This window comes from Pipistrellus kuhlii, unplaced genomic scaffold (assembly GCF_014108245.1).
Source record: "Pipistrellus kuhlii isolate mPipKuh1 unplaced genomic scaffold, mPipKuh1.p scaffold_m20_p_16, whole genome shotgun sequence".
Classification (NCBI taxonomy): Eukaryota; Metazoa; Chordata; class Mammalia; order Chiroptera; family Vespertilionidae; genus Pipistrellus; species Pipistrellus kuhlii.
The window spans coordinates 3,325,323-3,397,411 of record NW_023425471.1 but is presented as its reverse complement, the minus strand read 5'-3'; the positions used below and the strand labels follow the sequence as shown (position 1 = coordinate 3,397,411).

At 38.7% G+C, this 72,089-nt stretch overlaps 1 non-coding gene across 1 annotated transcript; it reads left to right on the top strand.

Moving 5' to 3' along the window:
• The first annotated feature begins 34,396 nt into the window (after positions 1-34,396).
• LOC118720305 lies at positions 34,397-34,500 on the top strand. Its single transcript, XR_004988399.1, has one exon. It is a non-coding gene; the product is annotated as a U6 spliceosomal RNA (small nuclear RNA).
• The last annotated feature ends 37,589 nt before the right edge of the window (positions 34,501-72,089 follow it).

Here is a 72,089-nt window from a genome sequence, read left to right as displayed (position 1 = left end):
GTGTATTTTAGGCAATGAAGTTAGAAAGAGGGGAAGTGGTAATTCCAGGAATGGTGACTATTTTGGTTAGCTAGATGATGATGATAGAAGATTAAATCTAAAAGGTGGGTTGGAGGTTGGTGGATTATGGAAGGTCTGCAATAATGGTCTGAGAAATGTAGTGGTGTTTTGGTAGGCATATGAAGACACAGACTTTTAAGTAGTAGACTGATACATGCCAAATATTTTTAATTATTTTAAACATTCAATTAGCTATTTAATAGCTACAATATAATAAATCAGACACTCTGTGTCTCTGTAATTCTTCCATTGGATCCCTAGGCCAAATGAGATACTCAACAATTCCATTTACTAAATAACTTATTAAATGTTTGTATCCTAAAAGCTTAGTAGCCATTTGAATAAAATAATGCATATTTATAAAAGCATGTATTTTTAAATTTCATTCTTTTTTTTTTTAAATAACTTTTTTTTTTAAATATATCTTATTGTTTTTGTACAGAGAGGAAGGGAGAGAGATAGAGAGCTAGAAACGTCGATGAGAGAGAGTCATCGATCAGCTGCCTCTTGCACACCCCCTACTGGGGATATGCCCGCAACCAAGGTACATGCCCTTGACCGGAATCGAACCTGGGACCCCTCAGTCCCCGAGCCGACGCTCTATCCATTGAGCCAAACCGGTCTCGGCTAAATTTCATTCTTAATTAACCACAATTACTTCCCAATAAGATGTGTGCACCTGCTGGGCATTGTACAGTTTCTCAAACCTTGGAATCAATTTCTTAAACCACCACCCTTATTTCCTGTTCTCCATTGATTTTTCACTTGGTATTTGCTTTTTACCACAGCAGCTGCTGAATACCCAGCTTCACAAAGACATCATGTAATTAAAAGTAATATCACCATATCTAATGCTCAAACTGTGAACTACAGCAAACTAATAGTTTGTATAGTGCCCAAAAGATGTTGGATAGCCCTGTTTCTCCCTCAAAATTAAAAATACCCTATGGATCCCACTTCTGGCTATATATCTAAAGAAAAAGAAATCAATCTCAAAGAGACATCTGCACTCTAATGTTCATTGCAGCATTATTCATAATAGTCAAGCTACAAAAGCAATCTAAATGTCCTTTGATGGATGAAAGGATAAAGAAAACGTGGTACACATGCACAATGAAATATTATTCAACCATAAAACAAAAGGAAATTCTGCTATTTGCCACATGGATGGACCTGGGGTGATTATTCTAAATGAAACAAATCAGACAGAGACAAACTGTATGGTATCACTTATATATAGAATATTTGTTTAAAGGCTGATTTCTTAGAAGCAGAGAGTAGAATGGTGGTTACTAGGGGCTGAGGGAAAGGGGAAATGGAGAGGTGTTAGTCACAGGTTATAAACTTTCAGTTAGAAGATGAATACGGCATGGTGACTATAGTTAATAAAGTGGTATTGTATACTTGAAATTTGCAGGAAGTAGATAGTAAGCATTCTCACACACACACCCCTCCACACACACATACACATACACAAAAGAGTGAACAAAGTGATGGATTTCTTAATTATTTTGATCTTGGTAATCATTCTACAATGCATCCGTATATCAAGTCATCATGTTGTATGGTTTAACTATATACAATTTTGTCAATTATTCCTTAATAAAGCTGGAAATAGATAGATAGATAAAATATTCTGCTGCGCCCTGTGAATTTACTGCAGTGCCCCAGGATACATGAATTGGGAACTCAGTATTAAACCATTGATATTTGCCGGTACTATATAAGCATTTTATATATGTTGTTTCATTTAATCCTCACAATGGGGGTAATTACTGTTATCATCTCCGTTTTTCAGATGATGAAACTTAGGTCACAGACTTGGAAAGTGATGGAACTGGCCAGAGACCCTATGCAGCACCTCTATTCATATATATCAAAGGACAATGTGCTGCCATGCTCAACCCATCTTCCCCCACTCCATTCTAAAGAACCCAAGAATAGGGGCTGTATCCTACATATCTTTGTATTCCCAGTGTGCAGAGTATACTACTTGATGATGTTATCGGGGTGGATGTATGTCTTGATTGTGTCTAATTGGTTTAATCTCACCAGAAGCAGACCTTGAGACACAAATTTTAGTGTCAATAACTTGTGAGATAATATAGGAAGTTCTGTCAGATGAGTGATGCAGCGTGTCAGGGAAGGGAAGGAGCAAACAAAGGGTGCATTTCCAGTCCCCTTTCCAGAGTGAGCAACTAGAGCTCAATCACATCAAGAAGTCTGGGAACCAGTCCAGAATACATGGCTCAGAATACTCCTACTAGAAGGGCAAGGGAGCTGGGGTATTTCCACACCAATTCCTATCTCACATTGGTTGAAGACTGCTGGGGGCAGGGAGGGTATGAATTTCTTGGCCTGTCTTGTCCATAGGCAGATAGGGCTTCAGTGCCAGAGAATATCCCAAGGAAAAGAAATGAGATTTTGACATCTACAAGTCATATCTGTTCACTAAAATATTAATAGTAAAGCCCAAATAGATATGGGTAGGCATACACCGTAACTGCTTCACTGGTAGGGTCTAGGACAATGCTAAGAAAAATGATTGGAAGAGAGCCAAAACCAGTTTGGCTCAGTGGATAGGGCATCGGCCTGTGGACAGAAGAGTCCCGGGTTCGATTCCGGTCAAGGGCATGTACCTTGGTTGTGGGCACATCCCCAGTGGGGGTTGTGCAAGAGGCAGCTGATCAATGACTCTCTCTCATTGATGTTTCTAACTCTCTATCCCTCTCTCTTTCCGTAAAAAAATTATATATATATATATATAATTTTTTTTTAGTGATTGGAGGAGAGCAGTGTTTTTCTACAAGGATGAATCAGAATATCTGGGAGGCATATATAGTTTGTAAAACCATGCTTAATAGAATATACGTAATTTTATATTTTGAAAATACAATATTTTTTTGTCTTTAACTCTTTGGTTGGTGAATATAAAGAGAAGATAGTAATTTTTAGGAGAGTACAGCATAAGAATACAGGATTGGGACAGATGAAATCTCAGAAGAGTCTTGTGGTTTAAGATATTCAAGAAGGGCCAAGCCAGATCCTTCATGACAAAGTGGTGTCTAAGGAGGAAATCATTTGCTAACATGATCTTTCCATTTTGTTTTTCTAGCCAAAGGGAAGCAAGGTGCAGATCTCTCAACTGAAAAAGAAAGCTGAAATTACATCCACATCTTTAGGGCCATGTTGAGAGTTTATCTCAGCAGAGAAAAATGACTGTTGGGGATATGCACAAGCATTTAGCAGAAATACTCAAGTTCTAAACGCATCCTCAGCAAAATTAAATGGGGTTTCCATGCTCCAATTCAACTTAGCTATGCCCCATGAAACTGAGAAGTTTCCTATAAATCGCATTTTAGAAACTATTGAAAATGTCAAGTCATAATTTCTAAGGGAATGTCGGAGAAGTACAAATCAAATCACTAAAATCAGTTATTCGTCATTCATTTCTTTTTCCTAATGGAAATGACTGACTCACACCTTTGCTGAATTCCTTTTGGGGCAACAGTATTTTTTTATGCTAATCCGAGAGTTCATCTTTCAAATGTGCTTCAAATATGTCTGGTGAACCTATATCTACAAACGAGTTTACATAAACATTCTTGGCTGAAGGAAGAGAAATTTGCTTTACCACCTCGGGAAGAGTGAAAATGTTATTTTGAATATAGGTCCCTGGCCTGGCCCTATATACTTATATATGAAGTATCTGGAAAGATGGATAAACTTAGGGACCCATTTTCATGAGAAATTCTGAGTCAGCAGGTCCAGGCTGCATTGTCCTATAGCTCTGCTGAGGACTGTGAACGGAGGCTGCTGGGAACACAGTGTAACTTTGCAACCGGAGGGTTCACAGTCGTGGGGCACCTGGGACATTGGCACTGTCCCAGAGGGGCTGCTTGTGATAATGGACACACCAAGTAGTGGATATTCTTGAGATGTTCAAGGGGAAGAAGATGAGAAGACTCTCCATGAGCCACAAAAAGGAATTTTGCAAAACCAGTGAAATCTTCCAGAGAGATATTTTAAATATATCTATTGCATGCTTCACTGAGTGCCTTGCTTGTTTAATGAGAAAAGCCGTGGATGCAAGGGATGGGGTGGGGCGGATCAGGATTTAGTATCCTAATTGAGCCATTATGTAGCTTTTTGACCTTAGACAAAGTTTGTATGAATGATTAATTTATTGGCCCGTCTTCATCTCATCCTCAATTCACACCTTTGGAAGGGCCTCATTGTGGGCAGAGGGTATTTCCCTGTCCCTTGACTTTGGCTATATCATTTACTTTGGCCAATGACATGTGGATGGAAATAACATTGTTTTAGTTGCATTCATAGGCCATAAAAATCTTCTATACATCTACTTGCTTCCTTGTTGCTCTACCATCACCATAAGTACAATCTTCTCTAGTTGGCTCACTGGTTGAAGCAAGATAAGAGTCATTTGGAGCAAATCCAAGGACCTAAAAGGTGAACTAGAACTTCCCTAGTCACAGAAACCTAGATCAGCCAAACACAAAACAGCAAATGCCCAGAGATGCATTAGCTAAACAATGCTTATGATGAGCTGCTAAGATTCTGTAGATGTTTGTTATGCAGCAATAGCCGACTAATATATCTTGTTGTCTTTTGGGGTCTATGTTTTCTTATCTATAAGCTGAATAAGTTTATTATAGAACCTCAGATCTCTTCTAGATTTAACCTATTTTTTTCTAAAATAAACTTTTATTCATTCCTATGTAGCTAAATATTTTTCTTTATTTTTTCTTGTACTTTTGAAGCACAATGATTTTAGCTAATGCTGCTCCTGTGAGTGGCTATGTCAAGTCTGTAATTTAATGACATTCACCGGGCAATTTAAAGTTTTTCAACCAAAGCTAAAGAGCCACATGAACTGTGTAGAGATTGAGCTTCAGATAAACAGTATATATTTAATTTCTGACCTCCCAAGTAAAAGTTTCAGAAAGAGACCCTTGTTTCTTTATTGGCTGAAAATAAGTATGTCTCCTGGACAGACAGGCATGAGGGAAAGAGAGGTCAGCATCTCCTAGACTCCCAGGGCATTTATATTTTTGGCTTACAGAATTCCAGCTGAAAGGGTTCAATCAAGTTTTACCTTTGGAGACCAGCTATCACTAGCTTCCTTCCTGGTACGGTAACTCTGTAGTAGTCATTTTTTATACAACTTCTTGGGTATATCATGATTTCTTCACAAAGCAAAATGAAATTATTCAACTTCTTTCAATATGGAAAGTTAACTTGGTCTTTTGATTTCCTTTGCTGCATTGAAAGGATCTACAAAAACCTACTTCATCAACAAGAAAAGAGGAGTCAGACAGAGAAAGAGGGACAAGTGTGTGTGTGTGTGTGTATGTGTGTGTGTGTAGATAAACAAGGTGAAGGGTTGAATCCTGGAAGGACTAGGAGTGGAACAAGATACGGAGTGTGGTAGGCTTTAAAATGCCTACCAAATATATCTGATCCCAATCTCTGAAACCTTAAATATTACTTTCTATAAAAACAAGATCTGTGTAGATATTAAGGATCATGAGATAGATTATCCAGGATTTCCAGGTGGAGACTTAGTGAAATCATATGTATCCTTATAAGAGGAAGGTAGAGGAAAATTTGACAGATGAAAGAGAAGGCTATGTGACCACAGAGGCAGAGATTAAAATGATTTCCCAAACCAAGAAAGCTAGTAGCTACCAGCAGCTGGAAGAGGTAAGGACTGAACCATCCCTATTGCCTCCTAAGGAAACCCAGCCCCACTGACACCTTGATTTCAGCCCGGTGATACTATCAAGACCCTTAGCCCAATGATATCTGTAAAGATCCTGTTTCTACATAAGGTAACATTTCTCTCTCTCTTGTCTGATACCAGAAGACATACCAAACTGGGGAATGAGATAATGGTTTCTCCTCATTGTACGTTCCCCACCCTTAGAAATTATTTTATTCCTCCCTTTCACATTTCTTATAGCTTGTCACTATATATATTTCTCTATGTAGTATATATTCTGTATATATGATATATTTTTTATTAAGTCATATTCAAGTCATATTTTCTAAAACAAATCTGAGAATATAGGCATATATGTTCATCAATTAGTGGAATTTTTTATGCAAAGATACATTTACACTTTTCTTTTTTGAAGACCCAATACTCATGTCCTAGCCTAAAGACGTTCAGGAGATCTGGCATAACCTATTTTTTCCCATTGTCCCAGTGGCTGAGAACATTTCCCAGAAGTCAATTCAGTTCTGCATGGTTTGTTTAAGGAAGATGAGCATTTAGACTGATCTCTTTTATCTCCCTAATTGTTGGAGAGCCCCAGGAGTCCCGAGGCTGGCCCCAAATCTAGCAATCTGCTTCATATTCATTCCTCCTCTGCTTCCGAGCACTTCTGAGGGAGGAAAATATCAGTCTCTAACATACTAGTAACTAACTACTGTGTTATTGATTTGTTATCATAGTCCCTTCTAAGCACTCAACCAACCCTGAGATACAAAAAAAGATTTGTCAAGTTAGAGAAAAAGTTCTATAAGCTGTATGTTGTCGATAAAATTCTACTGAATTCACTTTCTCGTTCTTCTTCTGCTTGTTTTTAAAATTCCCAATTGATTTTCTCCCAAATCCACAGTGGCACCCAGAAAGGGTTGTTTCTAGTTGTTGGCAGAGTTCTCAGTGAATTAGCGATTATTTGGTGCTGCTTTTGCAAATTCAGCAAGTATGTCACAAAAGGGAAACCCTTTCCAGCAAAGCTGTGTGTGTGTGCTTGGTCAAATTAATTTCTCCTGCTTACTCCCTTTTGATTGTGCACCTGCAATTTGATCATGCACTATATAACTCATTTTGCTTCATCGGATTATACTTGACTGAAAATAATGTATTGAAGACTTTGTAAGGGGAAACTTTAAAATATTACCAGACTCTAATAGTTTAAATGCAGGGTTTCTTTGCCTTATCACCTACTGACATTTTGAACCGTATAGTCTTCGTTGTGGGAAGAATGTCCTATATGTTACAGAATGTTTACCAGCACCCCTTGGTTTCTACTCGCTAGTTACCCGCAGAGCCTCTCCCCCACTTGGGACAACCAAAAATGGACATTGCCCCATTGCTGGGGTCAGGGAGGGTTGCAAACCACTAATTTAAACTGTAAATCCCTTTGAGAGCAATCTGAGAAGATTGTGTTGAAAAGGTGCATTAGAAAGTGTGCTAGCCAGCCTCTGAGATGGCTCCCAATGGTTTAGTATCTTGCTGTTCATGCTCTTTGGTAGTCCTACTCCACACTAAGTAGAGCTTACCTATGTAACCAATATGATACTGTGAACTGACAGAGTGTGATAGTTTAAAGCTAGGTCATAAGAGACATTGCTTCCTTAGATTACTTACTCTGGGGAAACTGGCCACCATGTCACGAGGACACACAGTAGCCCTAAGGAAAGATGCATATGGCAAGAGCCTTATGAGGAAGCCATCTTGGAAGTGGATCCGCCAGCCCCTGTGCAGCCATGAGATGACTACAGCCCTAGTATGATGAAGGCCTGCGGTGGGGTTGGGGGGGGGGGGGCGTGCTGGGCTGGACTAGAAGGGGCCAATGGGGAAACAATGGGAGATATCAGTAATACTTTCAACAATAAAATTTTTTTAAAGATTAGAGTACTATTGATCATAGCATAACTAGCAAAAGAAGGATAGAAGCATATCAAAAGAATAAAAATAGAGTGTTCAGAAGGAACAAAAAGCCTACTTTAACTGCCTAATTTAGGAGAATGTTTAATTCCTGAAATAATGGAATTAGGCAAATAGATAACTAATGGATAAAAACATCTTATCTGCTGAAACCGGTTTGGCTCAGTGGATAGAGCATCGGGTTGCGGACTGAAGGGTCCCAGGTTCGATTCTGATCAAGGGCATGTACCTTGATTGTGGGCACATCCCCAGTGGGGGGTGTGCAAGAGGAAGCTGATGGATGATTCTCTCTCATCGATGTTTCTAACTCTCTATCCCTCTCTCTTCCTCTCTATAAAAAAAATCAATAAAATATGTTTTTTAAAAAATAAAAAAACACATCTTATCTTTACAAATCTTAGCTTTTATTTATATTAAGTAAATTGAGGTCCACTTAGAATGTCATTGTAGGGAAAAAAAATTTTTGTTAAAAACGTTTAAATAACCAGTTATTTTGTGAGATCATGCTGTCAGGGTTTTGTATAAGTTAGCTATTGTCATACCAACACTGCCCAACAAACCCAGTGATGTATAATTACAGATATTTATTTCTTACTCATGTATCCTGGGGTCAGCTAGAGTTTGTCTGATCTTGGCTGGGCTTGAATCCTGGATATGGATTGAGTTAATCTCTATTCATATGTCCCTCATGCTCCTTAGGACAGCAATTTACTCAAAGCATGTTATTCTCATATTAATGCAGATGTGTAAGAGTATAAAACAGAAACACATGATATCTATTAAAGCTTAGACTCAGAACTAGTACACTAGCATTTCTGCTCACATCCAATTGGCTAATCAAGTTATATGGCCAAGCATAAGGGAAGGGGAATATACCCTTGGAGTTCTGAAGAGGTGAGGTAGGAAGGAGTGCATATATGCTAAACAATAGTCTACACTGCAAACAATGCTGTAACTTTTCTTTTTGTCTGTTTCTATATATTATCATTCATATGCCGCTATAGACAAAAACTGTTTCACAATTTACAAAGCTGATTAAATTATTACAAGGTTTTACTTCCTATCACTTTTCTGACAGGTTCAATATTTTTTTTCCTTTGGTTCATCAGGCAATCATATTAAAACATTATGGGGGAGGGGGAGGCTTATGCCATGGAGGAGTATCAATTGGGAATGCACTCAGCTGTAAATATCATGAAACTCAATTTACAGTTGCTGAAACAAGCAACTTAATTTTTTTCATATGACAAGCAGTTCAAAGGCAGGCAATCTTGGGTGGGCAATATCATCAAAGACCCAGCTCTTTATCTCTTTCTGCTTCATGATTATTAGTACACTGGCTTTTGTCTTCATTTTCATAATATGGCTGGTATTGCTACACACATCAAGTCTATTTTCCAGGCAGGGAGAAATGACAGATGACCATGGTAGCTGACACAGTATCCTCGTGTGTTAGAAAGAAAAATTTTCACAGAACCATCCTCAGTAGCTGTTCACTTATATGTCATCCTATATAATAAAAGCCTAATCATATGCTAAGTATCTGACTGTTCCACTGTTCAAACAGTCGCTATGGCATGCACTGACCACCAGGGGGCAGACGCTCCAACTGGTAGGTTAGCATGCTGCTGGGGTCCAGCTGATGGGGACTGGGCAAGATAGGCTGGACAAGCCCCGGAGCCTTCCTGCCATCCCTCCCCAGCCCCGATCATGCACCGGTGGAGTCCCTAGGCCTGGCCTGCGCCCTCTCAGAATCCGAAACTCCTCAGGGGATGTCAGAGAGCCAGTTTCAATCCATTCTCCACAGGCCAGGCCGAGGAACCCACCTTAAAGGTTTCAAGCTTTATAGCTTTTATGGAAAATGAAGGCAAAGGTATAAGCTGTTAAGAGGTTTTGAGATCATCTACCTGTCTACCACAAGAGGACAGACATGCATAACCCCTGTATCCAATCACCCTTCCCTCTAAGCAATCCTTACCTTCAGGCATCCACTTATAACAAATACAAAATATATAATACTTTGGCAACAGGATAAAATAGCAATCCATATTATTTGTAACTTGTCATGAAGTGGGTGGACCAACATTTCAAATTCAATAGCCTTTGGGTAGGATGATACTCTGTTCACAGAAAATATTAATTCACACAGGAAACAATAATTCTCCTTACAGACTTTTAAAACAAACATTTCCCATTAAGTATTTGCTTTAAGTAGTTTTCTTGAGATTATCATATTAAGAAGTTTTTAAAAAGCAAATAAAGTATTCTTATTTAGAGTCTTGTGGCAGCCTCATACAGTCTGGCTGACCATTGTCAAGGTCATCGTCTAGGACAGACGTACTTAACCAGGGTGATTATGCCTCCCAGGGGACATTTGGCAATGTCTGGAGGCAGTTTTGGCTGTCACATCCGGGAAAGGGTCTGCTACTTGCCTCTAGTGAGATGCTGCTAAATATCCTTCAATGCACAAAGCAGATCCTGCACAATGAAGTTATCCAGGACTAAATGTCAATAGTGTCATAGTAGAGAAATATTGGTCAGAGTCAGGAGGCTCTGCTCTCTATAGTATGAAAACCATATAATTTATCTTTTAAACCAGGACATTCTTGAGATCAAAAGTGGATGCTGCCGAAACCCGTTTGGCTCAGTGAATAGAGCGTTGGCCTGCGGACTGAAAGGTCCCAGGTTCGATTCCAGTCAGGGGCATGTGCTCTGGTTGCGGGCACATTCCCAGTAAGGGGTGTGCAGGAGGCAGCTGATTGATGTTTCTCTCTCATCGATGTTTCTAACTCTATCCCTCTCTCTTCCTCTCTGTAAAAAAATCAATAAAACATGTTTGTTTTTTTAAAAAGTGGATGCTATTACTTTTGGCAGGACAACAGGCACAAATAGGGACAGTCCCAGGCAAAGCTCATAGTCACCACACCCAAGGACTATGGGAACCTGGGCAAATAGCATGTTCATCTGTAAGATGAGACCAGAAGATGAGCTCCCAGGTCTCTTCATGCTCCAGCATTCTAGTTCCAGGGATGTGAGCCTTTAGTGCCTCAAACATACTTTATTAATTGTGTCACTTTGTCAGTCCATAAACTCTTCCAGAGTAGGCCTTTGTCCTAGTCATTCTTCATCTCTTTTACTCTCTTCACAGGAGACCAGAAACATTATTTGTTGAACTGTATACTTTCCAGCAGATTTACAACTTCCTGCACCAGCAAAACGTTACCATGAAAGATTTTAACATCAAACATATTTTTGGTCATATATCTCCATGGAGAATGCAAATGTAGCTTTCTCGTCTTGAATTACTACCATGATCATATAGTTTATTTTCTAACCTTGGACACTTGTGAGGGCAAAAGGGAATGCTATTAATAACGACACCAGGACAATAGGCACAAACTGGGAGGTACAATTGCCCTAGCCAATTTGAATGTCATTAGAATTCAAATTGTCCACAAAACAGATGTGTGTGGCTGGCAGACATTGTGCCCACGCCTTATAATGCTGACCCCAATTATATTGCTTATTTGAAGGTAAAACACAGCTAGTTCCTTTCATCCACTTGGGACAGTGGTATTTTAGGCTATGTGAGAATTTTTTCAAATTGTTACAACTCTCCAAAAATTTTTTCTATATAATTATTTTTAAAAAAATCCACGTATAAGTGGACCCATGCAGTTCAAAACCATGTTGTTCAAAGGTCAACTGTATTTACAATGGAATGGTATTCAGCCATAAAAAGAAGGAAATCTTGACATTTACACCAACATGGATGGAACTTGAGTACATTAGGCTAATGGAAATAAGTCAGACAAAGAAAGACAAATACTGTATGACCTCACTTATATATAGAATCTAAAAAAGTCAGACTCTCAGATACAGAGAACATATTGGTGGTTGCCAGAGGCAGGAGGTAGGGGGTGGGCAAATAGGTGAGGGAGGTCAAAAGGTACAAACTTCCAATTATAAAATAAATAAGACCTAGGGATGTAATGAACAGCGTGGTATCTATAGTTAACAATACTGTATTATACATTTGAAAGTTTCTGAGAGAGTAGATCTTAAAATTTCTCATCAGAAGAAAAAATTCTAACTATGTATGTTAACTAGACATTGAGGTAATCATTTCTCAATATATATGAATATTGAATCATTATACTGTACACCTGAAAATAATATAATGTTATATGTCAATCAGGTCTCAGAAAACGTAAAGAAAAGAAAGAAAATGTCACATTTCCCATTCAGGATTATATTGAGCTGGTATCTATAGAGGAGCTTTTCAATACCATGATCACAGCCATCGTCATCATTAAAATTATTTCTTTGTTGGTATCAGGTAACCCTTTTAGAGTGCTATTTTCTTAGCAGAGGAAACAAGGCTGAATATGGGAAAGTTCTGTGCATTGGTACTGATAACACATGAAGTCTTTTCCGCAGTCCTGGGCTCTTTGTGCACAGCCTCCCACAATGCATTGTTTTCCTTGCACCTTCATTCCCCAAATGCATATTGAGAACTTTGTATATTCCGGTCACTCTGCTAAAGGCAATGATTAAAAAGTGACTAAGTAGCCATTGCTTGTGTGGCTGAGTTGGTTGGAGCATCATCTCATAAACCAAAAGGTTGTGGGTTCTATCGCTGGTCAGGGCGAATACTGGAGGCAATTAGTCGACATTTCTCTTTCACATCAATGTTTCCCTCTCTCTAAAATTAATGAACATATTCTTAGATGAGGATTAAAAACAAAAACAAAAGTGACTAAGTGGTCAGAACTCTTACCCTTCATAAGTCACAGTATGCAAAATTTAACTGCCAAGTCACTTAAAAGACATTTGAAAACCTATCTAAACCTTGTCATCCATTTTTAAGTTGATATCTCAAGTTTTAGATAATAATAATCTTAAGTATATAAAGGTTAGAATGACTAAATAAATTATAAATATGGACACTTTAAAACAAAACAGATGTATTGCTCATTTCAATGTATTCAACAGAATCTAAATGCCATTTGATACTTATCATCATTCACTTTTTAAAAATATAGAAATTTTTTAGTTTCTTTTCTTCCCAAATCTCATATTTCCATTCCACTTCTCCCATGGAATTTATCCTAATAAAATTTATTTTTATGTTTGAATGACTCTGGTCATCCTATAACACACACACACACACACACACACACATACATGCACACACACATACATATACACACACACACACACACACACATACATATTCACACACACTTTTTTCCATCCACGTCAACATTTTTACCAAAATATAGCTCAGCCATGGATGGCACTGTTGGGTTCAAATCCCAGCTGCATTGTGAAATAGTTCTGTCTTTGAGCAAGTTATTTAAATTTTATGAACTTCAATTTCTTCTTCCACAACATGTGGGAAATGAATGTTACCTACTTGGTAAGGTTTTTGAAAGCATTAAATAAATCTATATAAAAATACTTAGTCCAGTGCGTGGCATATAGTAAACATTTAATAAATGATGGCAAATTATTTATCTACCCTGCAAAATACCTCTTCACTCACATTATGAGTGCCAACCTGAGCAATATTTTCTGCCACATATACTAGATTCATATTTTGTCTAAGCCTCCTTCTTTATTCCTAGAGCCCCTAACACAAACCATCAATTTTCCAGGAATTCTTTTTCCAAAAGTATCTAAAAATTTGATGAATGAGCAAATTACCACTTTTCTCTTGACTGCCCATTGCCAGGACAATCTGCCAGTTTCTTAATATAAAAATACCAGAAATTAGAGCTTTCAGGCCATTCTACAAGCTATGAGGAAATGATAAACTATCATGCACATTTCCCCCCATATGTTATTTGTAAATCACACTGTAGCTTTAACTTACTTTAAGATGATTTATAACTTATCCTTAATCAAAAGTCACATTCAATGTGATCAATGTGTGCTCTTTGCTGGTAATCCTATTACCTCAGGTTAATTTTTTAAGTGAACCTTTTCTAGTAATAGTGATCGTTTCTTTGCTTTCTTTAGGAACACACCCAAAGGAAAAGAACATATGATGAAAAGAAAAACAGAGTGGCCGGGATATGGAGCACCTGGAATTCTCATATGTGGCTGGTGGGAGTGTAAAATGGTACAACTACTTTAGAAAAACTTTTTAGCAATTACTTATAAAGTTAAAATTCACCTATCTTGCCCTTGCTGATTTTGCTCAGTGGTTAGAGCATTGGCCCACAGATCAAAGGGTCTTGGGTTAAATTTCCCATCAAGGGCGCATGCCTCAGTTGCATTTTCCCCAGCCCCAGCCAGGGCTCCTACAAAAGGCAACCAATCAATGTGTCTCTCTCCCATCTATGTTTCTCTCTCTCACTCTCTCCCCCTACTCACTCTCTTCCACTCTCTCTAGAAATCAATGAAAAATATCCTCTGGTGAGGATTTAAAAAAAAAAAAAAAAACCCACCTCTTGTGACCAGGCAATTCCACTTCTAGGTATTTACTCAAGAGGAACAAAACCATATCCACTGAAAGATTCATACAAAATATTTATTCTGCTTTATCCATAATATCCTACAACTCAAATGTCTATCAACAGAAGAAAGGATAAACAAATTGTTTTATATGCATTCAATGGAATACAACTCATTCATTAAAAAAAGACGAACCACTGATACACACAACAACATGGATGAATCTCAAAATATTATATTAAGTGAAAGAAGCCAGAGGACATATTATATAGTTCCATGTACATGCAGGTCTAGACTGTGTGTTAATAGAAATCAGAGCAGTGATTTTCTATAGAGAGGGGATATGAATAGCAAAGGATTACAAGAAACGTTATGGGCTGATGAAAATGTTCTATGTTTTGAATAGGGAGGGAATTACATAGTGTATATCTTTGTCAAAATTCATCAAACACCATACACTTAATATCAGTGTCATTAGAAGTAAATTATTCTTTATTTTAAAACAGGATATTGAGAAAAAAAATTAGTAGCATCCAAATTTATACCTGTAAAGGAACCTGAAGTTCATTTTGTCTTAATCTCCTCTATTTTGATGACAACATTCTATACAACAGCCCAAGTGGATGACCACTAAGTTTCAGCTAGAGGAAACACCAAATTATAGTCTAGTCTATCTCATCATTAGGTTGAATCACACGGCTGGCTTGTGTTGGGCTTACAATGTACAAAATGTTTTGCCCAACCAGCTAGGACTTCTCATGTGAATTCCTGCCAACCCTGAATGCGCTCATCATGGTGCTCATGTTAGCATGGTTAATCTTTACACGTAACATGAACACTTCCTCCAGTGTCTTTAGAATTCCTCCTCCATAAACCACTCATGGCTCCTGCAGTTGTCATTGTAAGTAGATTATTATAGACAACTTTAGGAAATTGGGGGTAAAACCACCCAGAAAATTTTGAAAGATTAGTCTTATATAGGTACTAGTAGCCCTGCTCACCAATCCGTGTGCCAGGTAGCTCTCTGTGGGGCCTGGCTGCTCTGTGCCCGCTGCCCAGAGGCTCTCCACTACCCAGGGGCCCATCCATGGCTGGGTGCAGAATGCTTGTCTTGTTGCTGGGGCAACAATGCAAATATTCTACACACCAGCCTGGCCAGAGGTCCATCTGTAGCCAGGCGTGGAATGCTTGCCTTGTCGCCACAGTGACGAAGCAAACATTCCACCAGGCTGCTCACGCTGCCCACTCTCAGTGGCCGCCATCCCAGGACTGGGGGACTCCAGTGGGGCTGAGAGAACTGGGCACTGCCATCTTTGTGACAGAGTGATGGTTAATTTGCATATTACCCTTTTATTAGATAGGATGTTCTCTGAATATGCCAGAAAAAAAAACTGCATGACAACACAAGAGATATGCATCAGAACAAAAAAGCAGGCTGAGGATCTTGGTTACCCGTGTAACTCATGTAGGAAGCCTTATAATTAGGCTGTCATACTTGATGAAACCAGGGCTGGGAGCAGAGCTCAACTTGTGACTGCTGTGGAAGTTTCCTTCCTCTCTCATTCAAGGTTATAGCACTAGGTTACATCCGCTGTAGCACTAAGAGAGGGCAATGACTTCCTCTCCAAGACTGGACTTAAGGTCCAGGAGAAGACAAACAACCCCATGAAGGGGGTGGAGGGAGCATTATTGTCCACAAGGAAAAAAATGTGAATGTACTCCTGGGAAATAATATAATCAATCATCTCCTTCAGAAATATGAAATGTTTAACTCTTCTGTTTTTCGTTTTGTTTTCAAATAAGATAGGGCAAAAACTTTACTGGATACATACAAATATTCAAATTCTATTAATTTCTCACTATGGCCCATCTGGGTAAGGAGAAGAAAGAAGGGAAATGGTTGAAGAGATACCCAAAAGGGAAAGGTTTATGTGTTTCACACACACACACAAACACATAATAATAATAATAATAATAATAATAATAATAATAACAACAGCACCCACTTATTAAATGCTTACTATTTTTCAAGTAACTCAGAAGAGCTCTGTTTGATTAGTTCTACTATTGTTCCCATTTTACAGGTGAGGAAACTGAAGTTTAGCGAGGTTTAATAAAATAGAAATATATGTAGGGAATAGTAGGGCTGAGATTTGAACCCAGACAGTTTACCCAGTGAACCTGAACTTTTCACACCCATATTACACTCCCCATAGGCCCTATATTCCAACACATCTCCACTATGGAGAACACCAATGTCTCTTCCAAAGACTTGCAAGGAAAAATATCACCAAAACCTGTCAAATCTCTCCGAGCAAAAAAAAAGTAGTATCTCAAAGTAACTTATAAACTGTAACACATACTCATGGATACATGGCAAACAATGAAAGAAATCAAGAAGATTGATGGAAATTAAAAATTGTACTGAAAGCAAAATTTTCATCTTAAATCCATTTTTCTGGGTTTCTATTAGGTTAGAAGAATTGTCAAGTAATAGTTTATTTTAAATCCAAAACTGACAAAGATTTTGATGTTAAATGAACCCAAATTGGGGTGGTGGGGAGAAGCACCTGGCTGGTGAATCACTCCCATCAGCTCTTTGTTATGCATTATTTCATCCCTAGTACATCTTTCTGATTACCCCATTTGCATCATTCACAATGGCCTTGTCTGGACTCACTATCATTAGCAACTCCGGCTATTTATCTCTGGTTCTTTCAAACTTGCTAAAAGAATAAGAAAGATTTTCATATTCAGTTTTTCACACTGAGTTCACACCAATACCTCTCCATAAAGATTCTGACTTTCAAATCAGCATTTATCAAAGTACAATACTTTGAGTGTGAAAAACGTGACTCTCATACAAATATAGAGTGAGTACATACCACAGACTTATTTATCTCATTAATCAGAGAAGAGCAAGGTAGTAACGCTGGTTCAAAGTAAAATTTGAGGAACTGAAAGAAGGAATGCAGGAATAAAATGATTTAATTAGATAAAAAAGTAAAGTCCTACAGAGCAACAAAAATGCAACCTTTGGGGTTATCTGTTTTACTGAATGGAAATTATGTACATCCCAACCAAACCAAAAGAGGTTCAAGTTATCATTTAACCTTTAGTAAATCCAACGAAGGTACACTTCTCTCTACGATGAAATAATCCTGGTAGGATTAAGGACAGGCCTGGTAGGAAAAGCTCTCATATGTCATTGAAAGGACATGTAGTCATCCTTTAGTCTTATTGCCAACGTTTAGGTAATTTTTCTGAATACATTTTATGTTTAAAAGTCATTTGATTAGTAATAGGCATAGACTTTCCGTTTTAGCCTTCAAAATTCCTGCGAGCAAAAACATTCTTTTTAAGGCTGACTTTGATTTATGACTCTGGACTTTCAGCCCAACTCCTGGCAATCAGCTTATTCTAGACCAGTGGGTGGCAAACTCATTAGTCATCAGAGCCAAATACCAACAGTGCAACGATTGAAATTTCTTTGGAGAGCCAAATTTTTTTAAACTTAAACTTCTTCTAACACCACTTCTTCAACACAGACTCGCCCAGGCCGTAATATTTTGTGGAAGAGCCACATTCAAGGGGCCAACGAGCTGCATGTGGCTCCCGAGCCACAGTTTGCTGACCACGGTTCTAGACTGTCTCAGGTAAATTCACTCTAATCCTGTGACTCCATCATCAAATTTGTTATTATTAGCGAAATCTCAGTCTACTTCCATCCTTCCTCCCTCTCTTACCTGGCACTAATTCCAAAGCCTGAAGGATACGGTGAAAAACTACAGCCAAGTGTCTTCAGGGGGAGGATACAACCTACTTTTGAGTAACCCTGGCTTAAGTTCCTCTGTGTTCACTGTTGATGTCATGTCATCTGTTCTCTCTGGAAGGACAATGACCTTGGAGTCTCTAGAAGGTTGTATATTCAGTTCCTGCTCACACAGTGCCTTCTCTCAATTCACCTTCACCCCTAAGCAGGCTTGCGTGGCTAAGAAATGTCTCATGGAGAACTTCATACTTAATCTAGCCCTAGAAGTAGGTGTAGGTCTTGGGAGCACGGAAAGAAGAATGGAGGGTATTCCATGCAGGAATAATATGGTGAACATAGGCATAAAGTAAGACCAAGAACGCAGTGACTATGATTTGACTACAATCAAGGTTTGGGGATGTGAGAAATAAGAATGACAAGCAGAGGGTGTGGGTTATAGGACATAAGTAGAATGTGATATTTGTTGAATATCTACTATGTGTGAGGCACTTTTGAGACTCATTTTGTAATACCAACTTAAAAGATTATTCCCTGTTCTTCAAATCAATGTGTTAGAGAGAAACCTTTCATGATTAAAATATAGAAGCAGAGTATTTCTGTTCTTAAGATTATGTGCCTTCTGCTGAAACCGGTTTGTGTCAGTGGATAGAGCGTTGCTGTGCGGACTAAAAGGTCCCGGGTTCGATTCCAGTCAAGGGCATGTACCTTGGTTGCCGGCACATCCCCAGTAGGAGGTGTGCAGGAGGCAGCTGATAGATGATTCTCTCTCATCAATGTTTCTAACTCTCTATCCCTCTCTCTTACTCTCTGTAAAAAATCAATAAAATATATATATATTTTTAAAAAAATTATGTGCCTTCCATTTCCTTTATCAATAAACTACTACCACATACCAACAGTTTAGATAATTTGGCTTCGGAATGGTCTCAGCTGAAAACTAAACACAGCCTATTCTCAGGTGCTTGGGTCTTATATGACAAATCATGCGTAAAGTTGATAGAGCTATCACAATAATCACAACATACCTAATGTTTACTGAGCGATTATTACAGGCCAGACATATTCTAATTAGTTTACATGCATTGTCCCCTTCAATCCCCAAGAGGTAAGCACTAAGATTAATCTCCATTTTGTAGGAAAGGAGCATGTGCAATGAGATAAGTAACAAAGGCAGGGTCACAGAGTGGTAAGTGGTGTCCCTGGGACCTGAATCCACATTCAAGAGCAATCTATGAAACAAAATATACTTTCACGACCACATGATAACTGTGGCTCTTCCAGAACTTGTAGTCCAATGTGCACCTCTCTCACTGAAATCTATTTTTAAAATATATTTTATTGATTTTTTTACAGAGAGGAAGGGAGAGGAATAGAGAGTTAGAAACACCAATCAGCTGCCTCCTCAACACCCACTACTGGGGATGTGCCCGCATCCAAGGTATATGCCCTTGACCCGGAATCAAACCTGGGACCCTTTACTTCACAGGCTGATGCTCTATCCACTGAACCAAGCTGGTTAGGGCTCTTACTGCAATCTTACCTCCACTCTCTCAGTCTGACCAAAAGCCAAGAACCAACATTATGACAAAATTGCTCTAGCTAAAATAATGAACGAAAAACAGCATTACAAGTGTCAGAACATCACAATCAAGTGTGGTGGTGAAAGGGTAAAGGAATGAAGAGACCAGAAAAGGGCAGTGGACACAGTGGTTAGGCTCAAATTCTGAAACTACACTTCCTGAGTTTAAAAGTTGGCCTCTTGACTTGCTAATTCATGACACTAAGCAAGTTGCTTGAACTCTCAGAGCTTCTGTTTCTCCATCTGTAAAAAAAATGGGGTTAATGATAAACCCCACCGGAGGTCTTTAGAAGGATTAAATGAGTGATTATTTATAAAGCATGTGGAACAGTGCCTAGCAAATATTAAGTATATAATAAGTAAATAAGCTGAATCAGGGAAATTGCAGGTGAGCAAATTATAGTTCTTGTTCATGGCTAGAATCACACTGAGATATTTAAAAAACATAAAATAGGGAAACTAATGCAAGACTAGATTAGCAGCTCCTAGACAGGCGAGTAGATAGTGTTTCAAAAAACAGTGCTTGCAAAACGACTCCAAGGGTGACAATTGGCATGTGTTGGGGTAGGCATAATTAACTTGCTTTGGTTCTAGCACAGCAGCATCGACATGTATCATAGTACATGTCTTTAAAGTTCAATAACAGAAAAGCTTCTGAGTACAAGCGTTCAATAAAGACAGATGAGTATCTCCCTAAAGTAATTCAATTTTCCTAGTGGGTGATCCATTCATTGTACTGACTGAAAATGGCTATTCTACTACATCAGATAATATTTCTTAGGAATGGGAATTATCCCTATTTGGATAACATCCCACGAAAATGATGTAGTAGAAGTCATAAAATTGCCAGATTGTATATATTTTATTAAATAATTGGACAAGGACAAGATTGGTGGGCTGAGTCTTGCCGGCTTATCCAGATCCTCATTTTTTTTTTTCTCCTGAAGATTTTTGCCTTTATCAGCTAGATTCTGCCCTTTCCATTTCAGTCCCCTCACCTCTTTTTCCATAAGGCTCACTACAGCATCATTTTATCAAGGAAAAGACTTGACACATTCTATATAATAAAGAGGTGATATGCAAATTAACCCTCCACCATCACAAGATGGCTGCATCCACAGCAAATTAGCAGGGACGTCAGGCTGTGTGGCGCCGGGTTGGGGGACCTAAAGCTGTGCCCTCCACTAGCAGGGCTTGATGGGGGACCTCAGGCTGCACCCCCCACCTGGTGGAGCTCGACGAGGGACAAGGGTGACCCCTGACCCGGTGCCAGGCCAGGGGACCTGAGGCTGTGCCCCCTGCCTAGTGGGGCTTGACAGGGGTGGGGCTGGCAAGGTCTGGGTCTCACATGATTTTGAGGTGCACGCCGGAAAGAAAAATTATCAGGAAGAAAAATTAACTTTCCATTTCATACTGTTGACAAAAGTACAGCCAGCTTAAGAATCTTATGAGTGTATTTGAACCAAGCTGACAACAATTGGCCAGATGCAAAATCTCAACGGAGTGAGACAATGCTTCAGAAAATGACAGTTTTCCTCCTTATTTAATACATCACAATCAAAGGAGAAGACGAAGTGGGGGGCAGTGGTGGTAGATTATGGAGGTGGGAAAAAGCAAAACTGGGAAATCTCTGAGGTTGTTTAAAAAGTAAAATAATGGACACATACTTCTTTGACATGGGTGGGTATAGGGTAGTTAACAGTTAACATTTATAGCACATAGCAATGTGGGGGGAAAAATAACAAATGAGGTATTCTGTGGTCTCAGGCTCTGGTGGGAGGTTGTGCCCTGAGGGGTCTGGAGAAAAGGAGGATTACTTTGACACCCCAAAGGTTTATTATCATAGATGCAAAAAGACAATAGACAAGCTCAGTGAAGGTAAATTGGACTTTTGTCAAGGAAGATTCTAGTCTAAGACATGATTACCTGCCATGGCTCACTTTTAGTTAAGAAGTTTTAATTTTAGGCTATCGTCTGTGGTTACGTTGGGTCTCTGAATTAGTAAGGCCACCATGCAGACCTCCCCTGAGCTGAGGTTTAGTATGTGCCCCTTTTGCGCCTACAAGATTTAGAACACCAGCAAGTCACACAAAATGTTTGACAGGAAGCCAGTTTAAATGAACTTTATTCCTATGTACAGCTCCACAGAAAAGTTTCCTACTGAAGGAAGGAGAGCAGAATAGGCTGACCCCAAATGTGTCACTTAGGCATGTGGATTATTTTGAACAGAAGAAAAATCAAGGCCCCAAAGAGCCAGAAAGACCTTTTTATCTGCCCCTTAACTGCCTAAAAGAATTTAGAAGGCTTGTGTCCCATTGTCTCTGCAGGACGTGACAAACATTTGCTCTCCAAACATTCCTCTTTCCATCTTTCTGCTAATTGTCTTCCTTCCATTCGAAGTCCCAGACTCCTACCTCCTTTCTCCTTAGCTTAGGATGGCTTCCAAGCCTCAATGGCCTGGTTTTTACCTTTCCCTGTCTATGTGAGGCTCACATTCATTCAAAATTACATTTGTTTTTCTCTTGTTCATCTGTCTCTTGTTGATTTAATTATCAGACCAGCCCAAAGAACCTAGCAGGGTAGGGGAACTTTTTAATCCCCTAACAATATATTCTTTCATTTCTTGAGTCTGGTTTGCCTGAAGAAAATTAAGAGGAGAAAAGCTCTTGAAATTATGTTAGGTATATGGAATTCCCCCTCCCCCAATGGGCAGCAATAAAATAACAGAGTTACAGATGTTGGACTATAAATATTAAAGGGTATTTTTGTCCTCTAACTGGAAATATAAAAATACTGCGTCCATAAAAGTAATCTTAACATTTTTAGTGTTATGATAGTATTTAGAATTTAAAGCCACGTCATAATTATATGTTATTAGTTAGTTATAAATAACTTAGTTATTTTGTGGTCAACATGAAATATATACTTTCAAAGTACTCAATTAAATAGCTCCGAGGAATTCACATAGAAGGCAAGAACGTGCTTGTCTGAATGCTTCATTGCTATATTGTCTGGCACACAGAGAAGGATCCGTAATTGTGTTTGCAGAGAAAGCAAGTGTGAACAATGGTTGGCTCTATCTTAGAAGAAAAGGAGCTGCTGGTGGGACACAGGCATTGCCTAAGAGCAGCAGCAAAGTTCCAGTGGTCTGCCTCTTATTTCCAAACCGTGCTGGCCAGTTCCCAGCGCTCTCCAATTAGGTTTTCAAAAGTAAACAAACTGCATTGTGTTTTTAAAGGGGGGTGGGAGCTACTCTTTGTCTTATTTACATAAAGCACTTTAAAAAAAAGAAAAGAAAAGCATATTTAGATACAATGACCCAATCCACTTTTTGTAAGTAAGAAGCTTACAACTCAAGGGAAAACAAAACAACATGGCTTCCATAGGGTTTTACTCAATAGCAAAACTTGTTTAAGGCTAAGTTTCTACAATCAGTTGGGCCAATATTTGCTAGTGATGTAGCTCCAGAGATGGTACTCCAAGACTCACCTCTGCCTATTTATGTCCCAAATAAAATAATGCTCTAACTTGATTATAGATATTATAGTGTAATGCCCAAGTGTCATAAACCCCAAAGACTACCAGGGAGCCGAATCTGATGCAATTGCAGAAAGCCTGAATTTATTTCGGACTAGTCCGAGCTCAGTCCCACTTACACCAGCGAGGGCATGGCGAGAAAGAGAACCAACTTAACCTATCAATGGGTTTTATAGAGAGGGCGATGCCGCTACCTTGGCTGACCTGATTGGTTGGGTTAGGCCTAGGGTTCAGTTACTGGGAGCTGGACCCGTCCCACCCTGCCCTCTCAATAGACAAATATACATAGGTATAAATTCACATATATCTCAGTGCCCCTGACCAAATAGTTAGGTATTGCATGGTTGTGTGTGTGTGTTTTTTTAATTTTTTAAGTTGATTTCAGAGAGGAAGGAAGAGATAGAAACATCAATGATGAGAGAGAATCATTGATGGGCTGCCTCCTGCATGCCCCACCCTGGGGATGGATTCCATAGCCCTGGCTGGGAATTGAAGTGACTTCCTGGTTCATAGGTTGAGGCTCAAACACTGAGCCATGCCGGCTGGGCTTGTAGGACTTTTATCTTTCAGGAAAGAAGCAGATAAAATGAGTAACTTTCATCCCGAGACTTTGTAGGGAGCCCCTGCTTTTTGAAAAGTCAGTTTTATGTGGCATTTTCTCATCTAAACTTTCCACTAATATCCATAGTGCATGTAGCTTCTGAGTCTTCAAAAAATAAATTTTATATTATTGTTGTAGGGTTTATTATTTTATTAGGTGCTAGGTTTTGAAAACTACTATTCCATGTGTGATATACCAGAAGTTTTGATAATGTGGCATACATTTTCTAATCATGCCAATAATAAAAAAGTATTCTATTCCCATAAGAAATAACACAAGGCACCCTAGCTGGTGTGGCTCACTGGATACAGCATTGGCCTCTGTGGACTGAAGGGTCCCAGGTTTGATTTCAGTCAAGGGCACATGCCAAGGTTGTGGGCCTGATCCCCAATATGTGGCGTGCAGGGGGCAGCCAATCAATGATTCTCTCTCATTTATGTTTCTATCTTTCTCTTCTCCCTCTCTCTGAAATTAATAAAAATATTTTTTAAACAAGAAAGAAATAACACAATGCAAAAAGTCATTTTCATCATTTATTATCAAAGGTAAGTTACATAGACTTTTTTTTTTTGCCTGTGGCTCAAAATTAATTTTATAAGATAGGGAGCTGATCCATTTAAAAATATATTTTAACTTATATATAGCATAGAATCTATATGAAGAAAATCTTAAAATCTATTGAAGAGTAGAGAGCATGCATGCATGCACACAGACACACACACAGAATGAACTTAAAAATATATCTATTTTTTTCAATGGAAAGAGTCAATATATTAAACATATCAGTTCTCTTTACTTCTATCAGAAGTTAAAGCATTATAAAATGAGTATAATTAAACAGTTTGATTCTGGCACTTAATAGATCAATGTAATAAAATATGGAATATTAAAATAGACTAAAACAATTCAGGGATTTAATAAATCATTGGAGTAACATTTTATATCAGTGGGGAAAATATGGATTAAGCAATGAATTATATTACAACAGCAAAATACCCTGTATGGGGAAAATTTAAAATGAATTTATTTCTAACTCTTTATGACAAAAATAAATTCAAGATAAAGGTTTAAATTCAATAAAAATTAAAGTAACTATACCGAGAAGCTTGAAGTTGTATTTTTAAACAGTATAATCTTAAGTAAGAATGGCTTTTCTAATGAAGAGGCAAAACCCAGATGTCATAAAACTGGTTGTTAATCTTAGTGGCACATTAGAATCATCTGAGAAACTTGTAAAAATTTTAGTCTTCAGCCGAAACCGGTTTGGCTCAGTGGTAGAGTGTCGGTCTGCAGACTAAAAGTCCCTGGTTCGATTCCGGTCAGGGGCATGTACATTGGTTGCAGGCACATCCCCGGTAGGGGGTGTGCAAGAGGCAGCTGGTCGATGTTTCTCTCTCATCGATGTTTCTGGCTCTCTATCTCTCTTCCTTCCTCTCTGTAAAATATCAATAAAATATATATTTTTTAAAAATTTTCAGTCTTTGGATTCTACCCCAGACAAAATGAATCAGAACTTCTGGTGATGGGATCCAAGTCTGTGTATGTGTGTGTTTGGTTGATTAATTTATGTCTTTTTTTTAGTACTCTCTGGGTGATTTGGATACATGGTTAGGTTTGAGAACAATTGCCATAAAATAAAACCTTCAGATTATTGCCCCATATCACAGTGAAAACTTTCTCATCTATTTTTTATCAAGAGTGACCCATTTCTCACTTTTACTTTGCAGCTGTCACACCGAACCCTCTTCTGTAAGAGGCTTGCTGCCTCTTTGGCATTCATAGATCCTTTCCACTCTTGGAAGGTTGAAAATCTGTGTCCATCAGTAGAGATGCTGGCAGGAAACGGAAGGCATGCTCAAATTGGGTAATTTCAGAAGAGTTTAATAAAGAAATTATATACAGATGTCCCAATCATATCTTGATTGCAGTGGTGATTACATAAATCTACACATGTAATAAAACGTTCAACATTTTGTAAATGTTATTCATAAAAAAAGGAGTGAATGTGAAAACTGATGAATCCGAGTCAGGTCTATAGTGTAGTCCATAGTAAATTGTGCCAATGTAAATTCCCTTATTTTGGTCCTCTTACCTGTGTAAGATATTATCATTAGGGAAAGCTGGGGGAAGGTACACAGAATTTCTCTGTACTATTGATATTTTCCCAAGATTCTGAGTCTATAATAATTATTATTATTTTTAAAATACATTTTTTAAAATTTTTTACAGAGAGGAAGAGAGAGGAATAGAGAGTTAGAAACATTGATGAGAGAGTAACATTGATCAGCTGCCTCCTGCACACCCCCAACCGGGGTACATGCCCTTGACCGGAATCGAACCTGGGACCCTTCAGTTTTGCTCTATCCACTGAGCCAAACGGGTTTCAGCTATAATTATTCTTTTAAGATGTGAGAAGCAGGACAATTACACAGGGGATGTTGTACAAACCCAAACTGAACAACTAGGACCAGTTTTCTACTCCTACGCCTGAAACAATAAGAGGAGTTATTAGAAGAGAGAGAGTGAGTGTAGGCACACGCTGTATGGAAAGGACCATCTGATAGCTGTTGTGACCCCGAGATGCCAAGTGAGCCAAGATTTGTTCATTGAAACTGGGACCTTTGGGGGCCCAAGAGGAAGTGCAAAGTTTGGAACAGCCACTGGAAGGGAATTTAGGAGGCAGATGACATAGGGAGTCAACCTGGGAAAAGTAAATAATTACCAAACACATTTGTTATCACATTTAAAAAATATATATTTTATTGATTTTTTTACAGAGAGGAAAGGAGAGGGATAGAGAGTTAGAAACATGGATGAGAGAGGAACATCGATCAGCTGCCTCCTGCATGCCCCATACTGGGGACGTGCTACAACCAAGGTACATGCCCTTGACCGGAGTCGATCCCAGGACTCTACAGTCCGCAGGTCAATGCTCTATTCACTGAGCCAAACCAGTTAGGGCTTGTTATCACATTTTAAGTTGTATTAAGTCCCACCAGCATTACATGATTGCATTAGAAGGAAATCTCCACAGAAACAGAACCAATAGGAGGCTGAGAAGTCCCAACATCTGTAATCAGCAAACTGGATATTCAAGAGAACCAATGTATTATATCATTCCAGTCTGAATCCAAAAGCCTGAGAACCAGGGAAGCAGGCGGTGGAAATCCCAGTCTAAAAGCTAGTTCACTTCAGATAAAAAGGAGCTGATGTTTCAGTTTGAGTCTGACCTCTGGAAAAGACCTCCCAGCTCAAAAATCAGGCAAGAGGAGTTCCCTCTTTCACTGGGAGAGAGTCAACACCTTTGTTCTATTGACTAGATAAGGCCCAACCCTATTAGGGAATGCAATCTGCTTTAGTTGGGTCTGTCAATTCAAATGTTAAGCTCATCTATCAATACCTTCATGGACACACCCAGAATAATGTTTGACCAAATATTTGGGCACCCTGTGGCCCAGTCAAATTGACACACACTATTAACCATTACAATTATAGACATACAAGTTTTTCTTACCAAGGAGTAACTCATCAGAATAAATAGTTGAAAACCCTGTTATTTTGTCTCACGCATTGTGGGGTACAATGAATAATAAAACCCTTGGGTAGAGTCAAGAAAGAGTCAGATGATACTTTAAGACAAAATATTACTTTTCTTTCACACATGTTGACCATCCTTTCCACAAGAGCTGAAAATGAATCAACTTCAAATATATTTTGCCACGAGTCTTGGAAATGTGCTCGCTGAACTGAGAAGCTTATCTGTGCTTTGGGTTGATCCCAGTAGGACTGTGCTGATTTGTGCACACTAAGTTCCCCAAGCAATCAACCTGATATAAACCATACAGGGTTCTTAATCCAAGAAGTGGTGACTCAGAGGAGTAGCACTCTGGGCACTTATACCGCCTATGCTTTTCTAAACCAAACGTTATTTAATCTTTTTAGAAGAGCAAATAGCTTACTGTGAAACCCACTGTGTATGCCACAAACTATAGCCGAGATATAACTTGGGATGGTACTGTCATCTTCACACTTCAGAAGCTACTTGTTTACTCCTGGATCCTTCATCATCAGCGAAGCGAGGCTGAGATCACACACTTGGGATACTGTTCTTTGGTATAAAAAAGCCAGGTGTCTGCTCTATGCATGGAAAATACCCCTTTTTATGCATGTGTTCATTTAGTCAACATATTTATTGAGCACCTACAGGTGCCTGGGACCATGGCATGCTGTTGTCTAATGTAAGTGCCCTTTCAGACAGAGGGAGCAACAAGTACCAGGAAGCCAGATCATGTAGTACTTCCGTGTAGCTCATGAACATTCAGAGTGAGATAAGAAACCATATTCAATTTTTTTTTACCAAAAGATTTTTAATTTAAAAACAAAACATGACAAGATTAGATTATTTTTAAGATAATGGATTTTTAGAGAAAGTTTTAAATGAAGTGAAAAAACATAATCATTTCCACCAGTGTCCAAAACATCCTAAAGTGACTCCAATGAATCACACTCTTGTATCATCCTCCCTTTCTGCTCCTGAATGTGAGTGGGAATTGTCACTTGTTTCTAACCAAGCGATGGCAAAAAGGCTGGGATGTCACTCTTATGACTACTCATGTTACAGAAGATTCCATCTCAGCAGAGTAGGGAGAGACACTCTTCTGGTTGCTTTGAGGAAGTAACCATGCTGTGAACTGCCTATGGTGAGGGTCGGGTAGCAGGAAAGTGTGTGAGGCCTCTAGAACTGAAGACAGTGTCCAGCTGACAGCCAGTCAGAAGCTGGGAACTTCAGCCTTACAATCACAAAGACCTGAATTTTGCCAATCCATGAGCTTGGAATAGGACCACAAATTCCAGAGAAGACTGCAATGCTGGCTGACACAATTGCAACCCAATGAGACTGAGCAGAGGACCCAGAGAGGTAGGTCCTGGAAACTGACCCGGAGATACCGTGAGGTAACAAATGTGGGTTATTCTCAGTCCCTATGTTTCTGGAACCTTGTCATGCATCAGTAGAAAACAAATACACACTCTAACCTTGATTTTCTCCTTAAGCTTAAATAAACTGTTTTTTGCTCTCTTTTCAATTTTCCTAGAGCAAGTTTTCTTGGGGTTTGTTCATGAGCTCAGGAATATAGGCTAGTTCCGTATTAAAAACCCTCTTGGCTTCTCATCACCCCAAGTTTCCTGGTGAATATTACTACCGTCACAGAAATATTTTCATCCGGGATATTGATGAGGGGAGTGGGAGACATCGTATCTAGGTTTCAGCATTCTCCTGAGAAAGTTTTTCTCGTTCTTACCTTCATGCTCTGTTTTTTATGACTCTCTTGGTTTTCTTAGAGGAAATAATGTCTGAAAACACTTATGGTGATACTAGGTAAATAGGCCTGTGCTAATTCATTTTTATCGAAAACTGGAGTTTATCCAATACATTGTTTGACACAGAACAAGCACAGAATGGCTCCAGTGTACAAATACAAATACAACATTCGCAAAGGTGAACCAGATTGTTTTGTACCTATAGTGATTTATGAGAAGCTATTTATTTTTAATATAATTTCCCTTAGTATTATATTATTTTTAATAAAAAAGAGTCTCAAAAATTCTTTTCTGAAAGATGTTACAAAACTAGGAAGACAAAAAGTAAAAAAATAAATAAAAAAAAAAATGCTATGATAGCAAAAATGTTTCCAGAAAGTTCTTTCCCTCATTGTACCATCAGCATCATTAAGATGGAAAATCAAAAGTTGTCCCCAGGAACAGCTGCTAGAGCCCTAATGATCCCAATTGGAAATTTCCTAATTGTTTTCCCAAGCCATTATACTGACGAATTATGAGCATAAAAGACAACTTTGTGAGTGATGTGTTCCGCATGTATCAGAATACTCATAAAGGTAATTCCTTAAAGTACTAGAACTTCTATGGGAATTTGTACTCAAATATTCATGTTCATTTCTAAGAATGTTTTTAAAACTTCATTTTTAATTTAACATTTTAAAACTTCATTTACAAACATTTTTAACATTTTCATTTAAAAACTTCACTTAGAAACAGTTTTAATTGGCTTATGAATTCTACCGAGTGTCTCCTTTTAGGATTCTATATATTACTTGCTTGGAATCTATCCAATGTTGAATAAATTTTTTATCTTAATTTTTGGCTAATAAGCAATAATCTTAAACTTGAGAGGGAGCCTTAGGAAAGTTTTTGGACCAGCATGTTTCCGAAGATATAAGACAGCCATCCGACGGGCATTGCTTGATTAATTTAGGATGAGGCAGAGCTCGTGGGGAGGGGTGGGGGGGGGTTGAAAGATTAGAAGAACTGATGTGACTATTTCAAATTACTAACACTCTCAGTTTCGAAAATAAATAGGTTGTGTGTTTTTTAAACAATGGATCAATGGATTAACATCTAAACTAATTTGAGAGAAGAAAGGAACTTTTGCAAATCACCCCTCTTCCCATAGTTCTGTTGTTAAGTAGTTTGTCAAAACGAGGGTACCCAAAGCAAGAGCTAATGAACCATGAATGATAAAAATATGGGGAACAGATCCCATCAGGCAAATGAAGAGTCTGAAAGTCCAGAAAGAGTAGTAGAATGCCATAGTTGGGGTACTCCTATTTGATAGATAAATAGCTTAGTTGCCCATCAGCAGATGAGTGGATTAAAAAAACTGGTACATATACACAATGTAATACTACACTTCTATAAAAAAAGAAAGAACTCTTACCATTTGCAAGGGCATGGATGAACCTGGAGAGCATTATGCTAAGCGAAATAAGCCAGTCGGAGAAAGGTAAGTATCATACGATCTCACTCATTTGTGGAATATAACGAACAATATAAACTGATGAACAAAAATAGATCCAGAGACATAGAATCATTGAACAGAGGGGCAAACCTCCAAGGGAAGGGAGGGGAGGTTGAATGGGAATAGGGTGGGGTGGGTGATAGAGGGGGGTTAGAGATCAACCAAAGAACTTGTGTACATATAAGCATAACCAATGGACACAGACCCTGGGGCGGTTGGGGCTTGTCTGGGTGGGAACAACTTGGGGAGGTCAATTGGGGGAAAGAGGACACATATGTAAAACTTTAGACATAAATAAATAAACAAACAAACAAACAAATAAATAAATGGTTATGCAATACAAAAAAAAATTGACCTCACCATCACCTGCCTTTTTGCAATGTATTACTTGAATCACTAAACTTTTATTCATGATAGGAAACACTATAAAAAGGGAGACTTTTCTAAACTGTTATACAATTAACAAACTTCACATTAAAGAATACAGTAATATTATAAATTTATGAGAAGAAAAAGCCCTTAAAAGACTGTTCAGTATCAAAAGATATGCTGAGTGACAAAGAAGAAAATTATTAATAAGATTACATTATGTTCACTTCAGCATACACAAAAAAAACCCCTCATAGTTAAACTTCCTTCTTTCTCTCATCTCTGAAGAAAGAAAATTTAATATATTCAACTGCATTTTGTTTTGTGTGCTGAAGATTATAAACTTAAGGCAAAAGGTATTTTAAAGAGGAAAAGTTTGTATATGCATTTTAAAATTAATTCAATGCTTTTATTTATTTTACAATAAAATGTTTCATTGAACTTATTGGGATGACATTGGTTAACAAAATTATATGGGTTTCAGGTGTACAATAATAGGGTACATCATCTGTTTTGTGTGTTCACCACCCCAAGTCAAGTCTCCTGTCATCATGTATCCCCCAATTAGGCTCTTCTACCTCCTTGCACGCCCTTTTCCCTCTGGCAATCACCTTACTATTGTCTGTGTCTATGAGGTTGTTTTTGTTTTTGTTTTTGTTTAATCCCTTCACCCTTGTCATCCAGCCCCTCAACACCCCATCCCTCTGACAGCCGCTAGTCTGTCTTCAGTTTCTATGAGTTTGTTTCCATTTTGTTTGCTTATTTTGTTCATTGGATTCAGTAGATTATTTTCATGTAGAATAACTAAAAGGAGACAAGAAAGTGGAATTTAAGCAAAATAGGTGTAATTAGATTTTACCTGCTTTTTGGAGGAGAAGTGAAATGGAGTGTGTAATTTCAGCAGGCCTAGGGCATGGACATCTTAAAATGTATGCATATGAGCGTTGAGAAAATTTTTAAATTATTAAGTCACTACTTTAAAACACTTCCCAAGAATTGAATTCTCATGCTGGGCATCAAACTTTATTTTAAATAGATAACAAAGAAAATAGTGCTTTTCATAAAAGGCAAGGTGATTAATGCCTGAATTTGTAAAGGAAACACAAGGGATTTTTACTGCTTGTTCTGGCATACATACACTGTGGTCTAGCATGAGCCTCTGAGCTTTGCTCTGCATCTCTGTTCCTTTATCTATGATAGGAGGGTATTAAATTAGATTAAAAGAAAGGTCTAAGGGCCAACTTTCTTTGGACACTTTTATTTCATAAAATAAAAGCCAAGTGGCTTGAGGAAACTTTTACCTTTATTTGAGAATTTACGTATAATACTATTTAAATTAATAAATAGTTTCCATTTAGGCAAGTGGGCACAATGACACGTGTAGGGTGTGTGTGTGTGTGTGTGTGTGTGTGTATGTATGTAAATAACCACTTTATACATCCAGTTATTCCGACCAAACCCTTGGAGTCATCCATGATTGGCCCCTTTGTTTGCCTCATCCCCACAATCAATTCTTTAAGAATCATGGCAGCTCTACCTTCAAAGCAAATCTCACATCTGACCACTCCTGACTGCTACCACTGCCAAAGTCATCTTTCTACTTTTATTTTTCTTACAGATCCTTGGTCTGTTCTCCACAGAGCAGCCTTAGCTAACCTTGGAAAACCAGATCAAAGTATGTCATTCTCCTGCTCTGAACTCTCCAATGGCTTACCCTGTCACACTCAAAATATAAAATCCAAACTCCTTTCCAAGGCCGGACAGTTTCACATAATTTTACCCTTTCCTTTCTCTCTGACTCTCCCTCATTCTGCTCTGGCCACCCCACAACACTCGTTTTCATTCTGTCTCTATCCTGTCTCTGCTAATGCCAAGCATCATACCATCAGAGATGTTGTCCTTGACAACCTTACCAAAAATAGCCACCAGCTACCTACTCAGAGCCCATCTTCTTCCTGCTTTTTCTTTTCATAACACTTGTCATTACCTCCCCTTATATACTTATGGTTGCTTTCTTCCCATGAATTTCAAATATTACTATATTCTTTTGTAAAGTTAAATAATTGTGTGACAGCTTAGAAAGCCTACCTATTTACAATGTTTTCTAACATGATAAAGGTTTAATAGTGCCAATGAGAGCTTAAAGTAGGTAATAGGTGTCAGTTTTATTTCATCTTCAAATTGGCAGTGGTGGTGGTGAGGTTGGCTTGAAAATCTTAATTATCTGTCTGTCCTCACTAGAATGCAACTTGCATGGACATGGACATTTTCTGCCTTGTTTGCTGCTTTACCCCCCGCTGTTTTATATCAGTGTCCAGCATGAAGAAAATGCTTAATAAGTATTAGCAGAAGTAATTAATTAATAAGTGACTATATATGTATAATTCATAAAATCCTATATACTATAAGGCTATAATGCAAATTGACTGGCACTGACCACCAGGGGGCAGACGCTCAATGTTGGAGCTGCCCCCTGGTGATCAGTGCGCTCCCACAGGGGGAGTGCTGCTCAGCCAGAAGCCAGGCTCATGGCTGGCATGTGCTGAGGAACCTCCCCCGCCCCTGACACCCCCCCCCCCCCGCCAGTGCATGAATTTCGTGCACTGGGCCTCTAATATATATTTCACATATGCATTGACCCTAGGGCAGCTGGAAAACCTGGATTTATCCTCTGAACACATCCATTTATTCATGTTTCGTTCCATATAAACATTTCCTAGTTTTATGTGATATGAAATGGCCTCTTCATAGGTACAGAAACCATTAAAACACGGTGGCAAGAGCTCTGTCATGGGAAATATGCACTTGGATCTATGGGAACATACATGGCAAATGCATAACCCAGATTACTGGTGTACAAAGAAGAGATGAGGTCAGGGAATCCTCTGAGAGGAGATGGTGAACTCAGTGAGCCAGGTGAGGCAAAGTGGGAAGCAAATTCTCGCATCTGAGAGAGAAAGCAGACAAGTTGACAATCCAGTCAGTCAGCTTGGTAGTGATGTCTCTCCCTAAACCAAGAGTACATGAAGAAAAACAAGTTAGACGGGAAAGATAAGGAGTTTAATTTTTATCATTTTTTCCCTTCTTTTGCACAATGAATCAGTTAGTGGTATAATTGATCCATGTTCTAACCAGTGAATGAAACCCAACAAAAATACTTCTTAGTTCTTCATGTGGTAGGTCCATGAGTCATCCATCTTGTAACCTCTGTGGCTTGGCACAATGCCTACTACATAATTGCTTAATTCCTTTCATTTTATTATATTTAATATTCTGATATATGCATTTACATAGGCATTTTAATAAAGTTTTGATTAATTCCAGGTTGATAACTCAATACTACTAGTACTTTTCTCTCCATCTCTTTAGAGGCCTCTGATAACATTCTGAACTTCTTGAGTTTCTTTACATTTCCCACATATTTTTACCTCCATGTCAACAAGTAACTTCTTTGCATAGCATATGATCCATAAGTAGATTTTTAATAAAAATATTTATCCTCTGTGCTTTCTCTGGCAGCGCATAGACTAAAATTGGAACAATACAGAGATTAGCATGGCTTCTGCACAAAGATGGTATGTAAATTTATGAAGCATGTTTTATACTTTATTAAAAGCATAAAACTAAAAAGCTTTTGTACTGCATCAACAAAATAAAAACAGAACCTACTGGAGGGGAGAAGATATTTATAAATGATATCTCTGGTAAGGGGTTAATATCTAAAGTATATAAAGAATTCATATAATTCCACATAAAATAATCTGGTTAAAAAAATGGGCAGAGGACCCAAATAGATATTTCTCCAAAGAAGCCATATAGATGGCCAACAGACATAAGAAAAGATGCTTAATGCCACTAAACATCAGGGAAATGCAAACCAAAACCACAGAGATACCACTTCACACCTATTAGAAGGTTATTATCTAAAAGTCAACAAATAACAAATGTTGGCAAGAAGGTGGAGAAAAGGGAATCCTTGTGCATGTTGGTGGGATTGTAAAGTGATTCAGTATGGAGGTTCCTTGGAAAATTAAAAATAGAGCTACCATATAACACAGAAATTCTGTGTTTGGGTACTTATCTGAAGACAACAAAAGCACTAATTCAAAAAGATATATGCACTCCTATGTTCATTGCAGTTATCTACAATACCCAGGATGTTGTAAGTGTCCATCCATAGATGAATGAATACAAATTATGCAGCAATAAAAAAGAGTGAAATCTTGCCATTTGTATCAATATGGTTGGACTTAGAGGGTATCATGCTAAGCAAAGTAAGTCCAACAGAGAAAGAAAAATACAGCATGATTTCACTAACATGTAAACTCTAAAATGTGCAATAAATGAACAAAACAAAACAGAAACAAACTCATTACAGAGAACAAATTGATAGCTGCCAGAAAGGATGGAGGAGGGAGGATGGGGGGGAAAGGAGAAGGGGATTAAGTTATAAAAATAGTTATGGGGATGTAAGGTATAGCACAGGTAGGTACTAGACTTATAGGGGTGATCACTTCACAAGCTATGTAAGTGTTTCATCACTATATTGTATACCTGAAACTAATATAATATTGACCTTCAGCTGTAATTAAATAAGTAAATAAGTAAAATAACCAAAGCACCCAACTTCAAAATTTAGGAGAAAACAGAATAATAACCTATCCCCAAATATATCAAACTAGAGGCCCAGTGCATGAAAATTCATGCACTGGGAGGGGGAGGGGTCCTTCAGCCTGGCCTGCCCCCTCTCACAGTCCGGGAGCTGTCAGGGGCAAGAGGCAACCCAGAGATCAGGGGAAGGAAATGCCCCATCACACCTCTGCTGCTGTCACTGTTGGCATTGCAAACCTCTACCGGCCCTGGTTACTTGAGCCTCGGACAGCTCTGAGCAGCTGGGCAGCAGCCATCCAAAGCTTGCCTGTGCCTTGGGCCAGCTCTGGGCAGCTGGGGGGCTAAGGGGACTGGGCACCACCATCTTGTGGCTGTGGGCACCGCCATCTTTGAGGGCGGGGCAGTCAGTTAGAATATTCCCTCCTTATTGGCTGTGGGTGCCGCCATCTTTGCAATGGCATGAGGGTCAATGAGCATATTCACTCTTTAGTAGATAGGATGTTACATAATTAAAATATTTAAAACATTACAATGCTTTAAAAAAGCAAATATTTCTTCTTTATTGTTTCAGCATGTGCCAAGTAGAAAGGTCTGGCTCTGGAACAAGGATCAGTAGGTGCTTTTCTGTAAAGGGCCATACAGTCTATCAAAATTACTCAACTCTGTCATTGTAACATGAAAGAACCACAGAAAATACATGAACGTATAAAAATATATGGCTGCTTCAATAAAAATTTATTTATAAAAACAGGCATCAGACTGTATTTGACCCTCAGACCAGTTTGCCAACCTTTGCTTTATACATGCATACAAATATATACATGTAAATAATTTATAGATATGTACAAGTTATAAAACTGATCTTCAGCAATTTCGAGGAAGAAAAAAGATCAAGATCACATTCTAACAAGACTGACTAAAATAAAACCTTTCCCAAACTATACTGGATTCATTTCTCTCCTATTTAACAACATCAGATTCAAAGCACACCTCATGAGAAAAGATCAGGGGATCATTTCTGTCCTTCTTCACTGCTAGTGTTTTCTGGCATTATTGACAAGCGTTCTGTTTCCAAAAGGTTGCAACCCAAATAATTCTTTTAATCTTTATTTTCATAAAACAAGTTAGTAGCTAATAAAAATGCCAATTCTCAAATCAATGTTGACATCACTGAAAGAAAAAGATAGCTTCTCAGTTATATGATCTTATTAGTTTTTAAAGAAACCCAAATCTAATATTGTCTGTGAAGTTGCCCGCTAACCAGAGAGACAGGATTGAGTCACTTGGATCTCTCTCTCTCTCTCTCTCTCTCTCTCTCTCTCTCTCTCTCTCTCTCTCTCTTTCTCCTATAAAAAGGAGTTTAATGTTCTGGTCAGGAACCACTGAAACTTGGTATTGATTTTCCGTGCTCAATTTCTCTCCCAAGTGTTGGTCTTTCACTTAAATATAATTTCATTGCTATCAGGAAGCTTGGGTAACATGAAATGAACAGCAGGAAACTAAGGTCTGTAAATGGATTCGACTTCTTACTTTCATTAGCTAGCCTGGCCAGGCTGGTTTCTTCACTTAGCACATGGTGCTTCACCCTCTCCCAGAGCCTTATCCTTTTGATCATTTCCAGTGCTTAAAAGGATTGAAAATTACCTCTCATAGCAAATAATTAGCTCAATATCCATGGGCAAATTGATGAAATTTCCGATATTGCTTTTCAGTTTTTAAGTCTCCTCTCGACTTAAGCATTTTATTTGTTGATAATTGATGCTCTTTCCAATTATTGCCAGAAACTAATTGGTTCAATGACGATTCAATCCCCTGGGTTTTTTTGTGTGTGTGTGTGTGAAGGCAACTCAAGCAATGACACTCTTGATCACATTTCTTCTACACAAAGGTTAGAATTAGATTGAACATTGTAAGGAAGGTCCTCATAGGAGAGTGGTTTTAGAAAAGAGACAGAAAAATATCAGAACAGGAAACCAGACTTGCCCACCTACTTCTGGATTTTCAACATCACTTTATTCATTTTTTGTTAGTAATAGATGTGAACCCCTGGGTCATTGTACAAGCCAATATTTAAGTAAGGATGCAAAAAACAAAAAACAAAAACAAAAAACAAAAAACAACAAAACAAAAACAAAAAAACCCTAATCTGAATAACCACTGCTCTAAAATAAGCAAACAAATACCCTGGTTTTGGAAGGGGATATATACTATGGTAGTAAGCCCTTAACAAGGCCATTTTTAAACAAAACCAAAAGAAGTTTATGAAAGCAAAAGACAGGGTGTCCCAAAAAATATACATACTCTTTAAATAGTTATTAATTCTAATGGGTTAAATCTGAGCTATCATCTGTTCAAGGTGTATACATTTTTTTTTTTTTTTGGAACAGCCTATGGATACAAAAAAAAAAAAAAAAAGAACTTGCTTAAAAATAAAATAAAATAAATGGTACAATGCCAGCATACCCAACAATACATGTTGTTTTCTAATTTTTTAAATACAAAATACAGGCAAAGGACACGTACTTAAAACAACCCTCAGGAGCAGACACCCAGTCCTGGAAACCCTTCAATACCTAATTTTTACATATCATAGCCACTGTATGTATCTGCATAGACAAATAAAAACAAATGTTCCAATCACTCCCCCCCCCCTCCCCGCCGCCCCCAATATCTGTTGGTAACCACTTTGGTTAAACTGGGTTGAGAAAATTAAAGCATCACAAGAAACAGACATTGGGCAAAAAACTGAGTGTTTGCTGATTTTAGAGCAATGGCTCTCCACTGTGATTTTGCCCACAGGGTACATTTGACAACATCTGGAGACATTTTTGGTTGTCAAACCTGTGAGGGTTCTGGAATGGAGCATCTAGTGGGCAGAGGCCAGAGATGTTGCTGAACATCTTACAATGCACAGGGCAGTTCTTTCTCTTTCTCTCTCTCTCTCTCTCTCTCTCTCTCTCTCTCTCTCTCTCTCTCTCTTATACAGACATACAGACATGCATACACACACACATTATTCTGCCCCAAATGTCAATAGGTCAATAGTGTCAGTGTGAAGAAAGCCTGTTTTAGGTCAGGTCCAGTGCTGTTGTCTTAGGGCATCTCTGAAATCCAAAATCATCCCAGAAACTGAAGTTTTCTGATCACTTTCCATCAACCAACATAGAATCCATGGCTTCTCACGACAGTATAGTCCTACTAACTTTATATTCACACCAAGGTGTGAACTCCATGGGGTGTGAATCAAAGTTAGTATATTCAACATAGCCTCCTGAATTCTCACTACAGTGTATTCCTACTGACTTTGTGCAATGGGGTGGAAGGGGAAACTCTTTCCCCTCCTCACTCAGTATTAAGAGGTCTATACACATTGGTGTCCTAAGATCCATCTACATGGATGCCTGGTGTTGACATGCAGCATTAATCATTGAATCTCATAGAGAAGCGCATCAGTGTCCAACCAAATCTTCCTCTTTGTTTTGTTTTACATAAAGCCTTTCTTTAAGAGCTCTTGTAAAAGCAATCCGATGAGATGTTACAAGGTGTGCCAAATCCAATTACTTTCTGCATTCTTGTCCATTATTTGGAAAAAACAATCCTTCCTAAGTCACTAAGGTCATTCAGAAAACATGCCAAGGTGACCACATTAAAGGAAGTGGAATCTTAATGAAGGTCTTAACACCCACAAAGTACTAATGAGAGGGCAGGGTTGGCCTCTTCGTTGAGAGTCTCGAGCGTGCCCAGAATGATAACAGACATTCTTTATCCCCAGGCAAATGGCTCTCTGACAATAATAGAGACGATCCACTAATGCCTGATTCAAATGCTTTGTCATAGAATGAATCAGCAGAACGGTTAATAAGAATCGCAGTAATACACAACACGAACAGTACTGGTTTTCAATGTGCCTGTTTGCAATGCGACAGTTTTATTCTGGCTCAGAAGCTAATAATGTGGTCCACTGTGGCGATGTTTTCTACCTCTCACCAATCAAAGTTCATTAACCTGCGGGGGCAAGGAGCATCAGAGATGTCATGGAAGCCACAGGGGGGAAGCAGAGGAGAGAATTTTAAAGGATGGTGCCCTCTCCCTGTCCAGTCTAACTCTCTTATGCCCAAGACATGAATAGTAATGCTGACGACAAGCAGATCCATTTTTTATGATGCATAACCAATTACCACAAACTTAGCATCTTAGAACAACATACTACATTTATTATTTCAGTGCTCATGGGTCCTTAGCTGTGTTTCCTGCAATAAAGGATTTAGTGGGTACAGTGATCTCATCTGAGACTCGAGAACTTTTTCCAAGCTCATCCGGGTTGCTGGAAGTATTCAGGACTGAGGTTCTCAACTTCTAGAAGCCACCCTTTCCCATAAATTATTCCTAATATGCTTCTTTAAGGCTAGCAGGAGAGAGTCTTTTCTGTGTCAAGCTTTTTCTTTCAGGACAGGTCTGGAGCCTCTTAATAGGGCTCCCTTGGTAGGGTCAAGCACATCCTGGGTATGGTCTCTTTTGAATAACTTAAAGATAACTGCTTAGGGACCTTAATTACAGCTGCAAAATCTCTTGTCTTTGCCATATTCTATGGGTTAGAAGCGAGTCACGGGTTCTACCCTCACACAAGAGGAGAGGACTACATCAAGGTGTGAACTCCACGGGGTGTGAATCATCTTTGAATTCTACCTCCCACCATAACTTTGTGAATGTTGAAACTGACAACACTGACTGGGAAAGAGTAAATACACTGGATGTCAGAATCCATAGCCTATCCAAGAGGATGACAGCTTGGGACAATAATTTAAAAGTAGAAAAAATAAACTTGAGACCTATACTTAGCTTTTCACATAGGAGAGCTGGCTGAAAAGCAGTTCCTGGGGAAAACTGGGACTTTTAATTGTTTATAAGCGCAATAACTAATGCTTATATAATGCAATTTTTGAAAAGCTCAAAATTCAACATATAAATATATCATGTTCAGATCAAGAAAGAAAACATAAGCAGTGGGCTTGGCACTATATGTGCCAAAACACATCTAGAATATTTTTTTTAACAGTTCAGGGTTTGACATTTTAAGCTGAACATTGCTCAAATTAAACCTTGAAATTAACTCTTATGAAAAATACTTGAAGGGACTATAGTTGTTTCTAAAAGAAACTGAAAAGGAAATCAGATTGCAGCTGTGTAAGAGTTGAGAAAGCAGAAATAAGACTCAGATGAGAGTTATAAGGAAACATGCTTCTCTTCAGTATAAGAAATACAGGTGGAGCAGAAGTAGGTTTATAGTTGTTCATATGGAAAATAATACAATAATTAATAATTAATAAACAATAATACAAGAATAAATTCTGTGTTTCACATCCTCACAACTATAAACCTACTTTCCCCCAACCCTGTATAGTTCTAATATTTAGAGTTGTACACAAAGGAAATTCCTTATGGGGAAGGGGATTCATATTGAAGGCTAATTCCATCTAAATTCTTTTCCTACCTTCATCAGTTATGTCCTTTCTCACCCTTGCTTTTACTCAAACTCAGCTTCTCATGGGTGACCATGCATAGGTTTCTCTCATCACTCACATAGAACACACTTCCCTGTCTCACCTGCTATCAAGTTACTGCCCTTTCTCCCATCCCCTATGAAGTCTGCCTTTCTGAGAGTGGTGTGCACATGTGATCTGCCCTTCCTAGCCTTCACTCTTCTGCAGGCCCACTCAGTTTGGCTTCTGCCCCCACAGCCCAGACCCATCTTTGTAATGTCACTGTCGAGAAATGTTCTTTGCAATCTCTCTTACATGACACACTCGACCACATCCCCCTTTTTGAAATCTTCTTTGTTTCTGTGGTTTCTCTGACCTTGCACTCTCTTGCCACCTGTCTGACCCCTCTGGCCACTCGTTTTGTGTGTGTGTGTTGCTTTGTTTGTGAATCCTCACCCGAGGATATTTTTCCATTGATTTTTAGGGAGAGGGGAAGAGAGAGGGGAAGAAAGAAACACTGAAGCAGAGAAACACATTGATTGGTTGCCTCCTGAACACCCCTGACCAGGGCCTGGGTGGAAGAGGAACTTGACTGGAATTGAACCTGGGACTCTTTGGTCTGCAGGCCAACATTGTATCCATTGAGCCAAACCGGCTAGGGCCTCTGGTTACTCTTCTAAGCCTTCTTTGTGGCCTCTCTCACATCTGATGTTCACTGAGGCTTGCTGAGACTCATGTCCTGGGTCCACTCTTTTCTCATTCTACATGATATTCTTTGCTGTTTTAGTGACTTCAATTGTTCTGACGCCATTTATACATTATGAGACGTTACTTCCAGTGTAGCTCTCTCTCGCTTCTGAAATTCGTGACTCTATCTCCAAAGACCAATTGTAGGGTGTTATTGGAAAACCCCAGAGTCACCTGAAACTCAATGTAACCAAACTTGAATTCATAATCTCCCACCTTGGCTCACCCCTCAAACCCTCCTCTTTAAGTTCCTCGTTTCAGAGAATAGTTGGCAGGATGTCATCCTGGTCCCCAGTCTCATTCTCGCCAGTTACTCTTAGTCCATCAGTCTGCAAATCCTGAAGACACTCTCCAGATTCATCTAATTTTCTTCTTTCCCACTGATACTTCCTTGATTCAAACCATCAACCTCTGCTTGGATTACTGCGGTAAATTTTATTCTAAATGGCATCCTTTTGCTTCCTTCCAAAATTCTCTCTATATTACAGTCACAGTGTTCTTTAAAGTTTTAAAAAATAATATTATGTTCCTATCTCAGCTTCTCTATAATATTCATATGTCCAGCCTCCTTAACCTGTCATTTAAGGCTCTCTTTGGTCTGGACTCTTTTTGCCTCTCCAGCCTTATCTTTCGTCACACTCTTCCCCCAGAAGAGGGTGACAAATATTCTACAAATATTCTGGTTTGTAGTCACTAGTATATACCTCTAGTAGATCCCTGTTGCAGCAGTCGTCCCCCACATCCATCCAGTTTTCCCCACTTTATGCACACAGGGTCATTCAAACAGAGTTAGAGAGTCTGGGTCTCTAAATAGTTGCATGATGTGAGCAAGAAATAAGCATTTTACTGTTAACAGTCCCTTGAACTTGGGAATCATTTGTTATAGGAGTCAGCCTACATCACTGACAGAGCTATCCACTTCAGAACTATTCGGTGAAAGAGAGATAGACTTCTGTGGTCTTTAAGGCACTGTGTTTGAGCTTTCTTTGTTCCAGAAGCTTAGCTTTACATTAATATACCTTCTTGAACAAGACTAGATACCCTGTGTACTCATGCTGTCTCAGCACTTGCACTGAGATTGTCTCTTTGCCCATACTCCCTCATTAGCTACCAGACAGTAAGGGCTATGCCTTCTACATAATGTATCCATAATATTCAGCATCACTATCCCTAGCGTCAGCATCATCATTAACTTCATGGACATTTATTGAATGATTACCATGTATCAGGGACTGTTCTAATTATACATCTAATCATATATACATAATTATACATCTAGTTATACATAATATATAACATAAAACTATCCTAGATATATATTATATGTAATATATATAAACTGTTCTAAGTATATATATATTTATTTTTCATCTATTCCCCAAAATAACCCTTTGATAACAGGTCCTCTTATTTCCTCCATTTTACAGAGGTACAAATTAGGAAACCCAAAGATTAAGAACCCTCCCCACGTTCACAAACCTAGCAAGTGAAAAATCAGGATAGGGCTGGTAGCTTATCCAGTTCACAACATGTTGTAGAGGATGAATAACTCTTGAACTAATAAACTAAACCAATTAAGAAAATTCCAGTTGATTGGTTACTGAAGGAATTTTTTGCTGTGTGTGATAGATTGGACTACAGAAGTATTTCTCAATTGTCTTTGGCGAAGGCATTTTAAAAATTTCCTATCAATTGTGGCCTGATATCCTATCTAATAAAGAGGGAATATGCTAATTGGCCCTCATGCCATTGCAAAGATGGCGGTGCTCACAGCCAATAAGGAGGAAAATGCTAACTGACTGTCCCGCCTTCAAAGATGGCAGTGCCCACAGCCACAAGATGGCAGTGCCCAGTACCCTCAGCCCCATCGGCGTGGCAGGCATGCAGCAAGGCTGGGTCCACCCCCAGGTGGGCCCGATTGCTTCGCACACCTGCCTCTGGAGTGCCCCAGTCCCCTCAGCCCCACAGCTGCCCACAGCCAGCCCAAGGCCTCAGATGGTGGCTGCTCAGCCACCCAAGGCCACCCAAGACTCAGGTTACCAGGGCCAGCTTTGTGCTGCCGACAGTGGCAGCAGCAGAGGTGTGATGGGGCATTGCCTTCCCCTGATTGCTGTGTCACCTCCAGCCCCTGAGGGCTTCCCGACTGTGAGAGGGGGCAGGTCAGGCTGAGGGGCCCCCCCTCCAGTGCATGAATTTTCATGTGCCAGGCCTCTAGTTTTGTATAATACATATCATGTACTTGGCTTTCACAGAAATATCAAATACATGAACAATTTTTAAACACTCTCTTCTCTGTATTCAATCATCATAGTCCAGTAAAAGATTGTGGACTAGTACCGATCTTTAAATAGCACTGTGAGTTCCACTGGACTACAGGAGCCATTGGATCTTTTCCAACTCTAAGATTATGGATCCTAACCAAGCATACATAACCAAGACCCAAAGAGTAAATATCTTCTCTTCTGAGAGTTTACAATGAGCCAGTGGGACTCTTCTCTAAACTTACCAACCAGCAGAGTGGTATATGCTAGATGCTGTGTGAGAACCTCCCTACCCCACACACAAAAAGATGCAGAATACATGTTTCTCAATCTTAGCATAAATAAAGCACAGTGGATTTGACTAATGCCCCCAAAATAAAGAATATTAGAGTGTGGTTCAGAATATGCCCTGTAAGAATACAGACAGAAGACCTTATTCAGGTGGCAATTGTTAGGGGATATTTCAAATATGGATGCTATTCAATAGTTTTCTTAAAGAAATTGAGATTTACTCATACCTATTGAAATTAAAATATATCCAAGACCTTTTTTAAGTACAAAAGGCAGTCAAATGATAGCCAATCTGTGTAAATTATTATTGCCAATAATATATCCAATAGGAAACTTGTATTTGGAATATGCAGAGAAGTCTGAAAAATCATTCATGAAAAGATGAATAACCCAATTTAAAAAATTGGCAAAGGTTCTAAATATACATTTCTCTTAGGAATAGATAAAAATGGTCATTAAGCACATGAAAATGTGATCAACATCATTAGTCATAAAGGAAATGCAAATCCAAATTACAATGAGATTCCACTTCACAGCCATTAGGATGGTTATAATAAAAAACACAGACAATAACAAGTGGAGAAATTAGAACCCTCACATGTTCCTGGTGGGAATCTAAAATGGTGCAGCCACTTTAGAAAACAGTCTGGCAGTTCCACAAAATGTTAAACATAGAGTTACCACGTGACCCAGCAATTCCACTCCTACATATATGTACTCAAGAGAAATTAAAACATATAGCCACACAAATGTTCATAGCAGCATCATTTATAATTGCTAAAAAGTAGAAACAATCCTAATGTCCATCATCTGGTGAATGGATATACCCATATTGCAGAATATTATTCAGCAATAAAAAGAAGTGAAGCACTGGGTCATGCTATAACATGGATGAATCTTGCTAACAGTATGCTAAGAAAAAGAAGCCAGTCACAAAGGACCACATATTTGTATGACTTCATTTCTATGAAATGTCCAGAATAGACAAATCCAGAGACACAGATAATGAATTAGTGGTTCCCAGGGTCTGAGGGAGAAGGGGGAATGGGGAGTGACTGCTAATGAGCATGGAGTTCCTTTGTGGGTTGATGAAGATGTTCTAAAATTAGACGGTGGTGGTGGTTGCACCTCTGTGAATATGTTAAAATCCACTGAATTGTACATTTAAAAGGAGTAAAATGTATGTATGGAAATTATATCTCAATAAAGCTACTGAGAAAAATATATTAAATTGCTATTGCCAGGTTCTTGGAGCAATTCAGAGACAGATAAGCAAGAGGGATTATTGATCTGTTAGAATAATTTCAATGTTTTTAAAAAAACATTTTCTTGATTTCAGAGAGGAAAGGAGAGGGAGAGATAAAAAGAAACATCAGTGATGAGAGAGAGTCATTGAGCCTCCTGCATGCCTGCTACTGGGGATCGAACCCTCAACCTGGGCATGTGCCGGACCAGAAGTCAAACCTAGTTCATAGGTTCATGCTCAACCACCGAACCAAGCCTACTGGGCTCTATGTTTTTATGCATTTCTAAACTTAAAGCCATGACCCATTGTTCCCTAACTCAATCAGTATTATAAAAAGAAAAGGATTAAAAGTGAGAGCAAGTTTATCTGCTTAGACATAGCTTAGTGAAAGACGCCATTCAAAGGAGAAATAGTACAACAGATTGATGCAATACGATGGTTTATTAAAGCAACTTGCCCTTTAAAATACAAGTTCCTCTCCTGCCTCTGAAAAGCAAGTTAGTCAGCTATTTGTATTTCTGAAACGGAAGTGTTTTGGCAGTTCCTAATTGTGAGGTACATGAAATATTTCTGGAAAACTCTGTTGAAAAAGAACCATTCCCTAAAGTCTTATAACCAGGGCTCACTCCAAGCAGAATACAGTTGAACAGGAAATATGACCATCACTTGTATGCATAATTCATCCATTCCAGGTCTCTGAATGCTCTTGAAATCAAGACAAGTTCTTCAAGTTTTAGTTTGAAATAATTTCAAATGTAGTGAAAAGTTGCAAAAAAAATTTCATGTACCCATTAACCATATCAATGGCCACTAATCTTTAATAACTTGTCATATTTACTTTATTATATTCCCAATCTCTCTCTCTCTCTCCCTCTCTCTCTCTCTCCACACACACACACACACACACACACACACACACACACACGCACACATTTTTTCCTGAACCTTTTACAGATACATGCACATTTACACTTAATCATTCTTCAGTCTGTATTGCCTATATATCCTAACACATTCCTAGCATATCTTACATAACTAAAATACAGTTGTTAAACTTAGAAAATTTAGCATTGATGCTGTGTTTTTAAAAAAATCTAATCTATAGTCCATGTTCCAATTTTATTGCTTGTTCCAACAATGTATTTTATGGAAATTTTTTTCTCATAGAGGATACAATCCAGGATACCGGGTTGCATTTAGTTGTCGTGTATATTTTGTCTTCTTCAAACTGAAACAGTTCCTAAACCTTCTATTTTTATTTTTTTTGTCTTTCATAATTATTTTTAAAGAATATGGATCAGCTATTTTATAGAATGCCCCTTGATATGAGTTTGTTTAGTGTTTTCTCAGGATTCAACTCAAGTGATGCATATCTGGCTGGAATACTAAATAAATGACATGTCTTTCTCTGGGTCTCACATCTGGAGACAGAGGATGTTCTTTGGCCTTACAGGTGATGTTGATTTGGTTAAAGTCTGCTCCTTTCACTGTATAGATTTTCCTTTTGTAACTTATAAGTAATTAATGAGGTGGTACTTTGAGACTTTGAGACTATGTAAATATACTATTCCTCATTAAGTTCCCTTCCTCCTCAATTCAGCAAGAGAATTTAAAATAAGTTTCACAATTGAAAAAAAAAGTCTCAAGGACTTGTGTGCATGCATATGAGCCTAACCAGTGGTCATGGACAACAGGGGGGTGGGGGCACGCGTGGGGAGGGGTGGGGATGGGAATGGGGGGATGAGGACACATATGTGATACCTTAATTAATAAAGAAATTTTAAAAAGTCTCAAAACTCTTGACACATACAGAGATCGTTTTGTTTTTTGTTTTGTGTTGTGTTTTTGTTTTTGCTACAAGCTTGTATTGAGGTTGTCTTAGATTATAGACCCAGCTATGCAGAAACTGGTCCATGAAACTTACTTCATACAGAATGCAATGGTGACATGTGCCCGTAGCAAATACAAAAAAATTCTTTGTAACAGTGAAAGATGAGCTTAGATATTTCAAATATGAGGCATCTATCCTATGTAATGCTATGCAACAGTTTTAAAAAATATGTCTTTATTGTTTTTTTTTAGAGAGCGAGGAAGGGAAAGGGAGAGAGAAATGTCCATTGGCTGCCTCCTGCACTCCTCTCCCCGCACCACTACTGGGGACTGAGATTGAAACCTGGGCGTGTGTGCTGACCAGGAATCAACAGGAGACCTTTTGCTGCATGGTGTGACTCTCATCAAACTGAGTCAAACCAGCCAGGGTTGCTATGCAACAATTTTAAAAATAGAAATAGTTTTATATATAATGAAATAGAAATATCTCCAAGAAACCTTGAAGTGAAAAAAAAGGAAATATAAAAGTATGCACGGTCTAATCTCAGTTTTGTTTTTTAAAACTATATTTGTACTTTTACATATTAATGTATGTAAATTTATAGAAACTAGCTGGGAAGAATACACTCCAAACTGTTAATAGTAATTACCTTCCTGGAGGCAAATAGGAAATTGGAAAGTTGGTGTTTCGTCTGTGGGGAATAAGATATGCATTTTTTAGTCTAGACACCTCTGTTTTTAGAACAGGAATGTATTTATGTTTCACTAAAATATGTATATTTTAAGAACATAGATTTGCTAAAAGCACTTACATTAGCATTATTTTCAAGATTCTCTTTCTTGACAGTCTGATTACTATTCATATGAAGTCTCCGTTGGCTCCATCTCACTGATATACAGAACATATGACATGTGTAAGTCATATGTACGTTGTGATGTGTATACTGATGAACGTGATATGTATGTTATGCTCCCCCCAAAATAAAAACTGAAGTGTAGTTCTCTACCTTTTTCCAATATTCTCAACTTTCACAGTTGGTTATTTAACCAGTAGAGGTTTGAGTTAATTATATACACTTGTCAGTACTGTAGCAAACCAAAAATCTAATGAGCCTCAAAGAGCCTTTACTGAATAGACTTTAGACATTTGCTCAGGGAAGTCCAGATGTGAGACAGCGAAGAGTTAACAGTTATCTATGGGTCTTTTCTATTGTGATTTATATAGCATGTTACTTATATATAGTAGCTGCCATTTTTTACTTGTTCTTTATAGAAATTTAAAATATATACAAAAATAGGCTGTACGTCAATGTATCCATCACCTAATTTTCATAATTATCAACTAAGTTACTTTTGTTTCATCTCCACTACCACCACCACCACCACTGATGAGCAGCAATTCTCAGTTGGTCTATCTTGTGAGCAGATACACTGGTTGCCTTGTCATGGATTATCTTTTCATGGATGTTTGTACAGCAGACAGTCTTGGACAATAAAGATAGTGTCACTCTTCAGAGCAGAGGGCAGATGTGTTGACTGACAAGTATAATAAAGATAATGGCTCCCTCCAGGGCAAGGTCAGGCAGGTTGGCTCACTGCCCATATAAAAGATTCGGGTTTGATAAACTCAGGGGTCCCCAGCTGTGATGCAAACTCACTGCTTGCACAACATCCACCTGGGCCACTTGACATGGCCCCATAGGACTTGGAAGGCAGAGGGATCTGTTGTGAACATAGAACCAATGCTGCTTGCTGTTTGGTGAATAATATAGCCTTTTTTGTCTGACTCAAGAGTTTTGTGTCTTCTGCCAATATCCATGAAACTGTGGCAGACTAACTTATGAGTTTGCAAGTAGGGTAAAATCAAAGACTTCTCTAAGTGCTCGACCCCCACTTCTTCTCTCCCATTTTGAACAAATCCAAAACATTACGTTATTTCATCCATACATATTTTGGTAAGTAGAAACTATTTTTAATATTCTTTGAAACCATTATAATTAAAAATGATGGAACTTAATTATGTATGTATATTAACACCCCACGAATCAAGCTTGGTAACTACAGGCCCATAATCCCTTCCCCCAAAGACATTCTGGGGCCTGAACATATTTCCAAACCCTGACTTTTCCTATTTTAAGGTCATAGAGAACATAAACTATATGTTATAGAACATTTCCAGTGGGAACTAGGGCAGCATGTAGTAAGCAAACATCGATATTTTTGCCATGAATATTTATGCAACGTAAGTTAAAGAGAGACTATAAATGACTTCTCTTCATTTCAGCTCAAATTTTGTCACCAGATGAGTTGCCAACACATTTTTTAGCTTGTCCGAGTTAGGGGATTTCAGAACTTCAGATAAGAAACTATAGACCTGAACCTTTTTAATCAAGTTCGTGATTTAGGCTCTCATCCTGATAAAGACCAATTTAAAAAAATCTTTTCTCAGAACTTTTATTAATAAATGTGACCTCTCGTGAAAATAGACAGGGTCAAAATGAAATTCTTTAATGAACTGATAAGATTTCAAATCACATGTACTCATTTGACTATATTGGTGGCGCATGATATCGGGTATTTTATCATGCTTTCTTTTTGTAAGCATTAAACATCCCTGAGCTCTCCTGATCAAAGTGGAGAATACATGATAAAGTCATTTGATGAGTTCAGATACACAAAAAAGTCACATACAAAAATTAGAATGCAGATGTTTAACCAAGGATGAATAAAAAGAGGCCTGGACTAGAACAAATCACATCTGGACAGTTAGGCATTATTTACAGCTGTGCTCAGCCAGCAAGAGTGACAGGGCTCACGGCCTGTACACAAATCACATCCATGAGAGAGAGAAAGCAGGAGGCCAAGGAGACTTTTCCCTCTGTTTTCCTGCCAATGAGAGAGTATAGACTGGTAACCTTAAAACTGACATGGATGAACCTGAAACAGACTATGAGAATGTGGTCCCAGAACACTTACCTGCTCTAAACTAATATCTACCTCTTTAGGTTCAGAAGATAGCATCTCTTAGTGCAAGGAAGGAATATCACATTCTTTACTGAGTACCCACTATGTATCTGACAATTTGCTGGGGACTTTGTTTTATTATTATCCTAATAAATCAGTTAAGTTCACGGAGATTAAATAATGACCGAATGACTTTATTTGAACAATCATTTGTTATTATTTGCTAGGTGCCAGATATTATTATATGCATTTCAATACATAAGTGAATGACACAGGACTTCAACCTTCAGGGGGTTCCCAATTTAGTAGAAGAGGCAGATATATACGCATATAATTATAGTGCAATTTAAAATGTGTAGCTTTTGTGGCTCAGAATTTAAAAATCAAACTATGTCACTTAGAAAAAGTGCATTGCAGGAAAAATGAAGGGCAAGTTTTCATCAATGAAAACCTGCTGATAACCCATCCTAGTTCCTGAAAACACTAAAATTAAAAGCTTCCTTTTATATTCAAACAGAAAGTAAGATGCCTTCTTTGAATTGGCTTGTGGTCAATAAGAAAGAGGGTCTCTTTGACCCTCAAGTAGACAAGAAGATGCTGAACTTATGCCATAAGTAGGCAAATTCAAAAACTACTTACAGAAAGTAGTGTTGATAGCTGTGGGAATGTAGAGGATCAGAAAATCAACATTACTCTCTTATGTAAGTTTTCCTAGCTCATCTTACTCATCTATTCACTTCAAGGATTAATAGCAAGCTTATCAACCTATAGTTTGAAGAACGCTCCTCTTTATTGGAAAAGAGAGAGACCATTTACCCAGCTATCACTGCCTGCAAGCTTTCATAACATTGCAGATTTCTCAAAGATTCCAGACAATATTTTTATCTGCTGGATCTTTTGCTTGGCTTGGTACAGACAGCACAGGATTTTGGTTCACGTTTCGACTCTGTCACCCTCTGGGAACTACACTTTCCCCCTAGCATACAGAATTTTTATACAACATAACATTTTCAAGAGGAGACAATGACTTGGCAGAGTAGAAAACTCATAAATCATTAGGTAATGCCATCCCAGAGTCATTATTTTGAGGAATGTGAAGCTGAAAAATGCCCAAAACAATTAAAGTCTGAAGTAAATATATGCTCCTGTCACAAGAAAGGAGGTATATTTGTGAAAATGTAATTGGGGTGACAGCAAAAGCAAAAAATAAGATAATTAAAAGCAAAATAGTGTAATTATAATCTACAGTCTAGCATACCTCTCTCCTATATCACCATGGATAATTTCTGCAGCTGCCTTAGATTCTGGCTCTAAAATGAGGTGGTACAGGTTTCAATTTCTCTGCCAGCCCAGATGCTGACCCCCCAGTCTTCTCCTACACTCCCCTCTGGAGAGAAAACATGGTAAGCAGGCTTTGATGAGTGTGAGGAGGGTAACATTTCCAGGAGAGCCTGTGGCAACACTGCCCATCAAGGTTGGCTTGGTGGAGCCCCAGGGGGCCAGAAGCCACCTGGAGCTGACTGAGTTCCTAGGGTTAGAGAGAGATCACAGAAGAGGAGAGGGGCTTCAACTCTGTTCCTCATGACAAAGTACACGTTTCAAAGTTTCATCAGGGACAAGTCATAAATTCAGATAAACACAGCCCAACTAATCTCTGAGGAGATAAGGGCAGTTTCTAAAGATTATTGTTATTAAATCATCTCTATTCATTCTGGGAATTGAACTGCTTCTGCTTCCTTTGGCATTGAGACTGAGATCGAGACTTGGGGAACAGTTGAAATAACCTCTAGCCACTTAATATTTTTTCTATGTATTTATTTGATCAGCAAAATCCTAAATTCATTAATCCTAAATAAGCAACATTTCTTTCCTCACACAAGCTCTTCCTTCTCTCACCACTCTTTGGTTAGGGATTCTTCCTCATTGCTCACTTCCCTGAACAACTTTCAGCAACTCGCAGCACTATATACTATTAAAGTATTTATATTATGAAAATTTCACAATGATTTTTTCCATTCTTATTTCCTTTCCTAATCTTTAAGCTCATTCAATCATTAAATCAGTTTATTTCTCTTTGGGATGCCATGAGTTTATTGTGATACTTGGCACCAAATAAACAGTCAATGAATGCTTATGGATTAAAAAATTAAGGATTAAAGAATTTGGGCTTAAATTTTCTTGTCTCTCCTATATTTCCATTTTTAGTAGTTCAATCACAGTAGTATGGTATGTTTTTGTACCCCCCTGATATTGTTATTCATTTGTCATTTTCTTAAAGTCTTATTATTTGTGGGTAGGCTGCTTCTGATACAGTTCCCAATAATTCCCACTTCCTTGTATTCATACTCTTGTGTAATCCTTCCCCTTGAGTGTAGGTTGGACCTAGTAAGCAGTGGAATACAGTAAAAGTGATGACATCCACTTCCAAGATTAGGTTACAGAACATTGTTACTTGTGTCTTGCTTGGTGCCCATCTCCTTCTTTCTCATTTGCTCCTCCTGAAGAAGCCAGAAGTCAGGTTGGGAGATGATCTGTGCAGAAGCCCACATAGCAAGGAACTGAGGGAGGCCTCCTGCCAGCGGTTCATGAGGAACTGAGGCCTCAGTCCAACAACTCTCAAGGAACTGAATCCTGCCAATAATTACATGAGTGTGAGCCTGAAAGTAGATCCTGCCCAATTGGGGCCTTCAGATGATTGCAGCCTGTGAGAGACCCTGAAGCAGTGGATACTCCTGAGCCACAGCCAGATTCCTGACCCACAGAAACCGGGAGATCATAAATGTGTGTTGGAAGCCACTAAGCTTTGGGTAATTTATTATATAGCCATAGATAATGGATATATTATCAATCAGTTAGTGTTCACAGATAACAAAACCCCAAAATAGCAAAATGCACAATAGCAAAATTAATTTATTAAGCATAATAATTGATTTGTAATGTGTATCAGCAAATGATTATTTAGGATTCAAAACTGTGTTTTTCATTCCTCAAAATGGCTCACACCTCACTTTGTCAAGTTAATTTTGCACTGATTTGGATTTTTGAAAAGCATCATTTAAAAAGCCAGGGATACATATCCATGCCAAAGCATTTATTGTATACATGCCATGTTCCCTGAGTTTGGGGCACAATTTCTCCCTAGTATATATAATATTCTTTGAGTATGGAAATATATTTTGAATAAGCTTTCCATCCTCAGAAAACTAGTTGGGCAATAGACATCTAAACAGATAATTACTTGCTTTCATTGCAATAGATAAGAACCATAAAAGAATGTGTATATTACAGGCCTATGCTTACCGAGATAAGGCAACAAATCCAACTTAAAGAGTTGAGATGTCTTTTAGGGTCTAAGTAGAATCTTCAAGGGTGCATAGTCCTCATAAAGAGGAAAAAGAGGAAGACTTCTGGCCTACAGGATGAAATAAACCAAGGGATTTATGCAAATAAATTCCCCAGAACATTACCTTGGTCAAATAGGACTAAACATGCTCTTATAGAGTCAGCTATTCTCTACAAGAAATTTGTGCCTCATTACTTTTATAAAAAATAAAAAACAAACCGGGGGAATTCATACAACTGGATGAAAGCAATTAGAAACTAGACAGGATAATTTCTTAAGTTGTTGAAGCCAGTACCTTAATTCATAAACTGGACTTGTCATCTCTCCTTTATTTATGATTCTGAAATGAACTTTAAACTCCTTAAATTAGAATATAATCAGGGATCTCACAAATTAATGGCCTTATAATTTTATTTCTTAAACACTTAGGCTTTGACTTCTCTCAGTAAACTTAATAATTACCACAAAGAAGTTCCAAAGAATAGTATCCAAGGTGTATTTAAAACTAAACAAATTCCAGTTTGACTAAAGATGAGTAAATAAAACAAGCTTCTAGAGATGAATATACAAATTAATGTTTAATTAGATATTAAAAGTGTTACTCAAGTAAGTATATAATTTATTTAAACTCAGGTCTCTCAAGATTCAATATGCTGAGCAAAATGTCTACCTTCTTACACTTCTTGAAAAAAGCCTCCTCTATTCTCCAAATGAAATACATTTAGAACAGGAGTCCTTGCTTGATTCCCAACATGCTTTTACTTTTACAGTAGTAATGTTTTATAGCCAGCCAGCAATAATCAAGATAGCTTCCTCTGTTTGAATTGAACTAAATTCATTAGTTTAAAAGGCTGAGCCACTTTAGCCTGGTTAGAAGCAAGTAAAATGCATAGCTTCATCTATGATATGCCTAATTATTGCTTTGCACCTTGGTAGTTAGACATGTTCCTTCATGGAAGACTGAAGGTGATACAGAGCCACACAAAATCCTCAAATTATGAAGAAAAAGCTGGAGATGAAGAGGGACAGGATATTGTGGATTCCTCTTCTCTCTAGCCAGGAGCAAGAGGAATTCTAGGATTCATGATTGTTTATGTGCCCCCAAACACACACAGAACACATCTACACACCTCACACTCTCCAATACCACTATTACTCCTTATTACTCCACTATAAAAAGAGTAATGTATTTTAGCTGTGATCTGCTTGCTTGGAATTCTGTAATCAAAATGCCTTTGGACAAACATAATATTTACCATTTAGGCATTCTACATTGTGTCTGCCATCTTTTAAATGTTGTCTCTTGGAACACTGTTTTTGCGGGCCTGTATCTAGCATAGGGGTGTCGAACTCAATCAGAGAAGGGGCCAAAATCTAAAATCCAGCCTAAATCGCGGGCCGAATGGTTTACTGAACAGTCATAAACTGTCATTGTGATGGAAACACAGCGGAGTGCAGTGATGACAGCGCGGTGCGGGCCACATTGCAAGGCCTGGCGGGACGGATTTGGCCCGCGGGCCTTGTGTTTGACACATGTGATCTAGCATATAATAAGTTCAACTACCTGTAGCTACTAGGCTGGAGAGCCCACAGAGAGACAGAGATGGCAGGAGATCCCTTTCTGTTTCAGTCCCCAGATGTTTGGATTTTCCCAGTACAGGCACCAGTTACAAGAGGGAAGAAGCCTTTCCAATGGTGTCCACGTCAGCCACTGTAACTCAAATCATCTGAAAGATCTCAGAGGAAACTGCCTGGATAAGCCCCAGTCAACTCTTATATTGGTGAGCAAAACAAGTAATTGTTGTTTTATAAGCCACCATTCTGGAGTGGTTTGATATCCAGCTATAGGTAGCTAGAAGAGTAATTGAATGAGGATACCATCTGTCTGGCTCTTCGGTTATTGCACAATTCTCCTGGTCATCTCAAAGGTATGAACTGTTCACTTTAGCTGCATGTTGAGCCTACCAAGACAAGCTTACCAGATAGAAGGAGTGTTCTCATGTTAAAGATGAATGTAGCTGCACTCACCCTCCCAAATACATGAGTGCCTGTGTTTACCCAAGACAGCATCACACGAGCAGTCCAGCTGGCATTTCACCTTGGATTCCATGATTTTACTTCCAGACTTGCTCTGAAACATTCTTCAGTTATAGCCCTTCCAGCCCATGCCCTTGACAGGAACACACACTTCCAAGTCTTTTCATCTGTCTAGTACAGCCTACTTGAACTATTGCCCAACTTGAATCGGCAATGCAATCTGGGAACACATTCTAAAACTATTACTTCATTTAAAAAATGCACCATGTTTTGGCTTTTAAGAAAATATCTGCAATCAAAAATTAATCATCTGGCTCAAGGAAGTGTATTTCTCAGCTTCCAGAAAGTGTTCATATATTCTATGAGAGTTTAAGGCTACATTGCATGCATGAAGAATTTCTTTTGCTTCAAAAAAGAATTTCTTCTACAAACTAGGGTATTGAGCCCCCCCCCCCCCCACGCGCGCGCGCGCGCGCGTGCACACACACACGAATATATTTGTGGACACAATTTAACAGAAGAGAAAACTCACTTTCTTAAAAGGCAAACAGAAGCTGTGCCAAATTTCCCTCCAGCTAACCACATAAAAGAAAAAGATGCACATTAACGGAATTGATAGATGGTGTGTTATCAGCGGAAAAATCAAGGCTTGATCAGTGAATTTTCCCAGCAGGATCAACCCAATGCGAAGCAGCAGGAATCTTGCGAGCTTAGGGGATCACTGCAGAGGCATGAAGCTAACGCTATAAATGGAAGGCTGTTTTCCCATGCAGATCTCCTTGAGGAGATGAGGGATAATGCTGTAGAAAGAAGCACTATAGTTAAGAGAAAAGTTTCATTTTTATGTTTAGGTTAAAAACAAATTTTCCATAGCGTTTTTGAAGTAAATAAATGTGTCCGTCATCGTGGTACAATCTCAGTCTGCTAATGTCATGTTTCTAAAGGCAATCTGGCACATAAAGAAGAGTAGGCCTTCAAAACAGAGGCCCTTTCTGCTTCCTTGCTTCTGCTGTCCATCAGCTGTGTGAACTCAGCATAATTACATAAGCTCTCTGTTCTTTGATTCTTTTCAGTAAAATGAGGATTATAATGCACATATATTGTGGTAAGGGTTAAATGGGATAATACTATAAATTGCCAGAATAGACTAGGCATTAAATTATTAATTGTATACATTAAATATTAGCATAATTGCTAAAATATTTATTATATTTTTCCATTTTGGAATATTACTTTCATATTATTAATAATAATATATATTATTTAAATGTTTTTTTTTAAACTCTCAGGTCAAAGTCAAGAGATCTGCTTCTAATCCAAATCCTGCTCTTTATGCAATATATGATCTGGGCATGATGCTTTCTACTTATTTATGAGCTTCAGATTCCTTTTTGCTAAAAAAAAATAAATAAATAAAGTATATGGATTTGCTGATATCATCTCTCCTGACACAAACATTTTAGCAATTTGATGACTCTAAGTTCATCTGAGTCTAATTTATTGTCTTTGTCTAAGAGGTCGCCTTAAGCAACAAAAGCAAAAATAAACAAATGAGACTACATCAAACTAAAAAGCTTCTGCACAGCAAAGGAAACCATCAACCAAATGAAAAGGCGACCTATGGAACAGGAGAAGATATTTTCAAACCATATATCTGATAAGGGTCTAATGTCCAAAATCTATAAAAAGCAACAACAACAAAAAAAACAAAAACAGCCGAAACCGGTTTGGCTCAGTGGTGGAGCGTTGGTCTACAGACTGAAGGGCCCCAGGTTCAATTCCGGTCAAGGGCATGTACATTGGTTGCGGGCACATCCCCGGTGGGGGTGTGCAGGAGGCAGCTGGTCTGTGTTTCTCTCTCATCGATGTTTCTGGCTCTCTATCTCTCTCCCTTCCTCTCTGTAAAAAATCAATAAAAACATATTTAAAAAAAAACAAACTCATTCAGCTCACTATCAAAAACACGACAAAACAAAAGACTCAAAAAGTCCCAAAACAGAAGACAAACAATCCAATTGAAAAATGGACAGAGGACTCAAATAGACATTTCTCCAAAGAATACACAGAGATGGCCAATAGGTACATGAAAAGATGCTCAAGATCACAATTCATCAAGGAAATGCAAATCAAAACCACAATGAGATGTCAGCTCACAATTGCCAGAGTGGCTGTTATTAAAAAGACGAGAAATAGCAAGTATTGGCCAGGATATGGAGAGAAGGGAATCCTTGTTCCCCGTTGGTGAAAATGTAAATTGGAGTACCCACTATGGAACACAGTATGGTGCTGACTCAAAACATTAAAAATAGAACTATATATGATCCAGTAATTCCACTTCTGGGTATTTATCTAAAGAAAATGAAGACACTAATTCAAAAGATATATGCGCCCCCATGTTCACTACAGTGTGATATGATAGCCAAGACATGGAAAAAAACTGAAGAGTTCATCAATGGATGAATAGCTAGCTAAAGAAAACACACACACACACACACTGAACATAAAAAGAATGAAATCATGCCATTTGAGACAACATGGATGGATCTTGATGGCATTATGCTAAATAAAATAAGTCAGACATAGAAAGATAAGTACCATATGATCTCATTTATATGTGGAATAAAAAACACACAAAAGTCATAGGTGTCAAACCCATTGGATCTCAATGCTCAACCCTCAGCCCACACTCAGTTCCTAAGCAGTAAGAACACCATGAAGAAAACCAGTTCCAGGTACCAGAACACTTTCTATTTTCAGCTTTCATTTGAGGCAGATTCAACGTAAGGCAACTTAAGCCCTTGTTTATCACACAAAATGTACCACAAAATTAATTACCATTTTTTGGAGAAAAAAACGTTTTGGAGGCCATGAAATACTGAAATGAAGACTTAATATCCCTTCCTTACACTCCATTCTAATTATTCACTCCTTTAAAACATTCTCTAATCTCAGATCTTAAAAACGACCAACGACTTCTAAAGCACCTACGTCAGAAAATTAGTAAGAGCAATTTTGTCTTTTCTCTAATTCAGTTCAGTTCCCTAATGTTCATAAGGATGAAATTTGTCTAATCAACTCTTTCATCTGAAAAATCAATCATCAGTTTAATGATGGATGGACTCTGAATACACTCTTCCCGTAGATGCTGCAGTTTAGAGAACCCCAGCATGCAGAGGGCCACAAATGAGAGCTATGCACAAGCATGATGTAGCACCTGATGCATCATCTGTCAATGGCCAAAACACGAAAGCCCTGTAATCCATTCTCGGAGAGGCCTTCAGGACGTTACTCACAGCTTATTTTCTCACAAACCTGACATCTTTGATCATCGGACTTCTCAGACCGCAGAGATTTGAAGTGGGAGAAACTTCCAAGAACGCGGTGTACTATTAAGAGCAATATAATTTTATGTCTGACAGCCCAGCATGCTGCCTTGGATCGTGGTTCCTAATATTAGCCTAAAAGTTTGAAAAGAAAAAATCCTACTGACTTGTACTTCAGCAAAGCGACTAAGGTTCCTAAATGATCACTCTGTGGCATCAAGGGAAGGCCATTTTGATCTCATTATCTCCTGTGTGATACAAGGAAAACACATGATGCGTTTGAGAAATATTCACATCAAAAAGCTTTAAAACTACAATCTTCAGTAGCTAAAACATTTACCAATATGAAATCATTTATCCCTAAAAAATGTGGTATTGCTGTAATTCTATATTTTAAGGCAGTAACACATGGAATGCCTACTGAGTACAAAGCATTGGGATAAAGATTCATAAAGCAAAAGAGGGGATATTGTTGTTGTTCTGCTCAGATCCTTTTATTCGGTCCCTACATTCATCCCAGGATTCTGTGAGTGTTGGCTGTGAAAGGCCTGCGATTGCCTTCTTCTCTAGAAAATTGTCTTGGTCTTATTGGGAGCTGTGTCACTGAGGAGGTCATTACCTGCAAGAGGTGGCTTCTTTCCATCAAATGAGTGACAAGAATATATAAAAGCCCACCCATTCCCATATTTGTCTAAAGATGGAACCAGCTCTGTAGTGCAATTGATGCTCTAGAGAGCCTGCCCCAGATCAGGCTGAAACAGTCTCCAGCTCAGATCACATCCTTATTGACTCCTTCCCTTGTCCTGACCCACGCCCCTCAGCCTCCTCCTGAGAACATTTCCTCTATAAGGTATTTGGGGGAGGGGGAATCCATATTTCAGGGTCTACTCCCAAAGTATCTAACCCAGTGGCTCTCAACCTTTCTAATGCCGCGACCCTTTAGTACAGTTCCTCACATTGTGGTAACCCCCAACCATAAAATTATTTTCGTTGCTACTTCATAACTGTCATTTTGCTACTGTTATGAATCATAATGTAAATATCTGTGTTTTCCGATGGTCTTAGGCTCTACAGCAGCGGTTCTCAACCTGTAGGTCGCAACTGTCAAAGATGGCTGGCAGGGGAGGGCTGTGGAGGCAACTGGGCCTGAAGAGTAGGGAGGGCAGTTGAGTGGGAGGACCAGGCCTATAGGGGAGGGCAGTTAGGGGGCAACCAGGCCTGCAGGGGAGGGTAGTTAGGGGCAACCAGGCCTGTAGGGGAAAGCAGTTATGGTTGACCAGGCCAGCAGGAGAGGGCAGTTAGGGGTGACCGGGCCCACAGGGGAGAGCAGTTAGGGGTAACTAGGCCTATATGGGAGGGCAGTTTGGGGGGGACCAGGCCTGCAGAGGAGGTCAGTTGGAGGTGACTAGGCCAACAGTGGAGGGTAGTTTGGAGGGACCAGGCCAGCAGGGGAGGGCAGTTGGGAGCAATCAGGCCAGTAGAAGAGCAGTTAGGCATCAATCAGGCTGGCAGGGGTGTGGTTAGGGGGTGATCAGGCTGCAGGTAGGCAAGCAGTTGGGAGCCAGCAGTCTGGATTGTGAGAGGAATATCTGACTGCAGGTTTAGCCCCATTCCTACAGGGATTGGCCCAATCTAGCAGTCAGACATCCCTAGAGGGGTCCCAGATTGGAGAGGATGCAGGCTGGGCTGAGGGACACCCCCTCCAAGTGTACAAATTTTGTGCACTGGGCCTCTAATATTGTAATATTTTAATAGAAATGTAGTTGATGAGCACTTATGCTCATTTTATAGCACACTATGAGTTTACTAAGAGGATAAATAACTAGGGGAAAAACCAATAGGCATAAAAATCCATGTACTTTATGGCCTAAAAGTTTAATAAAGTTCCTTGCCATTAGCCAAGGGATTTTTCATGTTAGAAAATTGGCTGAGAATGTTATAATTTGGGGGACTTGCTTGTAATCATATGTCTAGGATGAAGAATCAATGGCATGACCAAATAGAATAATTCCCTTTTAAGCCATTATAACAAAGCATGCATTGAGTGGTTTTATGACATTCTCACCAAGCCCTTATTTTTAAAGTGACTGATTCAGAAAATTTGCTAGTGATATATAAGGAGTATTATCTACTCCAAAATTGCATGCTATTTTCCAGGGCCAACTTAAACCACTGTTGACAGGCAAACAGAAAAATCTACTATAATATTGAATCTCTGAAGTCTAATTTCAATTAGTTGTGAACAATTAAGAAATAATGACTTCAGTTATTTTTCTGTCATTGCTTTAGCAAGGACCCAAATTATCAGCACTTCTTACAATTCGTGACTTTTTAAGATAGTGTACTGATGTTTTGAAGACAGTAAAGAGCACACATGTTGTCCTTCTGTCAACTCATAGCTACAAGCTTATTAATTTAAAAAATCTCTATAAAATTAATCAAAAAAGCTCAAATCACTAAAAGGAAACAAAACAAACTTATTTTCCCATGTACCATTTTCAATGAACACATCAAATATTTGGAAAGATACTCTGAACAATTAAAAATGATTCCCTTCACAGGAATCTGTTTCTTCTTTGGTTCATGGGGATATTATCCCAATTAATTTATTTTTCTTTAAATCCTCACCGAGGATATGTTTTCCATTGTTTTTTTGTTGTTGTTGTGTGTTTTTTGTGTTTGTTTGTTTGTTTGTTTTAGAGAATGAAAGGAATGGGGAGAGACACACAGAGAGAAACATCGATGTGAGAGAAACAGATCAATTGATTGCCTCCTGTAAGTGCCGCCGGGGGTGGAGCCTGCAACTGAGGTATGTGCCCTTGACCGGAGTCAAACCTGGGACCTTTCAGTCCATGGCCAGATGCTCTAACCACTGATCCAAACTGGTTAGGGCTCCCAATGAAATTTTTAATGGAGCTCAAATAAGTACAAAGAATATACAATATATTGTTGCACGGTCATTTTTTTCAATCATGTACTGGTGAGTACCGTACTTACTTGCAAGTGTTTATTGACAAAATTGGGTCAAAATCACTATGAAACAGTAGAAGGAGCTATTGCAGTCAAAAGACCCAAGTTAATCATTTTTCCACACTCACTGCCTCTGAGCCTCCTCTGGAAAACAGATAGTATTTCTAGCATGGCTTTATTTAATGTGGAAATCCTAAGTCAAAGAAAAAGAGCAACCTACTTCCTCTCCCCTTAAATGGGGCTATATTTAGTGAATCACATCCAATGAATGGAATGGTACAAGTGACAGTCTATGACATCTGAGATTAGGATAAAAAGGCACTGTGACTTCCTCCTTGCTCTCTTCCTTTGGTCATGTACTCTGGGTAGAGTTGTTGTGTAGACACTCAAGCAGCCTTATGAAGAGGCCTTTGTGGCAAGAAACTGGGACCTCCTGCCAACAGCCAACAAGGAAATGAGGCCTTCTTTCCATAGTCACTGCCTGACCTTGGAATTGGCTCATCCTACCCAAGTAAAGCCTTCAGATACTGCAGCCCACATCTTAATTGCAACCTCATGAGAGAACTTGAGCCAAACCCACCCAGCTAAACCACTCCTGAATTTCTGACCCACAGAAATTGAGAAGTAATAAATGTTTGTTGTTTTAGATTGATATATTTTGGGGTGATTGTTACATAGAAATAGGTAGCTAGTTCTCTGGCCTAACTGGAAAAATGCAGCTACAAGAACAAGTACAACATGATTCTGCTTTTAAGTATACATGGAAAGCTTCCAAATAAATTTAGAAAGAAATGAGAGCTTTGCCCTAGCCTGTTTTGCTCTTTGGATAGAGCATTGGCCTGTGGACTGAAGGGTCCCAGGTTCGATTCTGATCAAGGACACATGCCCAGATTGTGGGCTCAATCCCCAGTAGGGAGCGTGCAGGAGGCAGCCGATCAATGATTCTCTCTCATCATTGATGTTTCTATGTTTTCCTCTCCCCTCCTCTCTGAAATCAATAAAAATATATTTTAAAAAAAAGAAATGAGAGTTCTGATTTAGTAGCTTAAAATAAAATTCTCTTAAATCTTCTATATATTCTGAATGATGACACAGAAGAAATTGCAATTTTTTTTTATCAGTCACAATGAAGGCTCTGTAGCCCACAGAAGATACTATGAGAAACAATGAAGCAGATTTCTAGGTAGAGACTGGTCACATATGTGGGAACACTTCATAAGCATCCTTAAACTCGGGCTGAGGTTCATCATTTCAGGTTTAAAGAAAATCTTGGTCAAGCCTACAAATGCCGTATTAAAAACCTATATCATAAATATGCTATTCCTCCACTACATCTATGTTTACCAAAATGATTTAAAAGGACCAAAGCTGTAGAAGACAGGAGTTAAAACTATAGCAGTAGTCCTCAAAGTGGGGTTATAGAAAGACTTTCCAAGGAATATATAGGCATGAATAGCTTTGAGGAAATCAAATTCAACTCAACTTCTTTCTTAAAAGTGATCTGGTCTTCTTTTCTCTCTCTCCTTTCACAAGCATCCTATTTCATGTTTTGAGGAAGGCATATTTCTTTAAATTTCCAAATACTATTATTATGCCTTGCCCCAGAGTATGAAAACTGCAGGAGCACCAAACAGATAGTTTAAAATATTGGTACTTGCAACTTTCACTTTTTTAGATCCTCATAAACTCACAGTAGAACATTTCTCTTATCTTATACATATATTTTAAATTAAATGAAAAGCATAGAAAGACTCATGTTGAGATATTCTCTGTTGAAAAAAATACTGTAGTATGGAAAAGGAATTGTGAGATTGATAAAAAAAAATTATTTAGTAATCTCACCTCTCAATTCTGTGAACTGTTGTAAAATAATGCATTGCTCCTGAGGCTAAACCCTGTGAGGCTTGCTGAACAAAGAAATGAAATAAGTGACTTAGGATATCATTTAGTTCCTTTACTTTTTAAAGAGAAGGTATCATTTATTTGTATGTTGATCTAGAGCTCCATATAAAATAATTAGGTCTGGTTCATCAGGAACTCATTAATTCATTCAAACGTTTAACAATTAGTTATTGAGTATTTACTATGTGCCAGGCACTTGAAAGAAGGTGAAAATGCAGAACAGTCCACTCAGTACTTACCTGCTTCTACCCACAGTAACCTACTTGGGAAGGGATGCATTTGGGAAAACGAGCTATGACAAGAGAGCCATTGTCAGAGCTATTTTTTAATGTTATAGTTTGCCCATTAAAGAAGCCATTTTCAACATGGAAAATTAATGCTGTTAAAAATTAATTTCACAAATGCCAGCGTTCATTTTCAATTGTTCATTGAACACGTTTTCAACTTTGGAAGCAGAAACATGAAGACTTAAGGAAAGAGAGGGCTTCGCTAGCATAACATGATTTTTTAAATGTTGGTATTTTGCTGACAGGTCGAGAGACCTCCAAATGTCACTTCCTCACAAGAAGCTATTATGCACAGTGCTTGCAAAGGGCTGGAGGACCTAGCAACAGAAGGGGAAAAAAGGTTTCCAAGGCTGCTTGTTTCCAAGCTAAACCTCAAATTGCCACGGCTCGAGGTCTTGACCGGGAAAATGAACAGCCAAGCAGTGCCTCAGCCTAATAACAGGTCTTGTTTCCCTGCATGACACTGCAGTGATTAGACACATTTTTAAATACACGATTTTCCAGCGAAATTCAAGTTATAGATGGAGGTGGAACGCAAACACTGATCAATGTTTTTGTATGTAAATATATTCTGTGCTATGAATCTGCTGCTTCTCTCAGACATAAAAGCAAAGTTGTAGGCTGGGGGATCATCAATAATCCCAGCTATAGACTTCTCTAATTCCCATTATAGTACTAAATGGGACCCTGAATGATTTAGATGTTAGGAAACATGGCTGAAGAATGAGAAAAGAGGCTCAAATGTAGCTAACCAGAAAATGTCAAGCCCTGCCTGCCACTCACTCTCAAATAGCACTGGGTGCTTTGAAATGTACTTAGGCTCTGATTCACTTTCCCCTTCTTTTCTCTTAGAGACTATCCTACTTCCTGTTTTGTCCAACTTAGTCATCAAAGCTTCTATTATTTGAAAACCTTGCTATCTTCAGCTCCTTCAAAGGTCAGGAGGGAAAGGGTCTGGGGTTTTATCTTCGTCATCTTCCCTTTGATCTCCCCTCTCCGACTTAAGAACCAGGGTAGCTTTGAAGGGGGGAAGTCACAGGAAGGGCTATTTTATAGACAGAAATGGAACTGGAGTGAGACACTTGCTAGTGTTTGCTTGAGATGTGAAGGATGGATGGGGTGAGTGACATTTGTGGATTCTCTAAATTGGAACTTCGAGTATTTTCATCATGTAGGTGTTGAAGCCACATCCTTATTTTCTCTCTGCTGCTTCTACAAAATAGTGTCCAGTGTCTACAGCATGAGTCCAGAAATCAGCTTCTCTCTCTTGCTCTTTCAACTCACAAAAGTGCCCTCCAAGACCAAGGAAAAAGGAATTAAAGTATACTATAGACAGTTCTGTGCCCTGATAAAATGTAACACAACCCCATGAGTGCACACATGAGTGCACACATGAACGCTTTTCCTGTTTGTCCCAAGGGCTCCCCCACATCACTGGCTCTAGCATGTGAGACCATACACAAGGAGATGCTTCTCCATGAGACAAAAGCAAAAATCAGGCTCAATATTAATTTTTTTCCCTTTTACTTTAATCTGGTTCTTAAATATCTATCTGGTCTGGTCACTCATAGTCTTGAGACTTGTGTCTAAAGTCATAGAATAATAAGACATAGGACAAAGCCATAGGACAAGTGCTATTCATCTCTCCCAATCCCCACCCCCTGCGATTCACATCCTAAAACTGACCCAGGCAACAGGTCCTTATGTCAGCCACTGCTCTCATTTCTCCAGTTGGCTCTCTTGAGATTCCCTTAACAGGCAGAAAGTGTCTCTCATATTCAGTCTTTCACCAAAGCATTTGCAGACTAAATTCACTAGCTTTCCCCTACATCTTAATTTAGCTATTGAGCCAATCCAACCCTCTTTATGTTACCATTAGTCCTTGCTTACGTACTATCTGTATTTTTTCAATTTGATGTGGAAATCTATGGGTTTTCTCAGCCACTGCTCAATGAAAAACACAGTCAAGTTATTCCTTCACTATTGGCTGAGAAACATTTATTTTTACAAACAGTACTTGCATCTCATAATTGCTGCTGTAATAAGGATTCATTTTGGACTCAAATGATCAAAAAAACCCAGTTCCAATTTACTTAAGCACAAGACGGGGGAGTGTTTGGGCTTATGTCATTGACAAATCCAAGAGTCACCTTGGCAGGAGCCCAGAAAATAGTCTCTTTCCACCTCCAGGCCCTTTCTTCTTCTGTGTGGATTTTATTTTCTGACAGTTCTCCTCTCCTGGTAACAAAGATGACCACCTATAGCTCTGAGATCAAATTCTGCCTGCCTGCCCTGCTATCTCAGAAAGATATGCATTTGAAATAGGCCAGCCAAAATCCCAAGGAAGGTAATAGTGATCACCAGGCAATGCTTGCCTGTGGTCCCCATGCCTTGGACAATAACCCATCCCTCTGGATTTCTTCAACGAGTTTCAGCAGAGCAGCTTAGTTTTGGGTCAGAAAGAAAAGAACACTGCAGCTAGAAAGATAGCAAGTTCAAAAGCATCTTCTCTCATTTCCTGTGTGAGGTACACTTCATCCCACCAGCCTGCGTTTAGGGAGGTACAAGAAGATCCTGAAGCTCTGAGGATTGGCAATTCCAATTCAGGAGTCTAGGGATGAACCCACACACTGGTGAGGCCTGGGGGACATCTGGGATACAAAAGGCGAACATGACTAGAACCTTCTGAAAACATGTGTGTCCCTTGTTCTCTAACCCAGAGGAGCGGGGAACCATGAAGATTTCAGACTGAGTTAAAATGGTCACATCAGGCCTCCAGGGACTGGCTGTTCTCCCAGGTTAAGAGACAGGCACCCACACAAGATTATCTGGAGTGAGGTTTGGTGGTGGTGACAGCTATTTATTTCATTCAAATCTCTTTGAAGATCATATTAAGTAGACTCTAGCAACTTCTAGAGTTCTAAACTAAGTTTGTGTGATTTTTATTTAGACATAAGATAGTGGTTTTAAAATAATTATCTCCCCTTTAAAAAAATTTATCTTTATTGTTAGAAGTGTTACAGATGTCAACTTTCCTTCCTCCATTGATGCCTTCCACCCTGCTCCTGCCCCTTTCCCAGGACTTTAGTGCACTATTGCCAGTGTCTATGGGTTATGCATATAATTATTCCTGATGTTTTATAAAAAACTAGAGGCCTGGTGCACAAAATTCAAGGACGGGGGGGGGGGGGGGTCCCCTCAGCCCAGCCTGCACCCTTTCCAATCTGGGTCCCCTAAGGGGATGTCCAACAACTGCCCCTCCATAGCCTGGTCACTACACACAACCTGCTGTTCAGTCATTACTGTGAAGGTGTCCTGACCAATTTGCATATTACCCTTTTATTAGTATAGATAATGTAGCTATAAGTATATTGCATTATTTTTAAGACCTCAATTTGAAATGATATGCAGACTTTCTAGATTTTAATTCATCATAAGCCACCATTTTCACAAAATGTTATTCACTTTCCAAAGCTTATATTGCCCCATGGAAGTAGCCCTTTGGAAAAGGTTAAGGAATTTGATTCTCTGAAGTCTCCATTTACCAGGTTTTCATATACTATTCCTTTAAAAATATCATAACATCACTTCATACTATCATTCTAGTATGGATAGAAAATGTTAGAGGCATTAATTTCATTGAACTGCAGGAACATTGCAGATCAGAAGATGATGAAAAACTAAGAAGCGAAATATTTTCCTGGTGCTTAATGTGGCCTCAATTGCATTGAAACAGTCAAAATTTTGACAAAAATGATAATGTCTGAATTTAGGGAAAGTCACATATGAAATGAAGATAATTATTATAGGGATTGAAAACAGTTTTCATTTTAAGTGATACACACAGATAATTATTAAGTGACCACTAAATCATCAATATCTGTACCCAAAAAGAGTAGACAAACCTCTAAATTTCACTAGCTTTCATTACTATCAAGTTTCAAGCTTAGTAAACCTCCATCAGACATCTTAACTGAACCTTATGAAAGGCCCTGGGCTAGAACTACACAGCTAAGATGTTCTTTACTTGAAGCATTATTTACAATAGTCAAGACATGGAAGCAACCTTAGTGTCCATCAAGAGACGCGTGGGCCGAAACCAGTTTGGCTCAGTAGGTAGAGTGTTGCCTGCGGACTAAAAGGTCCCAGGTTCGATTCCGGTCAAGGGCATGTACCTTGGTGGTGGGCACATCCCCAGTAAGGGATGTGCAAGAGGCAGCTGATCAATGATTCTCTCTCATCAATGTTTCTAACTCTCTATCCCTCTCTCTTCCTCTCTGTAAAAAATCAATAAGATATATTAAAAAGAGAGAGAGAGAGAAAGAGAGAAAGAGAGAGATGGGTGGACAAAGAAGATGTGATACATATATACCAGTGGTCGGCAAACTGCAGCTTGTGAGACACATGTGGCTTGTGAGCCCCGGTTTGCCCCCCTGTTAACTAATGAGTTTGCCGACCACTGCGTAGGCATTACCCTTACCCAGAAGTTCTGACTTCAGGTTAAAGACATTAGTACATTATTAAAATGTTTTTTTTAAGTGTTTTTCCCTAAGGCAGTGGTCGGCAAACTCATTAATCAACAGAGTGGCAAACTGCACCTCGAGAGGCGCATGTGGCTCGCGAGCCACAGTTTGCTGACCACTGATATATACAATAGAATAGTGCTCAGCCATAAAAAAAATGAAATATTGCCATGTACAACAATGTAGATGGGCCTAGAGCAGGCGTCTTCAAACTACGGCCCGCGGGCCACATGCGGCCCGCAAAGGAGTCTGATCCGGCCCGCCAGGTATTTTGGGCAGTGAGCGCAGCCGAGGTGTTACAGTAGGAATTAGTAGTTCATATAGTCCGGCCCTCCAGCTCTCTGAGGGACCGTGATCTGGCCCCCACTTTAAAAAGTTTGAGTATATGATATTAAATGAAACAAGTCAGAGAAAGGTAAACACCATGAAACAAACTCATACAATAGATACAGAGAACAAACTGACGGCTGCTAGATGGGAGAGAAGTTAAGGGATTGGATGAAAAAGGTGAAGGAATTAAGAAGTATATATTGCCAGTTATAAAAACAGTCCTGGCATAAAGTCTATAGTCAACAGTTCTATCTAACAAAATAGTAATATGCAAATTAACCATCACTCCTTGACAAAATGACGGCACTCAGTCCTCTCAGGCCGCCAGAGTCCCCCAGTCCCAGGGAGAGCTGCTGCTGAGAGCCAGCAGTGTAAGTGGCCTGGCGGAATGCTGCTCGGAGGCCCTCCTGACCCTTTAAAAAACAAAAACAAATTCACTCCCCACGGAGTGATCCCACTCACTCACCTGCAGCCCTAGGTCTTAGCCTTGGAAGCACCCGTACCCCCACGGAGTGATTCCTGCCTAGCAACAGCCTGGGGTGGCAGCCTGAGAGGTGCCTGCACCCCCATGGAGCGATCCCTGCCCAGCAGCAGCCTGGCATGTCAGCCTTGAAAGCGCCTACACCTCCATGGAGTGATCCCCCTACACACACACCTATAGCATCAGGGTCTCAGCCTCAGAAGCGCCTGTGACAGTAACTATAAGATAATAACTGTATGTTGTTTTAAGCCATTATGTTTTAGAGTAATTTATTATGCATAATAGAAAACTAATACAGAGGATTTTAATATAACATTTCTACAAATGTTATAGAAATCTTTTGTTAAAATCAGTGATGTTCTGCTAGGCTGGTGTGGCTCAGTGGTTGAGCATTGACCTATGAACCTGGAGGTCACAGTTCAATTCCCAAGAAGAGCACATGGCTGGGTTGATTCCCAGGTGGGGCATACAGGAGGCAGCCAATCAATGATTCTTTCTCATCATTGATGTTTCTGTCTCTCTCTCCTTTTCTCTCTGAAATCAATAAAAATATATTTAAAGAAATCAGTGATGTTCTTGCTGTGTGAGGATCTTTGATGGTTGTCATACAGGGCTCCCGCTTGTGGAAGTCTTAATAATAATCACAAGCTAAACAAAAAAATATTTACATTATTTTATCACTACAAATAACATGTTAGTGTGAGGTTTTCCATACAACTGGGCTAGGAGATAAGATTGAAAAGGTTAATTTTTTGTTTATGCAAGAAATACCATTTTCTGAATATTGTCTGGAAAAGATTTAAGGACTTGCTGGTAGCAGCAGCAGCATGATCATTGAAGATCTAATATTTGGAAATGCCAACAATGTGTCATTTTCTCTGATTATCACAAATTCAATCAGAAGAGACTCTATCAAACAGGGAAATTCCAAGCATAGCCTTTCATACCCCTGAGATTAGCATGGCTCTATAGCAAATAAAAAATATAACTATAAATAAAACAACATCTCAATAAATAGGAGAGCACTGAGGATTCTTAGGGAATTAAAACTATTCTGTATGATACCATAACAGTGGATACATGTCATTATACATTTGTCCAAACCTCAAAAATGTACACCACCACAAGTGAATCGTAATGAAAACTATGGACTTTGGTTCACAATGATGTGCCAATGTCGGTTCATCTATTGTCACAAATGTTCCGCTCCGGTGAGGAATGTTGATACTGGGGACTGGAGAAGAGCAAGGAGTATTTTGGAAATCTCTGCACCTTCCCCTCAATTTTGCTGGGAGCCTAAAACTGCTCTAAAAAAGAAAGCCTACTTTTTTTAAAAAATCTCAAATAAGAATTAGAATGTTATTCCAATTGGGATTTGAAAGTATTAAAGCAAGGTAAAACATCCTCTCGGTGTTTGCAGTAAATGGTAAATGTTTGCTAACTATGGATCGTTAGCATTAATTCACCACGTTGAGTTTGGAAAAAGAACCCCCCAACCTACATTTGTTTCTAAATCCCATATTGTGATGTATTAAGTTTCCAAAATATAGAAGTACCAGAGAGAAAACGTCTGTTAATAAAATGACTTGCCATTTTAACTGCTTTAATTTGAAATATGTTAGTTTTTAATATTTTTCTGCCTTCAGAGGAAAATTACAGCAGTAAATAATTAATTTTGCTGCCCTAACCGGTTTGGCTCAGTGGATAGAGTGTCGGCTTGCGGACTGAAGGGTCCCAGCTTCAATTCTGATCAAGGGCATGTACCTTGGTTGCAGGCACATCCCCAGGTGGGGGTGTGCAGGAGGCAGCTGATGGATGTTTCTCTCTCATCAATATTTTTAACTCTCTTATCCCTCTTCCTTCCTCTCTGTAAAAAAACAACAACAACAACAAAGTATATATATTTTTAAATTAATTTTGCTGGTAACAAATTTTGACATACGTATCCACCATTAAACTCTTCTGTGTACCAGCATGGTTAAGGGGACAACTTTCTGCCCAAGTGACAGAAGTGAGTCATGGACAGGCATGAAGGCGATGGATTTTAATAATAAGCACTTGTTACGGTTTTTCTAGTGACTCACTAGTGGCTTGTTAATGGAAAATTGGTTCAAACTTTCCACTATAGCTCAAATATGTGTAGTTGCAGGGTAGTTCACATTATTTCTTATTTTTCCTTATTTTACATGAATCTTCCTTTAAATTCCAAGAAGACCAACTCAGCCAAACCTTTAACCTAATGTAATTACTCAGAAAATAAAAATTGAGTATTCCTGAATAAATTGGATTTCAAAATTAAAGTGTAATTTTGTTGAGTCTGTTTTCCTAATAAACATTAAGGTGATGACTTTTTCCATACTGACCTCCCCCAAGAATTTCAACCAAAATTAAAGAAACACCAGAATTAGCTGCAAGATGTAAGTTGAACAAAATATATGGATTGGTCTTCCCCCAAATTATTCTCTTCTCCATCATTTTTTTCTTGACTTTATCATAAAGACTAAAAAGCTCAAGTTAATTTAACTTCTAGTGCTGTTGGTGTTGGCCACATGACATAGTTCTGGCCATGA